Source organism: Acartia tonsa, chromosome 3 (assembly GCF_053477335.1).
Source record: "Acartia tonsa isolate MP-2025a chromosome 3, ASM5347733v1, whole genome shotgun sequence".
In the NCBI taxonomy this organism is placed as follows: domain Eukaryota; kingdom Metazoa; phylum Arthropoda; class Copepoda; order Calanoida; family Acartiidae; genus Acartia; species Acartia tonsa.
This window is the reverse complement of record NC_137262.1, coordinates 22,808,466-22,878,091: the sequence shown is the minus strand read 5'-3', so window position 1 is coordinate 22,878,091 and position 69,626 is coordinate 22,808,466. Positions and strand designations below refer to the sequence as shown.

At 35.5% G+C, this 69,626-nt stretch overlaps 3 protein-coding genes across 5 annotated transcripts in view; 1 reads left to right on the top strand and 2 right to left on the bottom strand.

Annotated features, from left to right (window-relative positions):
- The first annotated feature begins 10,216 nt into the window (after positions 1 to 10,216).
- Positions 10,217 to 36,905, top strand: LOC145313664 (rhomboid-related protein 1-like). Of its 2 annotated transcripts, XM_080153177.1 has the most exons (19): positions 10,217 to 10,330; positions 10,990 to 11,069; positions 15,963 to 16,027; positions 16,820 to 16,883; positions 17,059 to 17,088; positions 17,707 to 17,738; positions 18,235 to 18,291; positions 19,339 to 19,407; positions 22,747 to 22,837; positions 23,224 to 23,325; positions 23,450 to 23,566; positions 28,866 to 28,993; positions 31,851 to 31,885; positions 33,002 to 33,076; positions 33,377 to 33,485; positions 33,927 to 34,019; positions 34,487 to 34,556; positions 35,662 to 35,745; positions 36,168 to 36,905. In XM_080153177.1, the coding sequence occupies exons 2-19, from the start codon at positions 10,995 to 10,997 to the stop codon at positions 36,270 to 36,272; spliced, it is 1,401 nt and encodes a 466-aa protein (XP_080009303.1). In that variant the 5' UTR covers positions 10,217 to 10,330; positions 10,990 to 10,994; the 3' UTR covers positions 36,273 to 36,905. The 2 variants fall into 2 exon arrangements, with proteins under 2 accessions (XP_080009303.1, XP_080009304.1); XM_080153178.1 differs by lacking the exons at positions 10,217 to 10,330; positions 10,990 to 11,069 and adding an exon at positions 11,555 to 11,622.
- A 475-nt stretch (positions 36,906 to 37,380) lies between these two features.
- On the bottom strand, positions 37,381 to 55,901 carry LOC145313663 (sterol carrier protein 2-like). 2 transcript variants are annotated; one of them, XM_080153175.1, is made up of 8 exons: positions 55,343 to 55,460; positions 49,583 to 49,723; positions 48,666 to 48,729; positions 46,574 to 46,640; positions 40,650 to 40,718; positions 40,007 to 40,107; positions 38,260 to 38,295; positions 37,381 to 37,956 (listed from the first exon to the last, which is right to left on the bottom strand). In XM_080153175.1, coding segments are annotated over exons 1-8 (516 nt in total). In that variant the 5' UTR covers positions 55,345 to 55,460; the 3' UTR covers positions 37,381 to 37,920. The 2 variants fall into 2 exon arrangements, with proteins under 2 accessions (XP_080009301.1, XP_080009302.1); XM_080153176.1 differs by lacking the exon at positions 49,583 to 49,723 and having other exon boundaries at positions 55,343 to 55,901.
- Positions 55,902 to 66,878: 10,977 nt separating this feature from the next.
- LOC145313665 (UDP-glucosyltransferase 2-like) overlaps positions 66,879 to 69,626 on the bottom strand; it is a 10,618-nt gene continuing 7,870 nt past the window's right edge. The window contains exons 13-15 of the mRNA XM_080153179.1: positions 68,582 to 68,797; positions 67,847 to 67,914; positions 66,879 to 67,455 (exon numbers count right to left, since the gene is read on the bottom strand). Coding sequence (XP_080009305.1) covers positions 67,343 to 67,455; positions 67,847 to 67,914; positions 68,582 to 68,797 — 397 coding nt within the window. The 3' untranslated portion in view covers positions 66,879 to 67,342. The remainder of the gene's footprint in view (positions 67,456 to 67,846; positions 67,915 to 68,581; positions 68,798 to 69,626) is intronic.

The following is a 69,626-nucleotide window of genomic DNA, read 5'->3' as shown; positions in this document are numbered from 1 at the left end:
GAAACGTTCGGCTTACCACATCTTGGTGTCAGCGTGTTTCAATCGAGCCTTACAGAAATTAGCCTATTCTACCTCTGATTGGACCCTTTGGCAAGTAAGGGGACAGTCAGCCGCCAACTGAGAAGCCAACTGACCCGTGAGACGGCCTTTTTAGGTCGAATTTCCATCATTTTGAACGCAATGTGTAGGCCTACGGCAAGCAGATTTAGCCTGCTAAAAGCGCCAGTTACGGCGTTTTTTCCGTACCGTGTAGGAGTAGCGCTAGGTGCGCAGCCACGGTAATCGGATAATTTAGCTCAAACGGCTACAAAACTGAGTCTAAATTGGCAAGTGTAGCTGGGACAAGCCCCAGGACACCCAGGCCAAACCTACGAGACGGACAGCTAAGTGCTGGTCTCCCTTGAGAAGGCAATGTGTGGCTGCGAAGCTTCAGCACACAAGTAAGGCCTACCACTGCAACGGATAGCAGAATTTGAGCCAAAGGCACGGCAGGACGGGACATTCCCTGCTGCTGCCTCCCAGGATTCGAACCCGAGGCGCTGCAGGACGGGCCATTCCCTGCCGCCATCTTTCGGGATTCGAACCAGCGGCGCTGCAGGACGGGACATTCCCTGCCGCCGCCATCCCTCTGAACCTTGCAGGACGGACATTCCCCTGCTGCCAGTGCTTCCAGAATCACACCTAGAGCTCCTAGTGATAACTACACATAAGTGTGTATAAATGTCAACCAAGTGATAAAAAGAAATATAAAATTGTTGACCCAGTGATAATTGATAAGCTCTAGTGATTCAAAGCTACAGTCTAAGCCACCACCAGCAGTCTACACACCATGGTAAGCGATACTACCATAGCTGCGGTTCGGCCACCGCCGAAGTTTCTGCCGACCCCAGCCGAACGGGAGGCCCCCCTGTCTCAAGGGCAGGACCTCCACTTCCCCTGCCATATCAGGGTGAGGTTTCCCACTCCTGACCCTGCCCAGCACGTACAGGTTGATGCCATGGTCGATTCTGGCAACCGTGTACCAGGGTCTGCCGTCATTTCTGAACACCTCATGCACGCAATGGGCGTGCAAGGCATGTTGGTCCCAGACAACACCCAAATCCTGACTGCTAACGAGGAAGGCCAGCCTCTCCAGGTAATCGGGAAATTATATGAATTATATATGGCAGTTTCACACACTCTTATACTCCATCTGTACCACGTGACTGTGGTACGGAATCTCTCACACCCTCTGAACCTAGGAGGGTATTTTCTCAAGGAGTTCGGAACTAGGCTCTGTTTCGACATGCAACCCCCCTGCTTGTGGGTGCGTGGGGAGTTCATCCCACTCCGTGGTGTCCCCATCGACCAGGAGACAGCCGAGAGAGAGTTGAGTTACGAGGGGCCTCTGCCAGGCCCACTGCCAGAGCAGCCGCGTGTGGTTGAGAAAGGCACGCACTGGGTGGATGCTGCGCTAAACGGCCATAGGGGGACCAACCTGCTAGCCATGGGGTTGCCCCCGGTGCCCAAGGTGCCTCTAGAGAACCTGCCAACGATGTTTCCCGAGATTGCCAGCCCTCCAGAGCCGATCTTCTCCGCCGACACCTTCATCAACGGCCAGCCGTGTCCACCTGGCTCCCTCTACCTGGGGCCCCCAGCCATTCAACCGGCCAAGTCCGAGTCCAGGCCTGTCAAGTCGCGGTCTGATGCACCCGGAGCCACGCTCAACCCCCAGGAATCAGCCTCTCCCGGCGCCGTGCTCGTCAAGTCGTGGCCGGACGCCTCCGGAGCCACGCATGGCTCCGATGCCTCAGCCTCTCCTAGCGCCGAGCCCGTCAAGTCGCGGCCGAACGCCCACGGAGCCCAGGCTGGTCCCAGCGCCCCGGCCTCTCCCAACGCCGAGCCCGTCAAATCGTGGCCGGACGCCCTCGGAGCCACGCCTGGCTCCGACACCTCAGCCTCTCCCGACGCCGAGCCCGTCAAGTCGCGGCCGGTGGATCCCGGAGCCGAAGCTGACCCCGTGCCAGCCACGTACAGGCTAAGCGCTGTCACTCCAACTGATGGCCAACCACCCCACCTCCGTACGGCCAAGAGGGTGGTCTTGCCTGGCCGCGGTGTCATGGCTGTCCCTGTGGAACTAGTGGGGCACCGTACTAAGGATGCCATCCAACTATCTGCCCCAGAACAGAGGTTTGGGGAGGATCTTGTCATCCCAGAAGGCCTGTATGCCCACAGGCCTGGCTCCGCCAGTGTGTTTCGAGTGCTGGTGGTAAATGAAGGGGAGACGCCCCTCCTGCTGGACGCCGGCCTCCCCGTGGCTGGGGAGCTGGTAAAGCCTGACATTTTGGAGGTTTCTGATAAGCCTCCCCCTCGTATTCATTCGTTCCAAGAGCCTGTTGAGCCCCCAGATATGCAGGAGCTGTGGGAAGCCCTTGAGATGGAGGAGAACGAATTTCTGCGCAAGGACCCCCTGCTCAAGAAGGAGGTCTGGACCATGTTATCAGAGTACAGGGACGTCTTCTCAAACTCTACCCCCGGCTGCACTGACGTTGTAGAGTTACAGCTGCGCCTCAAACCAGGGACCCAGCCGATCCGCCAGAGATTTAGGGATCTGAACCCGCGGCAGGAGGCTGAGCTGGAGAAGCAACTGGACACCTGGCTGCAAGAGGGAGTCATAGAGCCTTCAGACTCCGCCTGGAGCAGCCCCCTGGTGCCCATCAAGAAGAAGGACGGGAGCACCCGCTGGGCAGTCGACTACAGAGCCCTCAACAAGTGCCTTGAGCTGGACAGCTACCCCTTGCCCAGGATCCAGCAGCTGGTAGAACGAGCGGGAGGACACCGCGTCTACAGTGCCTTAGACGCGGTGGCTGCGTACTACACCATCCGAGTGTCCGAGGACAGCCAGCCCTGCACCGCCTTCACCACCCCTAGGGGCTTGTACCAATGGAAAAGGATGCCCTTTGGCCTCGCTACGGCGCCATCTGTCTACTCCAGATTTATTGCCGGGGTCCTGAACCCATTAGGCACGGCCAACCTCCAGTCATATTTTGATGACGTCCTGACCTTTCACCAGGATACCTGGGCCCACCTGGCTAGGCTCCGGGAAGTCTTGGAAGCCCACCGCAGGGGAGGAATCCGCCTCAAGCCAGCCAAGACCAAGTTGTTTCGAGCCAAGGTGGACTATCTGGGCCACACCCTCAGCCGTGAGGGGATAGCCATGCAAGAGGATTATATTGACCGTATCCTGGACTGGCCGGCCCCCATCACCCCCAAGGACTTGCTGGCGCTCCTGGGGTTCTTTGGATACTACCGCCTGTTCATCCCAGAGTATGCCGACCTCACCTACGAGATGAATCGGCAGAAAACGGCCAAGACCCTGACCTGGACGCCTGAGATGGAAGCCCAGCTGCTACAGCTTAAGGACAAGTTTCGCCAAGCCCCCATCCGAGCGCCGCCCAGGTTTGACTTGCCGGCTGTGTTCCAGCTCACCACAGACTTCAGCAGCTGCGCCATCTCTGCCATCCTCAGCCAATGCCAGGACGGCAAGGAGAGGCTGATTGCCGCCGTGGGGCGCAAGACAACCGACCCCGAGACTCGCTACCCGTCCTGGAAGGGAGAGATGGCCGCCATTATGTATGGAATTCGGAAATTCCACGGCATCTTGTCCTACCGTAGCTTCCAGATCAACACTGATTCCTCAGCCTTGCTACAGATGAAGTCGCTAAACACATCCACAGGGATGGTGGCTCGCTGGCAGGAGGAGCTAGCGGCCCTAGATTTCACTGTCTGCCACCGTCCTGGCACCCAGAACACCAATGCTGACGCCCTCAGCCGCCGGGAGGACGATAATATGCCGACAGCTACCGCTGAAGAATTAGCAGAGCAAGCTGAGTACATTCACACCCTCTGCCAGCTAGGGGAGCCCGCAGCTGGCCGGCCCTCTGCCGCACGGCTGGACCCGGCTAGAGTGTTAGAGGCACAGACACAGGACCCCCTCTTGCTCCGTGTCCGCCAGTGGGTGGCCGATGGCAAAGCCCCAACTAAGGCTGAGCTGCGCGGCAAGGAACGAGACGAGCAGCAGTACGCCAGCCGTTTCGCAGCCCTGGGACTCAACGAGCATGGCTGCCTCACCACCACTGACCAGACCCTGACAGGAGAGAGAACAAGATACCTGCTGCCTTCGGCCCTCCAGCAGGACGCGTTCTTTCTAGCCCATGGGACCCCCATGGCCGGGCACTTTGGAATGGACGCCACTATTGCCCGCGTCGCCATGCATTTCTGGTGGCCCAACCTGTACGGTGACGTCCGCCTGATGGTTCAGACTTGCCCTGAGTGTGTACAGAAGGTTACCAAGGAAAGGTTGAAGTTAGGGATACACGTGCCCTCCCGCCAGGGGTATCCACAGCAAGTCCTGTTTATTGACCTGGTGGGGCCGCTGCCAGAGACCCCAACCGGGAACGGCTACATCCTCACCTGTCAGGATGGGTTCAGCCGGTTTGTCAGCCTCTACGCCATCCCCAACAAGCGCACTCTCACGGTGGCTGAAGCTCTGCTGCACCGCCACCTGGCCACGTTCGGATGTCCCCTGAAGATCCACTCCGACAATGGGATGGAGTTTACCGGCCAGGTATTCAAGGAGCTGGCCTCCAAGCTCGAGATTGGCCTGACACATCCACCGCCCTACAACCCGCAGTCCAACCGGGTGGAGAGGTTCCATCGGACGCTCAACACAGGCATGCGGCTGTTCCTAGACAGAGATGACAACAACTGGGAGCCACACTTGCCTGCCATTGCATTCGCCTACAATACCAAGGCCTGCAGATCCACGGGCGTGACCCCATTCCTGGCCTACTTTGGGAGAGAGGCCAAACTTCCGGTGGACATGGTGCTCCGGCTGCCAGACACTGAGTATGCCTCGGTCCCAGCCAACGTCCAAGCTCTCCTGCAACGCTACCATGCCGTGTACGACGCAATCCAGCAGCGAGAGGAGGGAACCATCCGGAGGAGCACGGCCGCCTACGAAGGCACGGCCAAGTACGAAGTTGGAGACCTGGTCTGGTATCTGGCCCCCCGCCTGGTGCCAGGGAAGGCAGCCAAGATTACCAAGAGATGGACTGGCCCTTGGAAGATAGTGCGACAAGCCACGGACGTCCATTATGTCATCAAACCTGCCTCTCCAACAGCCAAGATCTCGGAGGTCACCGCGCATGTAGGCCGACTGCGCAAATACACTGGAGATGTAACTGCCCATCAGATTCCAACAGACATCCAAGGCGACCTGGACGGCGACGAGGACGCCACCGAGCTGCCCGCCGGAGCTGCGCGCTGCCAGCTAGTGACCCAGGACAGTTTCCAGTGTACCAGCCAGCAGCCGCCGCCCCACAGCCTAGCGGCCAGGATCGCGACCCTGTAGAAGAGAACCTGCAGCACCAACCCAACCAACCACCGCCGCCGCCGCCAGCTCCAGAGCCACCTAGAGATGCCATCTGGAACCCTGATACTGACATGGAGAACCTGCCGGCCAGCAGCGAGCCTGCAGGAGGAGAGGCGGCCACTGAGATGGAAGAGGCGGCCCCAGAGGACGAAGCTGAAGCGATGTGCCCCCTGCTGATGACAGCCGTCCCCATCCGAGTGGGAGCTAGGAGGCCAAGTAACCTGGACCAGGCAGGCGCCCCCATGGAATTTTACGCGCCTTCATCCATCGTTATTCCCCCCTTGGGAGCCTCCAGAGTTAGCCTAGGCCTCCGTGTCCAGCTACCCGCCGAGACAGAACTAGTCCTGCAGACAAGGCAAAACTTCCAACGACGGGGCCTGGCCGTCGCTAACCCACGGCTGGAAGCCAACCGGGAGTTGACAATGTTGATATCCAACCACAGCCAGACAGAGCAGCGAGTGTCCCGCGGAGCCTGTATAGCCAGAGCTTTCCTCCACCGAGCTTCCAGGAAGATGTTGTCCCGCGCAGACAGAGGTTGCCGTATCCCCAGGTTCAAGGCCTGGTGGCTCAAGAGCCCCGCAGCCCTTGAAGGGGAGGTTGTGGTAATACGGCAACAGACGGACGGGCAGTTTACAGAATTGCTACGCAGTGACTTATCATAACAAGCCTTCTGCACTAATCCCATTATATCACCATTTACCTCATGACCGCCGGTGACCCCGCTGTCCAGCGGTCAAACTGGCCTGCCTAAATATGGGGAGGGGCACGGACACGCAGCTATCACGCGCCCCTCACGCAATTATACAACCGGGAGGCGCTGCCTCCCCTTTTACCACAGCTACCCCCGCAGACTGTCTACCGCCGTGGGCTAAGCCCTTGTGTCCCACACCCCCTTCAAACCTAACCTATTGTTATAATCTGTTGTATATATATAGTAAACATCCATTGTAAATATTATTCAGTTAAATATATAATTTCTGTATGACTAAATCCTGCTAGTTTGTTTTGGTAAAATAATTCAAGGCTAAGGCTCGTTGGACTCGAACTCGCAACCGGTGAGCTGAAACGTTCGGCTTACCACACATACACTGCCTTTATAAAATACTAAGATTATTTTCATTACAAAAGTTTTCAATGGTTCTGAAGAAAAGGAAAAATTGAGATAAAAGTTTATTTTCTTTAACATTTTCTTTAAACTAACCCATATTTTTTACGTTTTTTACCAGGCTCAAATATTTTTCCCAAGGTTCAAAAAATGAAATTAAGTAAAAATTTAAATTACAATGTTTGAAGAAAAGCTAAATGAATAAATATTTAATCAAACCAAATATCGCGTTTTTTTTCAATATAATGAATATTTACATCCCAAACCCAAAGTATCAAATGATAGTTGGCTTCAAAAATATTTCAACAGTAAATAGATAATCATTTAAATAACGTTGTTTGGAAAAATTCCCAAAGATAAATAAATGAATATTTACTCTAACCAAATATCGGGTTTTTGCAATGAAATAACTAATTTAATTTAAGTTTTATTGAAACAAATACACAAGAAAATATAGCATTCAATTTAGATCTTAGCTTGATAATCATGTGTGTAATAAATATCCGTTTAAAGTTCCTATGCAATGAATCATCAATCCGTCACTTTTCGTTCAAACTCAGTTTATTCGAAACTGCAAAAATTTTCTAAAAGTAAGGGTGTATTGCTTGCAAAGGATCTTGCTAACCGCTCCACCGATGTGGTTTTCCTTTACAGTGGTGCTTTGTTTATGTTACGGGAAGATTTATATAATCATTTTGGAGAGGTTACCTCCACCCCCCCAAGAAACCGTTCCTGGAAAACAATTTTTCTGTAACTTATTTTTATAAAAGGTTAATATCAATGTTCTTTGACACCGAGAAATGGGTAATTTAAATTTAATGGCTGCAACTGAGGATCATTTAGGCTATGTGTGGCTGAGTGTGAGTTGGGTCTCTTATGAAGCTCAATGCGACTTAGGCTGCCAAGCCCTTATATTTTGTAACTAATTTCTCTCGACATTTTGCATATGTCCCCCCATCCTTCTTCCACCTTCTGTTTTGTATAAACATTAAACATAGTTCCAATTTGCGTAAATGTAATTTCTAAAATTAAAATGTTTAAAAGTTTAAACTCTAAATATAGAAAAATGTGTGAAAATATTGTATTTATGTTTACAATGCCTGGTAATGTGTATTTAAGGCGTGCGTTCAGTATTATCAGGGAGGAAGGGAACATTGGATTGTAAATTAAAAACATATCATCTTATTTGTTGATTCTCAAGCGTTGGGAACTTTTATTAAATCTTAATTAGTTGTTTTCAAATTGGTATTGTGCAAACTTTTTAAACAACAATTTTAATGTAAATAGGGGTAATTTTGTTTATTCTTATATGGGATGTATAATAATTTATCAATAATTGTCTTATCTCTTAAGATCCCTGAGTATTACTAGTTTTTTATTCTTTAGATACTGAAGGGTTGATAACTAAAATAAAAGTCATTGCTTTTATAAAGTAGGATAAAAGTGTGTTGACAATACTAGTTATTCATTAGATTACCAACATTTTACCAACAATTATCTACTAGTCCAAAAATGATTAAATAAATCTAAATTACAAGTAAATTGGACAAGTAAAAACACAGTGTAGGAACAATCCAATTATATTATTGCTAAGATCGTGTACACATTGGGGTACGAAAAGACATTTTCCATTACATCCATCCTATTATAAAGTATTTTATTGGTCTGTGGCTTAAGATTTTGATACTAATTGGGTTCTGCTTTTTAGGGAAGCTTTAAATAGATTTTGGATGGTTTATGGCTATTTCATTTTTTTTAGAATTAAGTCTTGGGATGGTCTTAGCCTATTTTTCTGTCCCATTTAAGTACATACCCCATTAAATACAGAGCCCCTGGATGCCCTTAAACTGCTATTCCGATAAAAATTTATTTAAAATTGTATTATTTTAATGACTCATTGTAAAAAAACCAAACATCTAGGGTAATAAATCTATTGGTGTAACTGTACAGTCCATCTAATTTAAAATACTGTTACAACAGTTAATGTTATTTTTTTTCAGAGAAAATAAAATAACATTTCCTTTTACTTTTACGTTGGAAGTAAATTGTGCTGAGTGATTAAAAACAATCCAATAAAAAGTATATCTACAAAAGTTCGGCATGAAAGTATAATGAAATAACTGTGAATATTGATCTTATTTGCTTAGTTATTAAATGTTAAGTGTCTTTTTAAGTATTCCTTTCCTTGCTGTCTCATTTACTTAGTTATTAAAGTTGGCTTTTTTATATCCGTTTATTTAACTGTAAAAGTGATGGAGTGTTTTTTTTTATTATTGAAAACAAACTTAATATTAAACACTGAAACAGCAATCTATATGGCAAGTCATCCATTCCTACTGATTTTTAAGTTAAGCAAAAAGTTTTAAAAGTTAATTGTCAAAAGTCTAAATAGCTTTGCCACAAAACATTTTTCTGATATGAAAACGATGATATTTAATAACCCTTCCCCCCACCAATTAATTATGATGTTCCTAATTCTGGCTTCTTTACTTCTTCCCAGTTTTTTGCATCATTAATATTAAAAACTTTTGTATACAAAATTTGATGAATGTAGCTCAGTGGGTGAGTTTGTTTGAAAACACCGATTCTTTTTCTTCTGAGTAGATGAATGTTGTAATATAAACAGATTTTGTTGTATGTAAATATAGAGCCAAATATTTAAAATACCTATATTTACCTTGTATTATGATCAGGGCTTGGCAGCCGCGACGAAGCCTCTCATTTGAACCCATTTGGATGCTTGAAATATTTCTTTTGAAAGATGGTTTTCCACATTTGGTCAGGTTTATACTTCCAGCTGATTTTTAAATTGTTAAAGGTTGATTTCATTTAGGCTTAAAGACGGCCTGCGATATTTAAAAAAATGAATTAAGTTGATCTTCGCTTTTATAGATGTCGCCATCCTTATTAAATTCTTATGGCCAACCATATCTAAATTTGCAAATATCACAGTTCCTTTTATGGTTTTGAGATTAGGTAGGTTTGGCTTTAAAAACATGTTTCTTAAGTTGGAAAAACCAAAACATTTAATTTATTGTTATATAAGCAGCTATCTCAAATTTGTGTATGTATGTGTAAAATTGTGTGTGTGTATGTGTAAATGAGTGATATAAAAAGTAAACATTTAGAAAGAAGTTTTTCCTTTTAGTGTTGTGAATAATGTTACACAGTGTTCTTAGGAGAGTTAGTTAGACCTATTTACATAGCTTCATACTGTCGGGATATGTGTTATCTCTATCTAGTGTTTTTATATTCTGATAGATTAATTCTAATAACTATTGGTATCTATTTTTTATTTATCACTATTATTGACAGGTTGGGTTACCATTAGGTTATGCATTTTTATGAAGGTGCTCCTCTAAAGTTTTCATTAATTCTCTTGAGTGAAAAACATTTTTTTCTGAATAACATTTATTTTTAAGATATATTTCGGTTAAAATAATACAATCTTAAGTCTAGTGCTGTTTTGCCAGATGTTGGAATTTTATATTTTGATTCACTCAAAGTTTTTATTTTGCTATTCTAAGAAATTTTTTCAGCTATAACAAAGAAACATACCTTAAATATTTACATTTTGAAATACTTTTTAGAAATTTCATACATTAATTTTGATTCAGTTTTATTTTATATAATATGTAGTAAAGAAGTTGATTAACGATCAAATTTTTTTATTAATATTAAAAAAAACTGTATTTAAATTTTAGATAATGTAATTCTTAAAATTAATGATGATAAATTGAAAATGAACATATGAACTGTTAAAAAGTGATTTACAAAATACTGTTATTGTGAATAGTTAATTGAAAAATCAGGTGATTTAAAGTCAAACTTAAGCATTATTTGTATAACTAGAGGCTATGGCTCTAGAGGCCTATTGAGGATTTTTATGAGAAGGGAGAGAATGGTGCAACTTACACCTTTCCAAACATATCTTAGTGAGATCTTACGGTTCAGCTAGACAGACACTGAGAAATCTTGTTACTTTTTATATAAGTATATTTCGAGAGAAAAAATGTGATCATGCGATGCTTCCTTGTTAATAAACAGGCAATGAAGAATCTATCCTGAAGCTACTTTTTTTCTAACAAGACTGCTTATGGTCATAGCACGTAAATTAAAAAACATCTAAATTTTAAATAAAAATAACAAGTCCAAAGTATCAAGAGTAGCTTTGTTTTCTTCATTACCATAACTAGGGAATGAGGAAAAATTAAATTTTCAGTTTAAAATAAGAATAGTCATTTATCGCATCGTATTATAGACAGCTTTCCGCTGATATTAAAATGAAAAACTATAAGATTAAAACTGGTATTAATTCTCTAAATTTCATTTTGACATTCGAGGGAAATTGTCTGTACTACGATGCTTTACATAATTTTCAGCATGGCTCAGAACCGGTTCTAATCCAGCGGATAATAATCGGATTCGAAGCCCATACTCTCTCGAAAAAATTTTACACCTAAATATTTAGTTGCAATGTTTGAAGAAAAAGACTCGGATGATGAAGCTTGGGAGAAATTATTTATTACACTCACTGGAGGTACAGAAGAGGTAAGTCTCCAAGGTTCAACAGATCATTTGAAATAATCAAAGAAAAACTATATTACAGGGTTTGTAAATGTTAAGTTGGTTTGCATAGATTTTAGATTATTTAGAGGTGAAGTAACAAACAACAACATAAACGGAAAATGAAATATAAAAAAACATTATCTAAGTCTACATTCAACTTTTTTTTACAAAAAATATGTAAATTTATTTCAAATTTGCATTGTAATACACAATACAAGTGTATAATTAGCTTTAGTTGATACTTATAGAAGTTCTAAGCTTATACATTTAGAGGTACTTACATTATTCCTAGCTCTCTATAAATATGGATATAGTTCCTTTAGTTAAAGTCTTTTCTTTCAAGCACTTAATGGAAATGTATATTTTGGTGAACATAGCACCCTCTTTAGTCTAAAAGACAAAATTATATTAATTTAACTTAGATTTACTAAAGATCTAATAATGCTTGTGTAATTGTATGAAGGTTTCCCAAAGAAGAAATTCAGCGATGGAATACGCAATTTACAGTCTTGTTCAGTTTCTAGAATATATTGAAGTAATTCCATGTTAGATGTTATTTTTTTTGCATGTGTTATATGTGATGTTTAAAGTTTTTAGCCCCGAAACAAGGATGACAATATCCATGAGAAGCGAAGCTAGTTAAAGAGTAGATGCTCCTTGGTCATAAGAATCATTACATAAAATTTCTATCCATAACAGCAGCCTATAAATTATTTTTTTTTTGACATTGAATTATACAGTAGCTTAAAGATTAGGGGAGGTACTTTTTCGATTGAAAATATGTAAATGTAGAACTTTTATTTTTGATGGCTAGTATTGAGACAGAATAATATGAGTACAGGATTAAAAAAATATTCGCGACTTTTGAAATTTAAAGTTTCCGGTGATTTTTAGGCTACCTCATTTTTAACTAAAACTGTGTGCATGTATTTAAAAAAAAATCAAATATTACCTTCACGTGTTTTGTGCTTCCACAAAAAATGTTTGATAGTATTTTCCTATGCCTATCCCCTCCGAGACCTATACCTGTGGTGCTCATACCTAGCGGGGCTACCTATAACCAAATATAATCAATCTGAGCTAAAGTAATAGATAAACAAACGAAAAACTACCCTTTTCAAAATTAATAATGGGGAGTTATAAGTGCTCAACGCAGTACTTTGTGTGGAAGCTCAAATATTTTTGTTAGTAATCTTAATTTTTAATTTTATTTAATAACAAATGTAAATAATTTCTTTTTGTTAGTTTTTGTTTTGTTTCCTATTTGATGTTTTTAATCACCCTGAAATTCCCTAAATCTGCCGTTTTAGAGATATCAAGTAGCATACCAACATAAATTCAACTACTTTTGTACATATTGTATTATTTATTGGTATAATTTTGCTGAAATACGAAATAATAAAGTTTTCTTTCAAAATAAATCTTCTTTCAATATAAAACTTTTATTCAGACAAAAAGTTTTTTTTTGTATAAAACCCTCTAAATCCTTATCTTTTGATCTGTCTGTTTTACTTACTCACACTTTATTGTTTTCTTCAATTGAAAAGGGACGGATATATCCATTGCACATTGGGGCATATCAGCCAAAAAGGGGATTTAATTATTTAGAGCCCGAATTTCTTGTTCAAAATGTCAAATTAGAATGTTTGAGGTCAGGGAATGCATTTCTTAACTTATCAGAGTAGTATGAAAATTTTTCAGTAGCGCAGCTACTCTATCACTAGCTTTTTGGGCCCTTTAAAGTGTATCTATGTCAATTGTAGTCCGATTTTAGTGTTCAAAGTGTCAAATTAGGGGTTGTTTGGGCCTGGGAATTCATTTCGGTAGAAGGGGAGGGGATGGTGTAAAGGGGGTGGATGGGAAATCCTTATTTTAGTCAGCTACAAGTTTGTTCAGTGATAATAAATCCATTATAAATGTAGGCATGATTGACATCAATTTTTATAAACTAATATCTATATTTATAATGAAATTATGATTCTTGTTTACTGTTTATCTGTATATTGAACCTTAACAGTTAGGGGGAGGGGGTCGTTTCCCCCCCCTCCTCCCCTCCGTTTTTTTCTATCATATTTTCTGTGTGTGAAAGATAGAGGGCTATAAATGAGTGACTTCTTAACTATGGCTATGCCACATAACTGAGAGTTGGAATTTTTGAATATCTCCAGCCTGGCGGGCACTGCATGCCACCAAACCTGACAGGTTCATCCAGATAAAAAGCAAAACATTTTTTCTGACTTAAACAAAGCATTACCAATAGACAGACACATAACACTTGCTAATTCCAATTTCAATTAATTATAAGAACACCACGTTATTTGGATATTAACTTAACCTTTGGGACATTTGGCTGTTTATAACACTAGTCGCCAAAGATTTACAGTTGTGTGTTAAAATGTTTTGAATACTAATTTTTATCTATACAAGAGGTAATTTTGCGTTTTATAATTGGGATTGTACATCAATTATATTGACCTTTGTCTTATCCCTTTAGATCATTGATAATGGTAATAATCCTTAGAAACAATTATTTAGTTACGTTAAAACTTCGAACATAAAGAGGTGTTGATTTAGGCTTAGCCCCTCCCCACCATTTAGTGCAATATCTATCATTTATCCATCTATCTAGTGTGGTAAATTGCAAAATCCATCTATCTATTAATCTATCTATCCATCTATCTATTCATTTATATATCTATCTATCTATCCATCTATTTATCCATCTATCAATCCATCTATCTATCTATCCATCTATCCATCATCCAACTATCTATCTATCTCAACCTCTAAGGAAAACAATAAGGATGATACAATTCATAAGTAACGAAGCACAAAAAAACTACTGTGATAAATTGCGAATATGGTCAATTAAAGAGCAAATGCTTAAATTTAATAGTAAATTACATACTGAATAGCTTTTATAGTGTTTCCAATTTATCTAAACCCTCTAAAATAATAGACATAATATACGTGGATATTATAACTGGGTAAATTTTGTTGTCAATTTAGGTTGCTAATTTAGTCCTCATTTATTGGTCAGTTCTTACATCCAGTATGAGGGGAGGGGATATCGTTATATTAGCATGCTGGAAAGACCATTTCATTTTAGTTGGAGAAAATATGGTGCAACATGCAAGTAATTATATATCCCTTATTAAGATTCTAATTTTGGGTTGTTACAATATTGACAGGAAGAATTATCTAATAAATTAGCGCAGCAGTATCAAACTTGAAAAAACCCATATATTTTAGAGGTAAAATAAAGCAGGGATTTAATGAAATAAAACAACTATGTTATTAAATTTTGACTTTAAAAGCGCCTTTAAAAGCATTTTCTTACAAAGTTTTTGTGCACCCACCTTCAGAAAACAGGCAAAAAACCCCTACGGGGGCGCGGGGGGGTAAATGAAACCAGTACTGGCGATTATAATATGTCTTTTGTTAATCAAATATCGCTTTTTTAGCCGGTGGCACCTGGTGAAAACATGTTTCCTGATACTGTCTACTTGAATGTTGATTTTAAAACAAACAAAAATAAACTAAAATCTTGACTTCAACTAGAAATATTTAGGACTAATATCTTTAATTTGTGTTTTTTTCTTTTATATTGTCAAAATACATGTAATACATGACTCACCAGAAGTTATTTTGTCTAATTACGTTGATTCTAAGAGATTTTATAATACTTTTTAAATTGTTGGTGAAACACAAAATATATGCCTTTTTCTGTAAGAAAATTTTTGCATTTCTTGACTTTCAGGCTTTAGAAAGCTTACTTAAAAAGCGTATTTTTACGATTCCTTTGAAATCTGATGTACATTGGGTATGATAATGCTCATAGAAGGATTAAACCTTGATTTGGGGGTGGTGAATTGATGCCCCTTGTTGCCCCTATGTGCATTGGAAAAAGATTTCATAAAACAATTGAAATGAAAAAAAAATTATTTTATGGTCATTAGCTCTCTTTAATATAATTAGCAGCAAACTTTTTACTTTAATTGTAGAGAAGCTACCCTACCATAAAACTACTTTGAGAAAAATAGTTTTTACTTATCTTTGAGTTTTGAAAGTAATTTACAACTTGGATTATTTTGTATGAATAAAATTCCACCGTATTTTTATGATTAATTAACAAATTATTCATAAAATGTAGAGTAAAACTTCTCTATGAGTTTTTGTTATATTGGTCAATCTGTCAATCATGAATTCGCAGATTCGTGGCATGCCTAATCCCAGAGATATAATGGATAGGACAACGACCGATAAATTGATGTATACCCCCAATTATGATACACAAATTAACCCCTTCTGAAGATTACAATTAGTTGTTGAAACGTTTTGAAACTCAATTTAATGAATTAACCAAATAAAATTTAGTAAAAGCCCCCAAAGTTGTTAAGCCTAAGAATTAAACTTTGGGGACTAGTGTAATAAACAGTCCCCTCCATTCCTAGTAAAACCAAATCGAAATAGAGTTTAAAGGAATTGATAAGGGTCATTTGGGAAGGGGTACCCTTATGGTTTTAATCGTTATATTACATTGCATTGCAGGTTGTCAATCACATTTAAATGATTAAAAAAATATTTTAATCATTATGTTTGGAATTATTAAAACTACCTGATTTATTTAGGCTCATTTCGCTTCTTATACATTTATGATTAATGTCTTTACTTTTGATGATGTACATAATAAATAATGCACGGCTGCCGAGCCCTGTAAATAATACTTTTCTGTTTAACATGTAAAACGTTTATTATACATAGTATTAAAAAATAGTGACCTCGCCCTCAGTAGCTTTATAACATGATAAGCTGACAAAGAAAGACAGACAGACATCCAACCTATTTTTATTTATAAGGATAATTACAATTTAGGGTCTGCCAGGAAGTCGATCTAAAGTAAATCTTACAGTAGACGCAGTGGATGCTGGTTCAAGAAGGTATTTATATCCTTTAATAATTTGATGTCCTTAAACTCTGATTGCCCTCAAAGAGCCTCTTGAGTAGAATAATGGGGTTATTTTAAAAACAATTGAGAACAATGGGAGAGCTAGCTTTTTTCTTCCTATGCCTAACCCCTGCCGGGGATCTAACCCTGTGAGACACCAAACACTTTGTATAATCTAACCTAACCTACCTAGTATAAAACAAACAAACGATGAACTATCCTCCTCTTATTTACAATTTATTTAAAAATAAGGAGGTAGGGTGTCTGGGCTGATCTAGGCAGTTTGATTGAAACCGCTCCTAAATGTTCAATACATTATGTTTTTCTGTCTCTTTTAACAATAAAATTGATGAATTAAAACAATAGGTAGCAATATATAACAATTATATTTACTGAATCACAACTTTTAATTTTTAAAATTGAACCATGAAAAACAACCATAATTGCCCTAATTGCTGGTTGATATTTTTTTTAAAATTCATACCTATGCTTTTGAATACTTAAAATTAAATAGAGGCCCGTCATATTTATTAGTATTTATTATAGGTTTTGATAATAAAGTATAGTTGTATAATTTGTAACTATTTGTAATAAAAAATACAATGACGTTATAGATTATAATATGTACATTTTTTAGGAAGCGCTAAAATGTGCCTTGTGTGACATCATAAAAATACGTCTAAAAAGGAGGGTTGAGAGGAGAAGTGGGAAAGAAATCCCCTAAAGGATTTAGATGTATTTATATGACGTCACACATGACACTTTCAAGCGCTTCATTTTTTAGAGGAAGTTGGCAAGTTGGAGCTTCAGCAGCCAGAAAGTCAAGCTGGCAGTCAATATTCTCCCAGGTAACTGGATCTTTACCTTTGTTAGATCAATCTATAATACAAAGTAGAATAATGTCTGTCTGTCCGTCCGTCCGTCCGTGTTTATTATTTGATTACATTATTATTGAAATGCTGCTAAAATTATGAATTGATTAACAAAAATGTTTATTAATTAATGATGCATATATGCTTTTAGGACAGAAAATTATCAGCACCTGGTTCAGGAAAGAAAATATTACAAATTTATGTTAACACACAATTTTAAAACAAGGACAATCATGTTTATAATAATGCAAACCATTTAGCAAAACTTTTAAATGATAATTAAATTGTTAGTTTATAGGCTTTTCCCCTTCATTTATTAATATCTAATGGGTTCGCCTCTAGAGCCAGATGGAGGATTTCTTATAAACGTATTTATAGTTTAAAAAAAGATTAAAATTGAAATGGAGGACATTTTTTAAGGTGGTTGACAAAACCTACGAATCTAAAAGTCTAAAACCTAGTCTTGATATTACAGACAGACAGAACTATTATGCTTTTACTTAATTCAGATGGATTTTAGTACACCAATCCAAAATATATTTTCTATCGTTTTTTCAGCTTTATACAAATGAGAAAAAATACAAATTTTACTTTCTGATAAAATATTTAAATTTTTCATGTATTGACGAGAATCTGACAGAACAACACATTAACCTTTAGAGAAGCTGTACAACTTGAATTTTACCCTAAACTTTCCTTAAATTTCCACCAAAATATTTTATTTTGCCTCTGAGAAAAAGCACAAATCTTTTACTGAATATATTTCAAACTTGAATGTTTTCTTTATTTTCAAAAAGGACCCAGACTTTCAATATCACCTTCTTTCAAAAGGTAAACAATAAACATTTATTCATTTTTCGACCGTTTTCCTTAAAGTGCCTTTTCGAGCACAGAAACTCCCCCCCCCCCTGCCCTATTTGAAATAAGTATAAAATAATGGGGGTCAATGAGTTGATCTTTTCTTTTATTTGTGTTTTACTTTAGCCTCGCAGGGTTAAAGCCCGCGGAGTGGTTAACCACATAGATAATAAAAATTACTTTCTGAGTTCTTATTAAAAAAATAATGGGGTGGGGATTCTGATCTCGTAAGGCACTTTGCGGGAAAAGCATACATTTTAAAAAAAGGTAAATTAATCCATTAAAATCAAGATTCCAATATAAACACTTTATTTAACTTAATTTCCTTGTATTTAAAAAAAAGATCTACACAAATAACTGTCTAAAGAAAAAAAGAAAAACAATAAGGATGAATTGACTAATGATGTATAGACGCATTAAAATTCAATATATCTTAGAAAATATATAAAGTATACTATATTGATTTTAGAGATGTTCCGCTGTTAGAACCTAAATATAGAGCAATCACAATAGAAACTTTAGAAGAGTAAGTAAAATATCTTCAATTCTTAATGTTTCAGCCAATCTATTATATATTTTTAAAATTTGTGTTGCTTTGTTGATCTGAACCATAACCAATGAAGCACATAAAAAAAGAATAAATCGCACGTCGAGATCGAGATAAGGTCAAAATAACTGAGAAATGGACAAAAAATCATAGAGTAGTTGATTTCACAAGTTATATCATATATTTAAAAGCAGCCGAGAAAACTACTTTTTCCTGAATTCTGTTTGGACAGACAACGAATATAGTAACTCCGCTACTAGAAAAGGAAAAGAGCAAAAATAAATTTAAGATTTTTTTATGAAGGAAGAAAATAAATCATTAACTTATGGAAACTCTTTTCCTTGTTTATTTTATCTGCATTTGATTGGCACCTTTAAAGTTTAAATAAATGTGTTTGACATCAACTACTGCATTTTGCATAGTACACATAAATTTCATTTTCATGTAACTTAATACACTTTTTCTCTGTACTTTTTATACTGTTGTTTGTACTTCGTGTTTCAACACTCCTATCGTGTTTTATATTGCTTAACTTCCATCACTCTGTACGTATATAACTCATGTTTTCTTTTATAAACATCTCTATTATTTATGGAAGTTAGGTCAAGGGTTTTACAAAAAAAAATGATTTTTTAATATGCGTAAATTTTCAATGTTTGTATATGCAAGTGACGTGCGTTAAGGATGTGTATGAGAGTGTCAATTTAAACTTGGCAAGGCGTGCCTTTTATTTTTCATCCCTAAATTTTTTCACACCCCCTGGCTAATTGCTGTGCACTTAAAATTTCTTAACAAATCGATTTGATCTTAAAATAACTTGTATTTAGAAATCATCTAAAATACAAGGTAAAACGATGTCTGTCTTAAGACTAAGATCTCAGTAACCTTTGAATCGATTGGTCCCTACTCTTCAAGCAACATATTTTCAGAACTTGTAGGGAGAATTCCCTAGAGGCTTGGGGCAAGCCACTACTACTTGAATAAAGAAATAATATACCAAAGTCCAAAAAAAATGTATTTTTTCAGGTTTGTTTGTGGTAAGAAAAGTGTGGAGCTGGAAATTGAATATGGAATTCCGAGATCTGCATTACAAAGGTATACCATCAGGGATACAGGGAGAGGTCAATCAAATTACAAAGGTATACCATCAGGGATACAGGGAGAGGTCAATCAAATTACAAAGGAATACCATCAGGGATACAGGGAGAGGTCAATCAAATTACAAAGGTATACCATCAGGGATACAGGGAATGGTCAATCAAATTACAAAGGTATACCACCCTGGATACAGGGAGAGGTAAATCAAATTACAAAGGTATACCATCAGGGATAAAGGGAGAAGTCAATCAAATTACAAAGGTATACCATCAGGGATACAGGGAGAGGTCAATCAAATTACAAAGGAATACCATCAGGGATACAGGGAGAGGTCAATCAAATTACAAAGGTATACCATCAGGGATACAGGGAGAGGTCAATCAAATTACAAAGGAATACCATCAGGGATACAGGGAGAGGTCAATCAAATTACAAAGGTATACCATCAGGGATACAGGGAATGGTCAATCAAATTACAAAGGTATACCACCCTGGATACAGGGAGAGGTAAATCAAATTACAAAGGTATACCATCAGGGATAAAGGGAGAAGTCAATCAAATTACAAAGGTATACCATCAGGGATACAGGGAGAGGTCAATCAAATTACAAAGGAATACTATCAGGGATACAGGGAGAGGTCAATCAAATTACAAAGGTATACCATCAGGGATACAGGGAATGGTCAATCAAATTACAAAGGTATACCACCCTGGATACAGGGAGAGGTAAATCAAATTACAAAGGTATACCATCAGGGATACAGGGAGAGGTCAATCAAATTACAAAGGTATACCATCAGGGATACAGGGAATGGTCAATCAAATTACAAAGGTATACCATCAGGGATACAGGGAGAGGTCAATCAAATTACAAAGGTATACCATCAGGGATACAGGGAATGGTCAATCAAATTACAAAGGTATACCACCCTGGATACAGGGAGAGGTCAATCAAATTACAAAGGTATACCATCAGGGATACAGGGAGAGGTCAATCAAATTACAAAGGTATACCATCAGGGATACAGGGAGAGGTCAATCAAATTACAAAGGTATACCACCCTGGATACAGGGAGAGGTCAATCAAATTACAAAGGTATACCATCAGGGATACAGGGAGAGGTCAATCAAATTACAAAGGTATACCATCAGGGATACAGGGAATGGACAATTAAATTACAAAGGTATACCATCAGGGATACAGGGAATGGTCAATCAAATTACAAAGGTATACCATCAGGGTTAAAGGGAAAGGTCAATCAAATTTTCCCTCAAAAAAATTTAAGTGGATGTAATATTTTTTATAAATGTTATTCCTTATTATCTACTCTACTTTTATTAAAGGCTTAGATCTTAAAAATACATAGCCTAAAACCATCCCAGGTTTTATCTAAAGTTCAGTAGTAATTGGAATCTTAAGCCTCAGACAAAAAACCTTACTACTTTAGATAAACTTCAGACTTTAAGGAAAAGCTGGAAATAATATACATACCTACAATGTTCTCTGTACTGGAGAAGTCAAGTGTCAAGTTAGGTCAACAATTTCTGACATATCTACCATCTAATATAATATTATATAGTTTCATAGTCTGGCAGATAGACAATTTCTTCTAGTATGGCTTCAAAACAGATTAACATCTGCTGGATTAAAACTGGTTCTGAAAAAATGAAAAATCATCTATGATATATTATTATAGAAATTTTCCTTGAGTCATAAAATCAATACCAGTTTAGTTGACTCGGGACCAACTAAACTGAAATTAATCTTATAAATATTCATTTTCCTATCATCGGAAACCTATCTACAATAAGATGCGATAAATAACTAATCTCCATTTAAAAGATGATCATACAATTGACATTATAACAACCCTTTTAGATAATTTTTGCTTCCAAATGATGAAAAACAACATTTGGGTACATCCACCCTCCCAAGAGAAATCGCCCCTAGAAAATATTTTAAAGTACCGCTTCAGACCTTCACTGTATGACTTACGGAGCTTTCCTTCGCACAAGGGTGTCAAAACTTTTTCTTTTCAAACTACCCACCTCACCTAAAGGCCTCTAGGGGCGTAGCCGCTAGTTTTAGATTATAGAAGAAATACTTTTCATTACAGGATAAATTAGTTTTTCATCTACCCAACTATTATATGCTATCTATGTCTAATATGCATTGTATATACAATACAAATATGTAGGAAGGAATGCACTAATAATTTAATAATAACACCAAGAATGTGTGCCAATATATATTGGTTCTTACAATATCATGTATTGTATTATAGATAATAAAAAAACTATGCTAACAAATTGTAAAGAATCCCATAAAAATAGTGCAATAAGAAATCTCAAATGAATAGTGTGTAAACAAGTATGACAAAATCCATAAATAGCTAAAAATCATCGATGAAAAAAAGAACAAAGTCATTTAAAGATCAGATGTTCAGTGGTCATAAATCAAGAATAGCAAGAAACCTTTCAAATGTGTTTTTTATTTGTCATAATATTTTTGAAGCATGACTGAGAGACGAAAGGACAAAGCAAACAATATTCTGGACATTCATTGTAAATATCAGCCTTCTATCCTGAATATCAGCCGAGAAATTCACATTTCCCCTATAACGTTAAGGACGGACTTACGAATATACATAGTAAACTATTTAGCAGTTTTTAAACAAAACATCTAAGATATATAACTTAATGATTTGTGGTCAAAGAAAATTAAATAAAATAATTTATGTTTATTATTTAGTATTAATTAGTATTACAGACCACAAAAAAATATTGCCTAATGTAAAAAAATAAGAAAGAAATAGGTATTTACAAATATGGAGGAAAGGTGAGAAAAGCCTGAAATGGACAAAATAGGAGAAAAAATTATTTAAAGCAACCAAGACTAATATATTTGTGACAAACAAGGGTTGACTCTTTTAAGCACTGTTAATAAATCCTTAAATATAATGAAGAAAGACACCTGTAGAGATCCTACGCATCTTATGATATAAAGTAAATGAATAGAATAGGCATGTAAATACATCATCATATGACCATACACAGACCCTCACACTCTATGGATATCATAATAAATTAATAATATATGTTTATTAGCATGAAAATATAAATAATTACATTATAAATATATATTCATGATAAGAAATTTTTCTTAGAAACATGGATGACAACACCCATAAAAGCGAATCTCTGAAATGGTAGGACAAAAGATGAATAATGTATGAAAAATTATTTTCTAAACCCTTAGGGTTGCTACGCTTCTTGGATGTACTTAGCTGTTGCAGGAATTATCAACTTCGCTTTCCAAAATATTTATATTTCAGAATAGTTCAAAAGTTGAAGAAAGAAGATGAGAACGGGAATGGTAAAATAGAATACGAGGAGTGGATCTCTTTCTATCATAAAAACTTTAAGGTAACCAAATTCTAAAGTATTTGTATGTCTCTCTTTCTTTTTTTCTGTGTTTCTCTGAGTATAGACTGTAATCTTTTGACTTTTTCTTCATCTGCACGAAAATGCAAAAAAGTCCACAGTTTTTTTTCATTTTTAAATTTAATTGATATTCTGCCAGTTTACCTAAGAATGATCCTACTCCCAATGATACAGGGTATTTCATAATATTACTATTCCCTTCGCGCTTAGCCACTCGTGGAGGGGGAAGGGGGGGGGAATAGCTCAAAACTAATATAATTCATGTATAAAGCTTCCGTGAAAAGTACAACTAGTATGATCTTTAGTTACAGACAATAAAAAACACCTTACTAATTTTTTAAATAGGATGAACAATGTTATTACTTTAGGATGCCAAATCTGTGATGCCAGTTCTGGAATGGTTTGTTTATCAACCTACCTATAGTTGTCTACCTCCACCTATTATCATACTTTTCTTTTCAGTATTACAGGTAAATATCTTATTTATATTTCTGTCTTTTAGACCAACCCATAGTCTATAACTAACAATTGTTGTCTATAATAAGATACGATTTATAACTATTGTGAAACTAAATGAAATTTTTCTTTTAATAGATAATTTGCTATATTCATCACAGTGAGTATATAAGTAACCTTGTACAAGATCCATCCTTGTCCTACCAGTCAGCCATCTGTTCATACCTCATATATAATCCTACCAAAAGATATCAGGTAAGATTTTATTTTATACAAGGATGATTCTATCTAATAATAGCAACAGTTTTAAAAGGTGTTCTGTGTTTATGATGATTATGATTAGAATAATTCAAACTACGTTGAAACCAAACGACCTACACGCGGTGCTCTTAGCGGAAGAAAGAACAGAAAAATAGCCAGAAACCATCTTAAATGGCAAACCAAAAATATTAGTATAAAATATGATTAACAATCTTAGATATTAATAAATCTTACTTACAACAAGACAAGATGCCAAACTATTTCAAAACTTTAAATGTAAAATAAATTTTTGAAAGCACTCCAAAGAACAAAAAAGAAAAATATAATTTAATTTTAACAGTTGAGACACCAAACTAATTCTTAATACATAATATAAACACAATCTGGGAGTTTCCTAAAAGTTCCTATCGAGCAAATAAACCCTCCGCCAAATCCATTATTTAAAAAAAATGAATAAAGTTTGTGCTGAGGGTTGGGGGTAGAGTAGTTTTTCGAGCGATTGGTGCTTTACAGTAGGTTAGGTTATATAATAGGGTTAAGGCACTGCAGGGTTTGGGCCCTCCGCAGGGGTTGGACAGAAATCATATCCTTATTTGACTATTGACTCTAGGGGCGTGGTGACGCTTCGGGCACAAGTCCTCTTCACGTCACCTTTGAACATACTCTGCGTTTTAAATTGCAGTGTAACGCGCTCAATCGCCTAGGGTATCGTCACTATCAACACCCATCAGACAACCAACCCTTTGATTGCACTACCTTTGTCTGAGAAGTCTTAACTGTGCATGGTAATGAGTTGCGCCTGTTTTGGGCCAAGGCATTCCCCCTACTCTAACTATTTATGTCGCGCATCTGACATAGCAGCAGTAGGAACCAGTTTAACGTCTTTAGTTATGACGCGGTGTCGGACCGAGATTCGAACCCATCACCTTCCCGACGACAAGCGGATGCGCTTCGTGTTGAGCCACAGTCGCGGGTTCATATCCTTATACTAAAGTAAATAAAGGTACTAAGAAAGAGAGGGAATGTCTGATTGAGCCAATAGGAGAATCGCATCGGAATTTACATTGGATCTCATTGGTTGAAATTGTGTACACATTTTGCTACGAAGGCATGTTTTATTTCATTTCATACATACATAAAAGTCAGCTGTTAACAGTATATTTTCTTAGTAGAAAGCTTTGCGGAATCAGAATTAATTGCCCAAAAATTTCGTTTACAATTTGAAAGCTTGAAACAAAGTTGGATTCTTAAAAAAAAAGTTAGGCTGGCAACTCGCTGGTGAGGCAAAATTATTTTTGTGAAAAATCCTCCAAAATCGAATAAAAAAATTTACAAAAATGAAATAAAATCTTAAGAGGGTTATTAACATATGATTTTGTTTAATTTTTGTAAATTTTTAATGTGCTTTTGGATGATTTTTCACAAAAACAATTTTGCCTCACTATCGAATAGCGAGTCTATCATTTTTTAAGAATCCACATCAGCTTGAGTCGAAAGTAAACAATACTTTTGTCTGCTAGAAATGTTCTCTCTTAGATTTGACGAAAAAAGGGTTCAGAATATTCTTCTACTCTTCTATTTCTATTCTAAAGTAACAGGATTTCTGTTTGTCTGTGTGTTTGTACCGAAGGATCTCGCTAACCGCTGAATCTATCGGGTTTTCCTTACCAGGGTAGCTTCTCATAGGTCACGGGAAGGTTTATAACTATTTTGGTGGAGGGTAGTACCACCATCCTCCCACAGAAATCGCCCCTAGAAATAAAATTAAAAAAAATTCCCCCCCAAAAATTTAAAATATACATTTTCTTTTGAAATCTAAAATAATAAATTGGGTGTCAAATTCGACTCTCATCTCCTCAAGTGCCCCTAGAGGCCTCTAGGGGCGTATCCACTAGTGTTTAATGTAATGTTACCGAAGATTTTTTTTTCATTTTTAACCCTACTGCAAAGTATATCAATTAGGAAAAGATAAAAGATAAATTGTTTTTACCAAGAAAACCTTTCAACTAAGAAAACATTTAGAAAAAATACAAAATTAAACGAAATTTTGGACTAGAATTTTTGTATGTTTCGGTGGAAGTAGGGACAATTAATTACAATAATTTAAAAAAAAATGAAATACGTGAACTATAAAAAGCAGGGCAATAAAACTTGATATATCAAAATAAAAACACTTTACAATGATATGTTGGTTTTATTTGGTTTACCCAGATGTATAATTACGGCTTTGCCATAAATCAGTAAATTAAGTTAGTTATAGCCCTGTATACAGGCTATTTCGTTTACACACAGTAAATAAAATCGGCCAAAAACGCCCCCTTCCCCTCAAGCGAGATTTAAAAATGTATAGGACGTAATGATGCTGCGCAAAATGGTACAAAAAAATGACGTCATACTATAAAGTTGTCCAATGAGAGGCCAGTATACATTGTAATTGATCAATGGTAAAATATATACTCGCCTCTCATTGGTTATTTTATCATATGACGTCAATTTTTTTGTACCATTTTGCGCAGCATCGACGTAATACGTAGTAGCGACTTACAATTAGAGTCAATTTCTAAACTCCATTTAATGTACAGACGTAGTACGTTCACGCTTAATTATAGAGCAACTACGCCACCTAATATCTTGGAAATAGGTTAAGTTACTCTACATATTTATTCTGCTGAGTAATTGTCATTTTATGCATATAACAATAAATGTATAAGTACAGATGTATAACCCAGATGAATACCTGGTTCCAATGGTGGGGAGCTTTTTTGTCTGCTAGAAAATTGTTTTCAGCTTTTTTTAGCGACTTGGCAGTGTTAATATTTCCGACGCTATTGGCTGATATTTAAAAACCCAAGTGAAAGTCGGTTCAGGGTCCCATGAACATACAGTTAGTTAACCCTTGCCCCCACTATGCTTATACTTTATGCATATAACTATCATTAATGTTTACAAAAGTACACAGATAAGTATTATGTAAATTGAAGAATGTTAAATCATCCTTATGAATCCAATTGTTGTATGAGGATTCTTGTAACAATAAAGAACAATCTTGAAAAGTGTAGAAAATTTTTTTTCTATGATGATTAATAATGTAGAATGTACAGAGTTTCTAAAGTTACGTCTTGAAGTGTTGGAAAGTGTATAAGAATCCTAGATTTTAGGCAATTAATACGACAGATTATTATGGATTATTTCAAACTTTTGTTTATTAATTTAAAATATAATAACGGTCGTTGTTGAGGTTCAGAATCATGATTATTCTAATCCTCGATTTGTTACTTTATTTGATTTAAAGTTTCTTATTCTTTTTTTCGTAAAATACATTTATTCAAAATACAAACATCAGTATCACATTTATTATCTATTAATATGCCTTTACTTCACAGTATATACTATTTTCTTTAAGATCAGTTTTTAATGCAACATAAGAAAAAACCCAGTTATATTCCAATTTAAATCAAACACAAAAATTCGCCCAAATTTAAGAGTGCATATATAAAGGACGAAGATTAGTCCCTTTCGTTACATCGCCTCTTAAGGGGTGTTCCGTCCTATTTTCACAATAGCTTTTGATTGGTTATTTTAGGTTAGGTGATTGCCCCGCTGGGGCTAGAAATAGGAGAAAAGCTACTGTGAAATCTCAGTATTTTTGTAGAGCTGTGTTAGTTGAGTCTACACTACCATGATAAGCATTATTAATACGACAAGCTGTGGATTTTAGGAATATAAAAGGGAAAGGAATACAACCTTTAAAAAATGTAACTGGATTAATACTCGATGATAGCTCCATTTAAATTCAACATTATGTTTTTATTTATTCTTATATTACTTTTAAGAAATTCTTTGGATAAATTTGATCTTGTTTTCTGGATAAATAGGTAGGTAAGAATAGATACAATTACATACTAGACAAATATATGCATCATGGATAAATGTATTTATTAGATGTATAATTTATGCTTCCTTATAGACGGAAAATTTTCGACTACTAAGGTAAAAACAACACTAAACTTAAGATCTCGAAAACAGGTGAAATAAAAGACAAAAAACATCGCAAAGATATCTTAAACAGCGATTATAAAAGATACAGTGAATAAAAATAAATATTTAAAATTCGTGAGGAATAAGTAAAATAAATACGAAATCTTATATTAATGTTTATTTTAAAAAAATAATTTAGTTTAGAAAAATGGACTAGCGGCTGCGTCCCGATATTTTGAATTTGAGAGATAGAAGTGGGGGGGGGGGGGAGCTTAAAACCACCCAAAGACTGCAATGGAAAAATACAGCCTTAAACCTTTTCACGACTTTTGTAAAGACTTTATGTTTAGGATTTCTAAGGTATTATTTAAAATTAAATCGTATTAACAATTTTCCATTTCTCAAAACAAATGCAAACAAAAACATGTCTGTGAAAAATTATGTAAATTGCATACATATATTACATATTCTATATAATCGTCTCTGTCTGTCGGTCAATCTATTTTTTTGTCTGTAATGATAGCCAGGTCCGACTTTTTATTAGAAGGGAAAATATTCACCTTTCTTCATTTCCCTGCATTAATACTTCATTATAAAACAATTGAGATTTAAGAATAAGTAAAATATATATTGGGAAAAGGTACACCGACAAACGTCCTACTGCGACAAACGTTCTACTGCGACAAACGTCCTAATGCGACATCTCTTAAGTAAAACGTCCTATTTTTTTTTTATACAATTTAAAAGAATTAAAGGTCTATTTTTGTAATGCACGGCTGTATCGAGTTCGAAACCATTCCGTTTGATAGCCAACACAGACTTCGGGAAAACTGTCGGACAGATTTTTAACATTTAGCCCATAATTAAAGTTATTCAAAAAATAAATTTCAGTTAAAAATTATTTCCCTGTGTTTTATCGCCATTTTGAATTTTATATTGTTAAATATTTTTACAATTAGAGGATTTTGTTCTTAAATTTGGAAGTATTTTTTTATTTCGCATTAGGACGTTTGTCCCTTTAGGATGTTTGTTGCATTAGGATGTTTGTCGCATTATGAGGTTTAGGACGTTTGTCGCAGTAGAAGGTTTGTCGGTGTACCGAAGAAAAGCCTGAAATCTAGACCAATGTTCAAACCAACAGTCCTATAACAAGGACGTTCAAGTTCTTTTTCGAGGGGGGTAAAATGAGGGGTTATAAAGGTTTGAAGGGGTTATTCTTATGTATTTTTAAATTTTGATGGGGTTTCAAAGTTTGATGGGTGTTAAACACCCCTTCCCATTGGACGTCTATGACATATAATGCAACTTTTTTTAGGCATGGCGGTTTGTGACGTATCAATTTGTGCATGTGAACCTGGAGCATATTGTCTTCAACATCCTGATGCAGCTCATTGTCGGGGTACCTCTAGAGATGTCACAACCTGGGGTTTGTGGAACTTTAAGGTAAAATGCTTTCATATCAAATGCTGTGTAACTATATTTGTGCGGAAAAGGGGTGTCAACATTGAACAACCCCCTTGAAATTGGCCTCTTTCTCCTTTTTACTTCCTCAAGAAATTCACCCCCCCCCCTCCCCGCCCCCCCTCCTTGCCTTTAAGCTAATTTCATCTATTAAAATTGATTACAAGCAACAAATCTACAATTGTATACCCCATTTTTTTATACATGCTTTCTAAGGAGTGCTACAAAAATTTCGTGCAATCAAATTTATTTTGCATTGAAAATTTCCTTTTGATATTTTAATCATAAACTAACTTTATGTACTACTATAGACTCTGCCCTTAGCTTCTAAAGGGTGTGCCAAAAAAGCTTTTAGAAGCCCTTTATTTTAAAGAGAAGGGAAGGGATAGACAAATAGCCTAACACCATCCCGTGGCCTATGTGAATCTTATCTGAAATGTATAATGTAGAACTTGTCGGTTTGGTGGTTTTAAAAACACCATAATTTCAAAACAATTTTTTTAACATTAATGCCTTTAAAAAGAGGATAAAATAGAAAAAATGTTAATTTATTTGCTCATATTTATGTTATTTGCCTTTCCATGTTTTGTGTATATAAATGTGAAGTATAAATATTGGAATAATTTATCAATCTTTTTCTTTTCCAATCTTACAAAAATAAACAAAACTAAAAAGAATATTATTGATATTTTAGAAACTTTTTGTAATAATAAAATTACAAACAGACAGTTGAATATTAAAATTTGAAGGATAACAATAATTTAAGAACCACGAAGCTTTTCCCGCTCCATTTGTATGATAAAATATTCTATTTATATGCATTAATAATATACAATGGTCTTACTAAGCAGCTCAGTCCTAGCAAAATTGTCCATTTGTTTCTGTTTAGAAACCAAACGCTTTGTTGATTTCAAAGTGTTGTAAATAATATTTTTTTTCCGTGTAATTGCGTAAGGTTGGGTGTTTGGTTGTAGACTTGTAGTCAATTCTGTTATTAGGTCAAAGTGTTTTTAATTTTAACGAAATGTATATACAGTGTGTTTTTTTTATGAGCACTTTTTTGAAAGCAATTTTACCCCACTTATAGTTATCAGAATTTAATGATTAATGGCTTATTTTCTTCGTTTTTTAAGGGAAATTATGAAACAACAAAAAAATTACAGTTTTTGTTGAAAAAGTACAGTAAAGTTGAAAATTAAAAACTTAGGTGTCAACATATAAAAATGGTTTTAGCGCATTTTTCTTAAAAAAATGGATTTTCTGTAGTCGACTTTGGGGGGCCAGTACTCCCTCCCTGGTTGAGATATGACCTTCAAACTTTGATATGTTTTAGTACATGTCCCTAACAGTATCTGTATACATTTTTAGCTCTATATCTCAACTTTGAAGTGTTTAGCAGCCATTCTTGCAAAAGGTTGATTATTTGAGCATAAGAAAAATGCGCTAAAACCATTTTTAGATGTTGACACCTAAGTTTTTAATTTTCAACTTTACTGTACTTTTCAACAAAAACTGTAATTTTTTTTGTTGTTTCATAATTTCCCTTAAAAAACGAAGAAAATAAGCCATTAATCATTAAATTCTGATAACTATAAGTGGGGTAAAATTGCTTTCAAAAAAGTGCTCATAAAAAAAAACACACTGTATAATGAAATAGCCCATACTAATGAACAGTTTGACTTAAAAATAGCATTTAACTACAACCCAAAACCTCTCTTTATGATTTTACGTGAAAAATGACCCTCTTTATTAATTCCAAAAATGTTTGTAGAAATGTTTTAAAACTTTAGTTATAAACAGTATGATTCTTCTTGTTTTAAACTAGTACTACATATGTATTGACCAAGGATGACAACATCCATAAAAGCGAAACTCAATAATCAGACAGTCAAACATTAACACATATGGAGTGACAGCACTTGAAGAGGCATATTTTTAATTAGTTTTCTGATCACGAAATCGAGGTACATGATGTTATGAAAAAAGTGATGTCAAAATATTCTATAAATAACATGTTTGAATTGGCCGTATTTTTAAAAATTAAGAATGAAAATTTCTAAATTGTACCCTACTGTCATCAAGCAAATATTTGTATCGATATGACGATACTAACATGTTTAATACATGGATCAGACCATGTATCTGTTACGGACGTATGGACGTACACGATCCTGATTACAGGAAAGCTTTTCTTGTATAAATGTTTATAAACATGGAATGTGTACTGTAATGTAAACTATTTGTTTACTGTGAAACTAGGATCAGATTAAATATAAAGAGATTATTGTTATTGTTTGTGGATTTTTAAATCTTTATATAACAGTAACAGGGTGTGTGTGTGTTTGCGTCTGTCTGTCTCTGCTTTCCTAAAGAACTTGCAAACCGTTGAACCGAAATGATTCTCCTACTGCATAAGTACTCTCCCAAAATAGGTCCAAACCTTCTCTGAACCAAGTAGAATTTTTTCTGCAAAGCAAACCATCCTGTTAACACAAAACCTAAAGAATATATAAGCTATAGCCCTAAATCTTAAACCAGATTTTATTATCTCTGTGTATCTTGATGGTCAGCTTCTTTAAAGCTTTACTCCCTGGTATAAATCTTCCCTAGGAAGTATTCTTGCTTTACCTCGTTCCCTCTCTGTTTTAGTGATAACAGATGTCCCACTTTATGTTTAATAAATACTTCTTGATAATTCCCTTTCTAACACACTAAGAAAGATTTTTCATAAATAGTGCTTCTCATTTAGAATAATTATAACAGTCATCCTTATTTCTGAATATATCTGCCTATCTTTGGCTAGCACAGATCAATCTAAATAATGTTTCTTTTCTTTCAGAGTTGTTCTTGTTTACTTTTCTGGAGTTATTCTAGGTGAGTTGACCTTCAAATAGCGAAGCTACTCTATAATGTATGTGAGACAATATTCATATATTTAAAACTAAAGAACCATTACAGTTGATGTTAGGGATCTAATATAGTTTAAATATGCGAGTTTTAAATACATGTACATATTCATTTTTTATAATATATTATTAATACTATTTTTTTCTATTGGATAAAATTGTTTTGACATGCATTGATGCAATTAGGCCTGATTGTCCATATTTGTAACGAATCTACTCCATAATTTCGCTTGCTCTATTTACTGAAAACATGCATATCAAAACTGATTTTTTTCCCAATAAAAATAAATGATTAATCTATCGAGAAAAAAAATTTATTAGTTAAAAAACATATATTAGGAAGACAATAGGATTTGCTTTTTAGGATCTTAATGTACAATAGGTTGTTAACAATAAAGATCTTAAAGTTAAGAATCCTTATCTAAAGTCTATGTGTCTGTAGCTTAAGATCTCTCTAACCGAAAACTGTTTTTCTTTAAAGTAAATCATCTTCGTATATGGCAAAGGAATTTTTATTTTGGAGGAGGACGCCTTAACCCACTTAAAAGAAATCGCCACTGAAAAATTAATCCCCGCCACTAAACATGTTTACTTTTTTTTGTATAACTAAAAAATATCGATAATCAATTAACTCAGTTCTTTTATGTTCTCCCTTAGAGATCTCTGGCGGCGTAGCCTCTTGTATTCAAATAAACGATTATATCTGAAAAAGTTAAAATTCCTCTACAGACAAATTGAGTGTATGAACAAAATATTAAAAGAGACGAATAGTTGAAAACAGCCATAAATAATATATTTTCACATTTCTTAGAAGATAAAATATTGTTTATTATCTTTCCTTAGATCTACAAATTCTTTTTATTTTTCTTTCCAAAATAATAAGTATTTTCAAATGGGTTTCCTGAGCTTTAGAAATTACATTTTATGTCTTTAAAAAAAACATTTAATGTTTAATGGTCGTTTAATAATAAGTCATTTGTATGAGGATAATATACATAGAAACTGAGAAAATCACGTTTCCCCAAAAAAGTTTCAGACCGAAAGAAAGATTGAAATTTCAAAAAAAAATTCTCAATTATATTAGGTACGCTTGTGGGTTCGTTGACGTCCCCAGATAAATTTATGGCGGGAGCCAGTGCTGGAGTTTATGCTTTGATAGGTATTCATCTTATTATATTATAGACAGCTTTCCAAGGATAGCATAATAAAAATTTATGAGATTAATTAAGTTTTGTTTTCTTTTTTTTTAACTAGAAATTAATAGAAAAGACAGTTCTGGATAGGTATTATTAGAATCTTACTACAATGGCTAGCGTCCATATTTTCTAAGACAGACATACGGACATTGACACAACATTTATATAGAGAAGCTGAACTACCAAAAAGAGAATTTTTTTTGTACGAGTGGTCAATTATTATACTTGAAATATTGTTTATAATTGATCTTATATTATTTTAGCTGCACATCTAGCCACACTTGTTTTGAATTGGAAAGAAGATGGAGACGTATTTAACAGCAGAAAGAAGAAACATAAAAAAGTTTCCCAGTCCTTGAATCCGTTGATTAGGTATTTATTTATGTAGAAATAAGCGTAGCTCCATTATAACTAAATACATTGGTAGTTCTGTCAAGTTTCTTGATCAATTTAGCTGCTACTTCAACTCCAAGACTAGCAAAAATAAGGAAAAATATAATGAAAAGAATGACTCTTTATATTAGTGAAGAAATTAGAATAGTGACATTCTATTACAAAAGGTACTAAAGTTTTTTTCCCTGTCGTATAAGATATTACTAACTACTAAAATAGATTTTTCCATTTACAAAAAACCTGGTGGTTTTATGCTGTTTTATTTCTAAACTAAAACTTGGGATGAATTTATGTTATTTTTCTGCTCCTTTCCCCTTTCTTCCCTCTAATATAGAGCCTCTAGATGCTGAAGGCGTAGCAACTAGTGAAAAATAGTAGTTTGTGAAAAAATTGGTAAAATAACTGTTTTAATTTTTTCAGGTTGACAAAGCTGATATTTGTGTTGACATTTACCTTGTTTGATATTGGCTATGCTCTGTACAACCATTACAGTGGAGTTATCACAAATACAGGGTAATTTTCAGTTTCAAACAATACAATTTAATGTAATATATCTACAAGTTATACCTTAAGTTTAGTAGAAGTTTAGTTAGAATGGCTAAATGGTCAAAATATAAAATAATAATTTCCAAACTGATCAAACACTTTTTAGTATTGACGTTGTTACGTACCAGGGTACTTAGGTGGCTGTTTAAAAAACAAGTTTTGCTTAGTCGGCTATGGTAGCCAGATTAAAACATTTTATGTTGTACCAATTCAATTATAGATTCAAAGATATGTGTTAACACAAGATTTTAATTTTTTAAAGATTTTCAATATGATTTTGGAGATTTTCTTTACAAAAATTATTTGGGTGATTTTGCTATCATAGCCGACTCAGCGACACTTGTTTGTTAAGAACCCACCTTTTTTCTACACGTACTTTTAACTAAAAATCATACTAAATAATTCGAATATGAATAATGGATTTTTTCTTGTAGGTATATGGGACATTTTAGTGGAGCTTTAGCTGGACTTTTAGTTGGTCTGGTGGCTCTGGAAAATAGAAAGGTAGGCTTGTTTATTTCCAATGGTCTTCTTTGTACACTTATTTTTAGTTCTTTTATTATCAAATAGGTCAATAATATGATCAGGATTTATAGGAAAATGGACGACTATGATCCACACCTCCATTTTATGTGTATAATATTCTTTGGTACCTTCAAAATATTTGGGTAAGAAGAGGTTGAAGAGTAGTTAAAGTCAGGTATATAAAGGGATAAGACAATTGCCGAGAAATTGATGTAAATACATTCCCAATGAAGATACACAACATTACCCCTTCTGTAGATTTAACATTGTGGTTAAAACGATTGAAAACTTAACTTAGTGAATCAACCAATCAAAATTCACAATCAAAAAGTCCCCAAAGTTGTTAAGCCAACGAATAAGAAAACGTTATTATAAAACTTCTTTTAAAACGCACATAAAAGAGTACAACAATTTGATTCCATATTAAAAGATAATTCTTTGATAGAAAACACCTACACATAATATAAAAATGTTTTCTAAATATCTTTTCTTAAAAATAGAATTAAACTGAGCATATTTTCAATAAAAAATTTATTCTCTTTTCTAATATTGCTGAAGACATTATCTGAATTGATTTTTGGTCGACTGGACATAAATAGAGAATATTAGAATATTGGTTTATGTGCATTTTTATCCAGAGCTCTTTTCATATTAAATTCATCATAAACATTTATTCAGAACTCTTAGATTGAAGTTTAACTAAGCTTAACAATAAAGAAACAGACAAGGATGCCAACATCAAAAAGTAGCGAAGCACAAAAATTGTATATAAAATAATGGATGAAAGAGCAGATTTTCAGTGTTATAAAAAATAAAACAATATCTTTTAGCATAAAATGGCCTTTTTAGTATGACCGACAGGCTGATAAACTGGATGCTCATTGACATAGAGAATCTTTAGTTATCTATCTTGAATAAAAGGCGAAAATTTTTCGTTTTTAACTTACAATTTCTTACAGACGGACAGATATATATGTATACATCTTGAATTGTAGAGTAGCTTCGCTATTTATAAGTTTACATAAAAAAGCTTTATTTTTGCATCATCTTTAATTATAGCTTAAGTTTTAAAACTTTATTCTAGGTTGAAGAGTGGGAAGTGAAACTAAAGATGGTGTCCATAGTGACATACCTTCTAATTCTATTTTCTGCTGTTCTTTGGCATTTGGTAAGTTTAGTATTATTCATTTTGTTACTAACGCTAAAGTTCTATGTAATTAGCGATGGATATTGTATAAATTTTAAGGGTTTTTAGAAACATTGAAATGTGGGACGAACACCTCGCACCATAAGTGTGACCTACACCTCTCCATTGCAAAACTTTCGACAACCTTGCCCTCCAACAAATAAAATATTTTTAATCAATTAATAAAATTAGGTATGTAATTACAGAAAAAAAGATTTAAATGTCTAGTATCTATCATTCTTAAATAACCTTTAATGTAATCTAAATTAATGTGAAGGTTATTGAGAAGCCTTCATAATATAGTAAGTACTTCATTGTATTGAACGTTGGTCAGTCATTCTGTGTGATTATTTACACAACGCAGATTGTTATGCATACCAATTAGGCTGTGCTTATTGTTTCAGATTGGAACAGACACTGGTTACTTTCCCGCATCCTCCTATGAACCCTGTAGATATATCATCAATAGTACCTACATCAATAATACTGTCGATCATTCACATTTCTAGTATATCCCATCACATAATAGTTAATTCTAATCATCTGATAAGACAGTTATTGTTAAAATATGACAAGAATTACACATTACGTGGAAAATACAAAAAATCATCAATGGCAGATTATTAGATGGAAGGCCGTCAACCAAAAGGACGAACCAAGCAAAGTATTTAGTAGCTTTACACATGAGAAACTTCAGTTTGTGAAATCATGTGAGATTCTCACATTAATCAAGCTTATAATTATGATAATAATCGGTTGATACCTCATCTTATTAGTACAGTTAAATAAATGAAAAATTAATATTAATATTTGGCAATTTTAAAAAACTTCTTATATTTGTAAACAAAGCTTTCATATTAAATTCTATAGAAATAACCGCAGTAATTATTTTTCTTTTTCTTTTTATTTTATTGTTTTTTTTAATTATATTTCCAAAATATTTTGTATTGTAATATTGTTTTAATTAAGTATAGACTCCTTGTTGTTTATTTCTTATTCATACTTTCGAATCAAACACTTTGCTTAGTTTAAAGTGCTATAAATATATTAAATTTTGTAAGACCTTTTCTAAGCGCGTAGCTTTTCTACATTTAGTGTGTATTCGCCAATTATACAAAATAAGAAATAAATTTCTATTTAAACATATTGAATTTCAGCTGTTTTAACAAAAAATTTAACGCTAAAATTGTCTAATGATTTTAAATTCAAAAGTCGGCAAGCCTAAAAGTTATAGGGTACCATCTCCATATAATTAAATAGTTAACAATTTTATTAACAAATTTATTGCATTATTCAATTTTGCGACGGAAAAACATAGATCTTTGTCTTTTTAACAACATGAAAAGCAACTCTATGAGTTGATATTGATAGCTAGTTGGTCTCCAAAGCGGTACAAAAATAATTTCCTGATGAAATCATTTTCCTAAAGAAATGCTTTTTCTTCAAAATTAAAAATGACCCGTAGCATTCATTATGCCATTTAGTGAAAACTATTTTGTACTGAATGCCAAACACGTTTGTCCAGTAGTTAATTTTATTATAAAACGTCAATAAAACTGTTTTGATATGCTCTACCACTATTAGAGGTAAATCTGTGTAGATTAACAAAAAAACAAAAAAGGTTAGAATATGTATTTAAACCATCTTTACAATTCAACAATTATATCTTTTTATTTTACAGAAAATTATTTTTATAACTACTGAAGATAAAAATGTATCATATATAACATATTCAAAGAATTTAAAAAAAAAATCAGTAAATGCTTTTCTGAAACAAAAAACTTTACTGAAAATAATTAGGGCTTTTAATATGTTATATTTGTATAATCTAAACAAATATTATATCAATATTTATGAAAGCTTTAGAATAGTAGGCTTATAACAAGCCATTCTTTATAATTTATAAAATTTCACAAATATCTAACTTTTACAAAATTTAAAATGGTACATTTTATCAGAATTATTTTGAACTGCATTGTTTATTAGATTGGAAAGAAAAATAATTTAAATTTTAGGTACTCCTTTAAGGTACTAAATTCATGCATCTTAATCCAAAGTTTTATTTATTATCAAAAAAATCAGAGGGAAACAAGGGTAAAATTATAGGAAAAAAGACAATAATATTTGTTACTGTGAAATTTGTTGAGGTTGAATGAATCACAGCTTAGCTTTAGGAATAGTTTTCTGGAACTCCTGAAACAAAAAAGGAATATATAATTCAACAGAAAAACAGCTTTTTTTTGGTGTTCAGGATCAAAAAATCTTTATTTGCCACGTTAACTAATATTTCTCCTTTTTACTAGTTGCTTGGACACTCAGCACATTCAAACATTAAGATTGAGTAGTTTTTCTACAAAAAAAGGGATCGTCAATTTTTTCTTTTTGAAACAAAAATAAAAGAAATGAGTTTGGGGGGGGGGGGGTTAATTAATCCCCAATAAAATCAATATACCCTAGAGGCTTCCAGAACGTATCCGCTAGTATGCTAAATTTTACCTGCAACTTCATGGCGAGTCCCATATTTCCTTGGACCTAAAACAGAAAATAAAATATTCAAATTCAATTTTTGAAATATGGAAAAAAGTCCAAATTTAAGTTTATGTCAGTGACATTTTTAAAAATGCATATATTTGTATGTAATTTAAAAGTCAATAGTAAAGATTAATACATAGCAATTGAAAAGTGTTAATCTTTGTATATCAAACCGTCAAATTTTATAATTTCGCCTTTATGAATGTTGTCTACTTTTATTTTTTAATTAGTTTACCTACCCTCTATGCCTTTAATAAGGACGAAGCCATTAAAGGCTAGTTGCGCATCCACATGGCGTTAAAGCAATAAATTTTGAAGGAAAAGATAAATTTTGATTGTAAAATTAGATTTGATTTTAGTTGCAGCGTGTGAATTGGGCTTATTTATCTTATTGTGTGCACAAATTTATTGCATTTGTCAAAATTACATTACCATTTCTGTTAAAACAATTTCTTTGCATTAATTAGGTAATTATTATACTTTTGTATTGTAAATTTCCATTAATAGAGTATCAATTATATTTTTAACCAATAAGAACGTTTCACTTATGGGTCAGAAAATCACAGGATTAAATAACAAATCATTTTTGGTTCCCAGGCCTTTAGGCCCTTAGGGCCAACAAAACCGGAATCAATGCAACAACTTTTCAAATTCCTGTTCGTTTTGGTTAAATGATAATATTTACATGTCATTATTATTGGAAACTAATTGATTTCAATATTGCATGACTTAATATATTTTACTTTCTGAAGAAAAACTATAAAGTATCATAATATCCATTCATTAAAAGCTACTTATTTAAAATATATTTATACTGTAAGTAAATTGAATTATTTGGGGTGGTAATATTCCGCATCTCACAAAACTATTTGTGGTGCTCCAGGCTACCTTAATCGGGGAGTAAAACTTTACCAATAGGGAGAGAAGGGGCTGTAAAAAACAAATATATTTTCAATAATATTAAGACACGTAGAATTAAACATGATCGTCCTTGTTTAAAAAGCTAGGAAAATTCATTGTAAGTCTAATGTTTACAGACAATGTAGTTCATTAGTTTTCATTTATTCAAAATCTGTGTTAGGCTCAAGCTAAAACTTTTCTATTAGACTTTTTAATTAAATTTTCGATGCTTTATTATTTTTGCCTAGAATTTGGGAACATAATACTATGATATAAAGTATTAGGTTTTATTTTTGTCTGGCTTAAAAGATCTCGAAAAATTGCTGGTTCAAAGGGGTTGTGCTTTCAAGGGAAGATTTATAATGTCTTATGACAGCACCTCCCCAAGAGGCTAGGGGTGAAGCAACTAGTAATATATACAAAAGTAACATTACAAAGGGAAACTCGTTAAATAATGAACTGATTTACACAGAAAAAATCACTTTTAAAGTATAAGAAAGTCTGTTTATTCGTGAACTGCCTAAAGTGCAGTATGCTTTATATTGACTAAATGTCGATAATTAGAATCGCTACTTCAAAAATTAAAGTAAATGATCATTCTATCGTAGAATAAAAAAACATGGGATAAAAGCTTTCGAGAATTTCCTTTTTTGTTAAATCGTAATCCTCAAGCAAGGTTTAAAACCAATAGAACGGTTCTAACATGCCAAGATTTACGATCAGTCCAGGACACACAAACAAACACACATCATTAATGTAGAAAACCTGGTACTTTGCGTCCCAGGTAGAAATAAACGATTTAAAGACTGACCTTAAGTTTTCCCTGGAAGAAAGCTTTTTGAGAATTGAGCTTGCCAGTCATAAGGTCAACAAGGTCACCATCCTGCATTACCAAGGTCACGTCGGGTTTCTCTAAATAAAGAACAAATACAACTCTAGTAAAAAACATCCATTTAGGCCGGAAGTTAACAAACGGTGCTAATTTTTCTAATCTACATTTTAACTTTCAAGATCCATACAAGAACTTTAAAGATAGAATCCTGGATTTTTCAAGTGAAGCATTATTATCCCCATACTCAATTATTGATAGCATGACTACTTTATATTAAGAGTACGTCATATGACCATAATTTATTCCAAAAAAGTTTGCAAAAGTATTTCAGACCTCGCCATACATAGAATGTAAAGTATATAAAGTAGAAAGGTTTTTGTTGGTTTGTCCGTTAAGTTCTCGTTAACCACTTAACGGCGTGACTTATACACATTAGGGAAGCTACACACAGGTGGGATGGTTTTAGGCCAACTTATTTAGGCCGCTAGAATTTAATCAAAACACCCAAGTTTATTTACATGAAGAAAGTCTTTTTGTTACCTAAACGTAAATACTGTTATAAAGTAGCTCGCTAAGGAAAATGTGTGTAATCCTTTCAATCCAAAGGATTTATCCCACTTACCTTTTCCATTGAATTCAACTGAGCCGCTTCCATCCTTAGCATTAATAATCCAGTACCCTTCCTTCCCATCTGAAATATAAAGATATACGTTAAAATTTAAAAAAAACGTTTTTAACCACGTTATCCCAAAAAAGCTTTTGGTAATTTTTTTAATGAATTGTGATTGGTTGGTTCCAGATTAGATTTGTCAAAACTTTTTAATCACCGAAATTAATTTATAGAACTAGTAAACATGTATAACATTATGTGCATTAATTCATTGTCCATTGTCTTAACCTTTAATATCCCTGACATCTACGGAGTAAGTAGATATAGCTGCCTAAATCTGCTTTAAAAGCATATTATTTTCTCTCAACATTATTCAATAAATTATCGGCTTGCATAATTTTATTTAAACATTGATAGGAAACTAAAAACTAAAACAGAGTAACAAAAACATGCTTTTTAAAGGCAACAAAATTTTTTAAATTAATAAAAAAACGCCAAAAGTATTAATCAAATTAAAAAGCAAAAATTTACTTTTTAATTTGAAATTTAAAAATATTTTGTTGTCAACTTATTAAAACATGAACTTTGTATTATGTAATTTTGCATTAAAATTAAAAGATAAGAATGTAAATATGAAAGGAAACATGTTTTATGTGGAAATTCCAACTTTATTGTTTGTATAAAACATTATTATCAAAATAATATTTTAAATCTAACTGTAGCTGACTTTTATCGCTAAAAGGTAAAACAACGAAAAATTTATAAAAAAAAATTTAACAGACATTTATTGTGCAGTTTTTCGTACTATAGATTATGTACTTTATAAAAAAGAGTTATAAGAATCTTGGGTTCATGTGAGAGGTTGTATGTCAGGGGTAAATAATCAACAATTTCCGCTCACATAAGATGCACTGATATGTATATGAAAATGGGATTCATAAACCCTATTTTACTAAAACAAGGAGGATATGGTTATTAGTTTTGGATATCTTATTATATAAAGTATTATTTTTTTGTCTAAAGCTTAAGATTTCAATAACTACTGATCTGATCAGGTTATCCTTTTAAATTAAACTTTAATAGGGCCTGCGATGGTTTTAGGCTGGTTTATTTTTAGATTTAAGTCTGGTAATGTTTTTTTTGGTTATTTTCTGTCCACCTTCTTTCTCTTTTGAATACAGAACTCCTAGATGATATAAGCGCAGCCGATAGTTAAAGAAATAGCAATATTATTATTTTAATAATTATCGATTTGTAATGTTCTTTTTGGACTGTCAGTTTTATAAAATTAGATTCTGGTCTTTGTGTTTTAAAACCGGCAACAGCTAGGAAGAATTACAAAGGCTATATTTTTTTATCTCGTCCAAATAAGGCTACAAACAGATTTATATATTAATAAACTTATGAGAAATATTCCTGATAAAACAAAACATGACAAACAACCACTCAATGAATCCAGATTAGTTTTGATGTAAACAGAATGTTTATGGTTTTGTTCACTAACTTGTTAATTCAATTTTTATAAAAGTTTGGAAAAACATTTACTACGAGAAACATTTGTAAATACTAAACACCATATAAAAGTTACCAAAAACAGCTTTAAAAAAAATAATCAAGTTTCACCAAACCGGCGAGTGTATCTCAAATTATGAACACATCCGTTTGTAACTTTTATTTTAAAAGAAGGATTGATGCCTTGGCTCATAAACAGGTGTAACTAGATATATTGTCCAGTAAGTCATCCAGAGAAAATCTGTGCAATAAATGAGTAGGTTGTCTGTGGAATTATGATTCACATCATTAAGCTTGTAATATAACATTTTGATCTCTATGGTATAAGTTTTTGTGTATTATTATAAAGCATATTTGCTGCAAAAAATATGAATATTGATGATGTAGTATTTATAACATAATTAGTATCCATTCACAAATAACAAGGACAATTACAGGAAAAAATGGCGCAACTTTATTAACAAAAGACATCTTTTTGTATAATAAAATTGGTCTTATTGGTAAAGATTTTCATTTTAATCTTTTTCAAGTGTCTTTAACATACAGACAAAACCATGATTGACGTCTAGACTTGCAACTAACAATAATATAATAATAAAAAACTTTATATAAAGAAAAGAAAAAAATATATTAATACACGAAAAGAAAAAATAAATCTTCTACACATACACAATCTATAAAAGTTATGTGCTGTTCTGTACAATATTTTTTAGCCTTTTTGGGGGATAAAAGAATAAATAAATATGACCATTGGCGTTTGGATACCCACTTCAACTTTCTTTTTTTACATTGACCCATTTTTTAGTGGTTCTTTTTGTAATTATATCATGCAAGTGACAAAATGGTAATATTTGGTCATCCTTATTTAAAAATAACAGGTTGTATGTCTGTCTGTCTGTAGATTAAGATCTTTTTAACCGCTTAATCAATATTATTCTCCCTTGCAGTTAAGCTTTTTGTAGGCCAAGCGAATGTTTTTCAGGGGGGTTTGTACCCCAACTATACCAGGAGAAATCCCTGTATTCTAGAAGCTTTTACTTTTGTTATATCTGGTATTGATCAGCCAGCAAATGTGTATTTGATAGATAGGCTAGAGCACCTACAAATAAACAACTAAGGTCAGATACAAGGATAAATCCTGTTATATAAATAGTAAACATTTTTTATTTGTAGCGAAAGATCTCATCAATCACTGAACTGATATGACTTTCCTTTACAGTGAAGCTTCTTATAGATACTGATGTGGTTTTAGGCTATTTTTCTGCCTTTCAATATATCTTTGAATACAGAGCCCCAAGATAGTAGGGGCTCAGCCACTAGTATTAGCATAGTGTAGCAGAACAAAGAAAAATAAAGGGCATCTTTCAAGCTTTTATTATGTAGGCATGGTTGAAAAATTTGATAATAATCTACCCCACCCCTTTTCTATCGTGATCTTTACATTGTGGTCAGTTAAAAACAGGAAGACTATATATTGCAATGGAACCCAAAGTTTTATATCTTATTCACTGGCTTAAAAACTGGATAGTTTTCTTAAATTTTAATGGGTTGATTCCAAACTAGTATTGTTCAAACTTTTAACCGATAGTTTTAATCTAAACGAAAGGGGTATTTTTGGGTATGATCATTTGTGATATTGTACATTAATTCATCGTTCATTGTCTTATCCCCTTATATCCCTGGGTTCAAAGAGAATGAAATGAAAATACATAATACATCCTTAAAAAATGATTCAATATTTATCATTACAATCATGTTTCCTGGAATATTTATAAATCCTACCCTATGCAAATTTTTCAGTTTTAATTATGAGGAGGCTTAATTTGTTATTCATTAAACTCTTCTTGTAACCCTGTCTGATGTACTGTCTGCAATTTGAACTTAAAATTCTCAACGTGTATTACACAATACATTTTCTGGTCTACAACACAAACTAAAATAATCCATTTTACTCTCCAACTCTATGTGTCCCACTTACAAGCAATATTTATAATTTGAAGAAGAACTCATACGGTCATAAATTTTTTTTGCTGAAATTGTAGCAGACTTTAAGATGTATCTTCATTTAAAAAATATTAAAACACAAGAGAGATAACATAGAGAAAATGTATTACAATTACATACAGACATAAAAGCTGTATCAAAGGTTTTGTCTATCAAAAAATATCAGAATGGAAGTTTACAAAGCCTTAAACATATTATAACTTAAATCTTTAATTTATTCTATAAAACATCCTATTCATAAACAAATACTATAAATCCGTCTATAAACAAAGAAATTGCAATATTACCTTTCAGTTTTTTGACATTAAGTTCAAAGATATCATATTCATATCAAAGTTATGCTTACTTTGTTCAATTTTTATGCTGTTGTTACTATATCTTTATCTCTTTTTCTTTTATAAAAAAAAGATAAAAGCTGTACTAACCCCTGCTAAGAAGCTAATAAAAAGTATAATACAGCTTATTCATCAAACTTATATAATAGTGATTATATATACATATATATACAGAGTCTAGGTTATAACAGTTTTAGCCTTTTTCTTTTTGCTATGTAATATCCTATTTGGTTAATGAGATATACATAGTACAATGCTTAATCTAAAAATAAGAACAATTTTAACTCCATTTTTGTATTGTTTTAACAACTTCCTGTTCAGGAAGAAAAACCATCACTCACAAGTTTTAATTTGCAGAAAAGTTACGGGCAAAATTTGAAATGTTATCTATAAAAGTGTTAAATGTAAAATTAAAGACCAAACAATACCTTATTGGACTTTGCAAGCTTAGCTGGAAAATTTCATGATTTACATAAATTTGGACCAAAAGCATACTCTATGTCAGATTTTGAATTATTTCTCAGAAACTATTTCAGCACAAAATTTTCATATCCATCATTTTTGAGTGTTTGGATTTAAAATATGAAAAAAGCATGAGGATTTTTGAAAATGATACTATCATAACACAAAGTTTTTTAACGTACTATCTCTATAAGTTGATTGTTGTTGTCTTTTTTAAAAAGGGGTCGATTGTTTCAAAACACTAAATAAAAATGTTTGCATTCATACATTTTGTTGTGTTTATAATTGTTTTTATATTTTTTATATACTTTTTGATAAGATTTAGAGGATTATTTATGTTTATCATATTTTTCTTTTGATATATTTTGATTACTTTTTGAAAACCCAATTATTAATGTTTGCATAATGTTTACCAGTTGAAGTAATACAATATCAAACGGTTTTGGCTGCCGAGCCCGTCTCAAATGGATTTAAAAATAGTTCTGAAAACTGCAACGCATTTAAAATCCAATATAAAAGCCAGGAAACTAAATTCTGGCAAAGAATTTACATTTTATGGAATGTATTCAAATACCAGATAAGCTTGCATTTAAATTTAAATGCAGAAAGAATTTAATATTTCTTGTGAACTTATTTTATCATTGCAAATTTTATTTTTTCCTGTTTTTTCCCCAAAAAAGTATTAATTTGCTGTTTTGAAGTTTCACCAAATCTTGGATTTGGCAAGAGCAAATATTTTCTTAAGAGGAAACTTGCCAAAATTGAACAATTATTTGAAACAAAGTAAACGTTTCATGAAATAAAGAGTTAGATTTTTAAACTATTTAAAAGTAAGGTTTCCGTTTTAAGAAGGCTTTACATATGTCACATAGGGTGATTTAAAACTTTTTTTAAAATTTATATCTTTGGTTGGTTTTAGTCTCTTTTTCTGTCCCCCCCCCCCCCTTCAAATTAAGAAATTAAGAAATACGATTGCTTGCAATCTAAAAAAAAATAAAATTAGTAATAATTCCATCCGAAGTAAACAACTAAATAGAATTTAAAGGTTTCTTTAAGCAAATAAAATCCCTATTGGTTCTCATTTTTTTTGTAGTATAACATTTACCATTTTAATTCATAATTTTTAACCTTTTCAAACACTACCGGTAATAAACATCTAAATACTATTAATGAGAAATATTCCAGAATGTTCTTTTAATATATTAAATGTAAGCTACTCGCGCTGGATTTACCATAATTTATTGAACTGCATAGATACAAATATGTTTATACACCATATGAATACATAATTAGTCAAGCCCTTCTCTACCTATATATTTTTATTTAAAAAATGAGTTTAATTGAAGCTAGTAAAAGTGGCTGACTCAGATTATGACGTCAAAAAATTAACCAATGAGAGGCCAGAATACACTGTAATTGACCAATGGTAAAATTTATAGTGGCCTCTCATTAGTTAATTTTTTTGACGTCACAATCTTAGTCAGCCACTTTTACTAGCTTCGATTTTATTTCATTTTACACGACATTACTAGGCTTTTATAATTGAACGGTACTTAAATAAATTTGTACTGATTAGTTTTTCTATTGATTAATATAAGATTAGTGTAGCTACTAAAGTTTTACCTGGTCCACCCTTTATTTTGAAAGCATAAGTTCCTTTGATTTTATTCACATACGTTGGCCCATCTGCCTAAAATAATTTAGAAATTATTTTAAAAATCAGTTTCAATAATTAAACAGCTTAAATGAGAAGAAAAGAATTGCAAAAGCCAGGCGTCACAGTGAAATGGGGGGAGAAAGTGTCTGAAGAATTTATCTTTCATTTTATTAGAATTAAAAGATGCCTGCATGTCTTTTTTGTACCGAAGTATCTCGCTAGTGGCATCTAGGAGCGTAGTCGCTAGTATTTATATAAACAGTAACTTATATTTTTTCAAATATAAGGTGGCATGGCTGTTGGAGCCGTTTGTTAATAAGGTAATATCGACAGCCAAGTGCTACATAAATGGCTTTGTTTGCTTACTCATCCGGTATGCAAAACATTTCTGCTACCTATCTTACTTTTGCAGCTTATAAGTAACAAGTATGAACGGAAAGGCATTCGGTGTGCTTCAAAGTGTAGTAATTGGTATATCTATATCTAATTACTATGATCTAATTAGTCTGAAGAAAAGTGTAAAGAACACTCATCTTATTATTAGAAATTAGATCCCAAATTAATGAAAACCAAAAATCTTCCAAAAAATTTTCAAGTTGAACAAGGGGTAAACCTAATTATACTTTTATACTTTTAAACTTTATATTTCATTTTGAAAGACCATATAATTTTACAATAAAGATTTTATAAAGACAGTCTTCCGCGGATATTAAAATAAAAATTATAAGATCAAAACCAGTTTTGTTTTCCCCGAGGAGCCGATGGCTGAGAACCGGTTCTAATCCAGCAGATACTAATCGGTTTCGAAGTCATACTGGAAAATAGTTTTCATCTTATTGACCTTTAATATCTACAACATTGAAGATTGGCTGTTCTACAGTGGTCACATGTGAATTGTAATTACCTAGTGCTATTTCTACAAACCAACAAAAATTTTAATTATTAAGTAGCTTTGATAGCAATAATAGTTAAATCTAGAAAGGAAATGTTCTTGAATAATGTTCTATGTAATTACAAAGTTTCAGTTTAAATTTGTCTCAATTTTAAATCTTAATTCTTTTAACATTTTATCCAAAGTTTGTTTAGAATATATGCTGGAAAGGTTGAAATATAAGGGCTATTTTTACATAACTTTAATAAACATTGGCCGATGACTAATTCGGGAAGCAGCTTTCTGCAGCCTATTTGACGTCATACAATACAATACAAATGACCAATAATAGGCAAGTATACATTTATATTAACAAGTGGTAAAATATATACTGTATTGTATGACGTCATTTTTTATAGGCACTATAAGCTGCTTCTAAATTTAGTAAACAACAGCTAGATAAAGAAGATTTATATTGGAAATATAGCGCGCAGCTCATGAAAACATGCGAAAGAGATGACCGATTTCATGCATATTTTCTTTAACCGTGCGTGTTCTTACAATTTTCGTCTTAAATCTTGAATTTTGTATAAATTTTAAATTTGATATTATTTGGAAACTTATATTATTACATGCTACGTACTGGTTAATTGTTTTATAAGTAAATTTTAAAAGAAAAATACAAAATTTATCTCATTACAAATATTTTTCTTTTCTCTTTACAGCAACAAATAAGAAGAAGAAAACTAAATGATGTAATTCCAAAATTGTGGAGGATTTAATTCTTTTATCTGTATTGAACAAGAATTTACTTTCTCTTTCAAAATATGAATATTTAAATTTATTTTCTTTCTTTGTACAAGATAAATTTTCTTGGAAGATATTTATTTCAGTTGCAAAGCTACCCAATAACTTTATGAATTTTTTATGTTTGATTTTTACCATAAAAAGACCGTCATAATCGGTTCTGCAGCATCGAACTCTAATGGTCTAATGATCGGTTAAACTGACGGACAGTTGGACAGACAGACATCATTATACTCTGCAGTGTAGATTATAAAAATGGAATAGGCAAATTAAGAAATACATTCCAATGAAATGGGAAATTTCCTTTACAGCTTCATACTGACCGAACGAAGCACATGAATAAATTGTAGAGTAGACATGATTATAAAGATGGATCTTACCTTGAGAGCATCTGCAATTTTATCAAAAATTTGCTTAGACTTGAATCCATCGTCAGTAACAGCCCTGAAACAAATAAAACACATTTTAAACATTTTTTGTGTCTGTATGTTATTTCAGATCTTGTAAACGGCTGAACAGATTGGTATACAATGCATGTACTGCAGGGGCGTCCAAGCTTTTTTATATGAGGGCGGTAAAATTTTTTAAGGGGGGGTAATTCGTTTTTTTTTTTGGGGGGGGGGGGTAAAATGGTGCGCTAAGCGCTCCGCAATTTTTTTTTTACCACCCACCCAAAAAAAAATTTACCCCCGGGGGTAAAATTTGCTGGGGGGGGGGGGGTAATTACCCCCCCTAAAATCTGTTGGCAGGGGTAAAATTTATTATTGAATTATTATTAATTTTCATTGATTTTTTTGTTGCCTTACAGCATAAATTTCTATTGTTTTTTACTTCTTTGTCTATTTAATGGATCTGATTATTTTTAAGCAAATCATCGATATGATTCGAAATGTCCTTCCTTTATGTATATAGAAATACTTGGGAAAACATTAATTTCTCGGCTTCTATTAAAAACTTTCTACATCAATGAGCATCCAATTTGACTCACCCTTAAACCAATATCGAGGAGGATGTATTAAAGGCAACAAGAGTAATTTAGTTTTAGTGTCAGGGGGGTGGATACATCCCCCTTGGTGTCCACCCACTCACTCAAAAGTCCTTGATTTTGTAAATTGGTAAAGATTGCAAGTTTTTCAAACACCATAATGGGGGGTGTGACAATTTTACCTTAATACCCTCTTTGGTTGTATTAGAGGGATGCATTATAGGATGTAGACATTTGTTTACTGGGGTGAAGGGGATTGACACTTTATTTTGGATATCCCCCCTTCTGCATGCTTTATGTAAAACAACTCACTTTGCTTTAGCCAAATCAAATGTTGTGGATGAAAATTGAGTATCCATCAAGTTTACAAACTCCAGCCGCAGCTTATTTGTTAATCTTAAGACTGAAGTAGCAGCTTGCAAAAAAGCTACAACCCACAACATTAACTTTAACCTTAAAAAAGCATTGTTTCATGATTTTCTTTCCTTTATATATTTTAAGTGATGTTATATATTGAGAGTAGAAGTTAAATGTTCTATCTTGTATCTTGTCTGGCTTATCTATTGTTTAGGCATAAAGACTTTCTTCATTGTCATAGGGCATTGTGTTATTATGTATATTATTTAACTTTCTTCTCATGGATATAATTGTCTTTAGATGATTTTTTCCCCATATAATACAGTGTGTTTTTTTATGAGAACTTTTTTGAAAGCAATTTTACCCCACTTATAGTTATCAGAATTTAATGATCAACAGCTTATTTTCTTTTTATAACCATTTTTAGAACATCAAAAAAATATTTCAGTTTTTATTTAAAAAGTACAGTTAAATCAAAAATTCGAAACTTAGGTGTCAACATCTAAAAAAGGTTTTAGAGCATTTTTCTTAAGCTCAAATCTTCTACCCTTTGCAAGAAAAAAATTGGATTTTCAGTAGTACTTTTTGGGGGGCCAGTACTCCCTCCCTGGTTGAGATATGGCCTTCAAACTTAATATGTTTTAGTACATGTCCCCAAAAGTATCTGTATCAATTTTTAACTCTGTATCTCAACTTTGAAGCGTTTTGCAGCTATTCTTGGAAAGGGTAGAAGATTTGAGCATGAGAAAAATGCGCTAAAACCATTTTTAGATGTTGACACCTAGGTTTTGAATTTTTTATTTTACTCTACTTTTTCAATAAAAACTGAAATATTTTATTGATGTTCTATAAATGGTTATAAAAAACGAAGAAAATAAGCCATTAATCATTAAATTCTGATAACTATAAGTGGGGTGAAATTGCTTTCAAAAAAGTTCTCATAAAAAATCACACTGTATATATTTTTTTAGCTTAGCTAAGCATGAAAATGGACGAAAAAAGTCAAAATAAAGTCTATTATTAAGCCTTTTGTAAGTTATATAAGTTGTAACACAAAGGCATTGTGTGTATTGTGTATTCTTATGGTCTTGTCATACACCAAACTTTTAAGATTATTTTCTTCAAGGCTATAAAAAAATTTATTTTAACAATAAATCAATTATTTAACACTAAAACTTGTTGTGAAAAAAAAACACAAAAACAATACAAAACTTAAATTGTTGTAATACATTCATATAACAAAAGCCTGTATTGTTTAGGTTGATTTAACCATACCAAGAGAAATCGCCCTTGTATAAAATTCCCTAATCCCTTAATTAAAAAAAAAAATTAAGTTTTAATTTGAGGATCGTTTTAACCCCCACTCTTTTTGGGGCACTGGCACTTTTAATGAATATTAAATCAAAAATTTATGTGTCAACATGTAAGACTGGTGTATAAAATCCTTGGTAAGGACGAACTAAACTATTGTCAACAATTCTGTATTCAGAACTGAAAGCTTAAATTAATTAAAAACAAGTATGGTAGCTAGTAAAAGTAGGTTAGCAATGGTAAAAAATTTAAAAGGTAATTAAGTATCGAAAATCAATAAACTTAAAAATAACAGGCAAATGTATTATTATATGCATAACTTTCAATATAAACTTATTTGATTGAAGATCCATTAGCTGGAAGTTTTTGATAATTTTCCTGTTATGGTAGGATTATACTAAATGAATGATTATTCTTAACTTTAAAAAACTTACACAATTACAAATAATATTTAGCTTACAACCATATATGTAGTAATTGATTTTGTCACATCAATTCAAGTTGAAATAGGAAAATTTAATTTTCTTACATGAGACACGCAGCAAATAAAATAAGGGAGTTATTTTAATTTTCCTGGTAAAATAATATAAAGAATTTACAATATTTTCAAAACATGTTGCAAATATTATTTGGTTATAAATATAACCCCAGCTGAATGTCATGAAAATTTTTCAATTACGAATAAAACTATCTATGCATTTTGTTCATACTTGTAAGGCGCAACTATTGTAAACTTAATTAAACTTCCTGGCTACATAGAGAGAGAGAGAGACTAATTTACATTAGGTTATATTACACAAGTAAAGTATAGTATGACGTTTGTAGTAATAACAAGGATGACAACATCCATAAAAGCAAAGGTTTAAGATGAGAAGGATGGATAAACCAACAATAACTATTAATATGCTTCATTATTAATGGAACCTTTCAAATTGTTAAAAACGTTTTGGACGAATTTACTTTTATTAGTAGCGAAGCTACTCTATAATTCGAAATGTCCGTCTGTCCGTCTGAGTGTCTGTCCGTTAGACACCAAATGCAGGAAATGTGACTTTCTCGGCTCCTATTAAAGATAGACAGCTGAAATTTTCAGGGATTAAATAAGTTCACATTCTACAAATTTTGAAATATATTAAGATTTGTCTATTGATTGTGGTGCTGGATCGATTCCTAGATTTGAAGTTTTCGTGATTTTAAAGGTTTGTTAAGTTATCAAGTTTGAAGTTTTTTTTAAGAAACTGCTTTATAGTTAATTTTTTCTGATATATCTATTTATGTTTTTGAGCTTTGCTACTTATGGATGTTGTCATCCTTGTTTTAAATATTTAAAAATTAAAGTTTTTTTCTCTTTTGTAAAATTCACAAAACATGAATAGTTGATGTGTTGATAATGTTATGCATAAAAAAGAATGCTTAATATTAAATTCCAAAGTACTTTACATTTTAAGAATAAGAAGGATGTATATTGTATATTTTTGCATGTATCTTAACTCTCACTTAACTCCGGTTCACTTACTACCCCTTACCTCATACAAAAAACAACCATTTCAAGTTTATGTGATATATCAGATTTTCCATGGGATGGGAGACCATCTCCATAAAGACCAAGTTAAGACTGTTCAAGTCAAATGTTCTCTCTGTTTTGCTGTATGGGGCTGAAACTTGGTTCCTAAACACAGCAGTGGTCTCCAAGCTACAGACATATGTCAATAAATGTCTAAGGAGAATCCACAAGATCTTTTGGCCAAATAAGATCACAAATGCTGAGCTTCTAGAGCGCAGTGATATGTCAGACATTAAACTGACAATAAAACAGAGAAAATGGAGATGGCTGGGGCACACTCTAAGGAAAGGACATGATGATATAACCAATCAAGCCTTGACTTGGAACCCCCACGTAGGAAAGAGGAAACCAGGTAGACCAAAAACAACCTGGAGGAGGGAACTCTTAAGTGAACTGAAAGAAAAGAAAATTCCATCTTTCAGCAATGCCTCAAAACGTGCCCAAAAAAAGGAAGATTGGAGAACCATTGTGCATGGCCTACGTTCTGCCGAGAACTAAAAGGCAATGATGATGATGATCAGATTTTCCATAGTAAGGGTTAATCCGTCTGTCCGTAAAGGATAGCTAATATCGTTAATTGATAGATTTCAAACTTTGCATGAATCCTGTAATATTTAGATACGATTTAGAAAGTGTAGCTACTCTAAATCGTTATCAGAAAGTCCGTAAATCCATTTTAAACATCAAGGTCTAAAAATGTAAGTATGTCCTTAAACAAGATCCTGTAATTAACCAATTTTGCATTACAATTGTATACAATTTTGCTTAGACTTATAAATTAATAATTTTCTAATTAAGTTCTGACACTCTACAAGTGATAATGCTCGGTTGTCCTAAAGTCTGATTTTAGAGCTGGTCAGTAGATGTTGTCATTCTTGATTATTTTTTTTTTATTACAAGAAACAACATTCATTCTAACTTGATATAAAATTGTGAGGTAATGACAGTAATCGATAATATTATAGCTGTCGTCTGTAGAATATCTGCGCTTCTAAAAATATTACTTAAAAGTGAAATAGATTTTAATCTTTGTTTGAAATCATTAAATTTATATGAAAAGTTGTGGAAAAAGGGATATAAAACACATTTACTAAGATTTATGCCTCCCCTATCTTTAACTTTATTGGTTCAACAACGAGAAAAGTTCCATTGGTAGCGAATATTTTCTACAATAGTTATACATTTATCACGTAATTTTGTTTAAAAAAAAGTGCACATTGAAAAAATATGATAATACTAAAAGAATCTTCAAAAATAAGATAAGTTAAATTGCTTTAAACATTTCCTTGTTTATTGAATTTGAATTGTTCAAAAATATATGCATGTATATTGTTTAAAATTAAATGAGATATTTAATACTATTGTAATACAGCACCTGCTAAAATCAAATAGATTTTATGTTTAGTTTTATGGCTGTGCTACATATGTACATGAATGTTCTTTATTTTTGCAAAATAAGATTGAACTGCAACTGCTTTATTGCACTTTTGAAATGGTACTTCTGTGTATTGAGATTTATGGACATACATCTTTTAAGATGGACAATTATATCCATAAGTAGCACCACTTGAAAAATTATAGTTGAGTGCAATTTAGCAATAGTTTTGATAAAATCGTATTATATCCAGTTCATGTAACATTAAGCTAAGATAATCTTTTTTTGACACATTGTTTACAATGTGCCGAATCCTATATAATTTCCCAGGATAACCTAGGCGAAAGAGTTTCCTTAGCTTAATCCTATAATATAAAGTAGTAAGGATTTTTTATCTGTGGCAAAAGATCTCGGTATTGGCTGTTCCGAATGGTTACTTACTTTTAGGGTAGGTTTATATATGTCTTGGGGTGGTTAGAGGCTATTTTCCTGACAAATCCGTCCTCCCCTAGAGGCTTGGAGAGCAGCAACCTTTAGAGATATAAAGGGATCCTAGGACAAACGTCGGAGTGGACACTTAACCTAACCTAACCTATTTTAGACCGTCTTATAGGTTTTTTAAATGCCTAACCCTTACGGGGGGCTTATTTGCACATTCATATTTTAACCTAACCTAATCTGTATAGAAATACTTCATTACATTAATATTTTAACACTCCTGCGTTTGTCCACTCCGACGTTTGGGACTCCTGTGTTTGTCCTAGGCCTAGGAAACCCTAGTTATAGGCTAGCCTAAGAAATATTATAGGATTTTGTCCAATAACTGATTTAGTGGTTGAATAAATCATAGACCAGATAAAAGATCTGCTAAAGAATTGACATTATTTTTTTTTATTGTGTGTGTGTTTGTGTTTGTATGTGACGTGAGTAATGTGTGCATTAGGACATACTTTAATTATAGAGTAACTACACTAACTGACGGGCGACAGAGTAGCAATGAATTTCAAATTACTAGATTCAAATACATTATGTAAATCGTTTAAAAAATAGTTTTTTGAAGAAATATAATAATTAACCAATATATCAAAGTTAATTCTAGCTTTTCTTTTATTTATCGGTTCTCGATATAATCATGTGTTTAAAAAAGACTTTGTTAACTATAAAACCAGGGATCTAAAGGGATAAGACAATATCCGATAAATTGACCACAAATGATGATACAAAAATTATTCCCTCTGTATAATTATATTACAATTAGTAGGTAGTTGAAACGTATGGACACTCAACTTGATGAATCATCAAATTAAAATTCAATAAAAGTCCCCAAAGTTGTTTAGCCAACAAATAAGAAAAGTTTATAAAACTTTTGGGACTAGTGTAATAAACAGCCCATTGTCCACTCCCTCTAAGTGTAAAACTAAATAATCATAATAATTTGAAAATAATGAATAAAAAATAAACTTACATTATTTATAACTACTTTTTGAAGACTTCTAACATCTACTAAATAAACTTCGTATATCTTTTAGTATTTTATCTCCTTGTTTATTTGCTTCTTCATATCGCCAGCGATAAAAACAATCTTCTAACAATTTTTTCACGTAATAAATATCTTTTTAGAGTACAAATTATTTAATAAATATTGAATTTAACTATTGCTTTGGTTAAAGAAAGATATTTTCTTATAAAAATAACAATTTAACAGATAACTGATATGTTATTTATTGTAGTCACATGATTTTATGTTATGTTGTATATGTTGGGTAATGGAAAACTGTTTAGTCTCCCTCTCGTAACCATATAAGCAAGCCACTGCTGAACATAATAACCTCGAAGAATAGTGAGCGAGAACTTTATTTTCAGAGAGGCTGGTTATGGGGGAGTGGGCTGGAGGGGCCGATGGAATAAAATATATAGGGTAGGGGTGAGGTGATAGGCCTTTTAGGTTTTATGTTATACTACACCGAAGATATTTCTCTTATTTCATATCTCTTTTCTGTTTCTTCTTTTCTCTTTCTCTATCTCTCTCTCTCTCTCTCTCTCTCTATCCTTTTATCTATTATATTTTCCCTAAAATATTTTTTGTTTTCTTTCTTATCTCTCTTTACATCTTATCTCTATTTTTTTTTATCTTTTTCCATTTTTCCATCTATCTCCCTCCATCTCTCAATAATAACCACCTTACCTTCTTTCTATATTCTACAAATACTCTAAAAAGATTCCATAAACTTATATAGGAGAATTCCAAAGTGTTTACTATATCTCATACTAGCGGCTACTCACCTAGAAGCCTCTAGGAGCGTAGGTTAATCCCCCCACTTTCAATTGTAGTTTCAAAAAGAAAAAGTTTCGGCACCCTTGTAGGAATGATAAGCATTCTGTCATACAGTATACAGCGCTGCATAGCGGAAAATTAGAAAAATATTTTTTTTGTAATTTTTGGCGATTTCTCTTAGGAGAATGGTGATACCCTCCTTTAGAATAGCTATAAACCTTTCCAGGACATATGAAAAACCTACACTGTAAAGTAGATTCATATCGGTTCATCTTTTCTTTTTGAATTGGAATATTAAGTTATTTGTACATTAGAACTTGTCTTGTAAAAATGTTCAAAAACTTGTTGATTTTTTCTCATCTGAAAATCTGAAATATTGATACCTACTTGATTCATTGTTATTAAAAAAGTGAATTTCTTTGGGCATTTCCTGTTGATTGATTATGAAATACTATTAGCTTCTAAATCTTAACAGTTCTTCCAAAAGAGAAGAGTTGTTGTAATAGAATCTCTGTTTATTATCCCCTTCATCTTTCCCTTATATTACATGTTACAGAAACCCTTATTCACTATTACTAAGGAGGATTGTCTCTTTTTTATAAAAGATGCTTTATGTACACTATATTGTAACACCCCCCCCCCCTTACGCCAAAGATGCTCAAAACCAAGTGTTTCTATCTATATATCTTTCTAATCTAAAATCAATTGTACGATTTATTATCTAAGACTTATGAATCGTTATTCTATTGTTTCGTCTAAAGCTAAAGATCTCGGGAATTGCTGATCCGAATTGGTTGTACTTTTCAGCGAAGGTTTTTAGATGCCTTTATATGGTTTTAAGCTATTTTCCTTGACTCCTTGGCTTTACATAGAGGCTAGGGGCGAAAGATAATCTTATCCCAGTATTGTTTTATTTTACCCAACCAAAGTAAATAAAATATAGTAATGGGTATTTAATTATTAGCAGACATGATTTCTAGGAAACTCTATTGTAAAAGCCTCCTCGTTGATAGGCTTTTTCCATTCTTCTCTTGGTTGACTTTCATTGAAGGAAAGAAAAATAACATCATGTGGTGCGTATTCATGTGAGTAGTAAGTGAGGATGCATGTGTGTGTGTGTGTTTGTGTGTGTGTTTGCGTAAAAAAGTTTGTCGTACAAATAGTTTTGATGAATAAAAAGGAAATGGGATTTGTGGTTGGATGGTAAAAGTCTTTGGTTTGTGCATTTGCCATTCGATAGTTAGGCATGACTATTTTTAAGAACAAAGAACAAGATAGACAACATCCATAAAAAGAGTGTCAGAAATTGATAAGTAGATTATTCATTTTTGATTCTAAACAAAATTGAAAAAAAACTTGTTGCAAAATTGTCTAATACTAGCGACTACGTCCCTAGAACTGGGAGGGGGGAGGGGGATACAAATCTTGATTATTATGTCTCTGGGAACCACAAGTAAGATTCAAAGCTTAATTATTATGTCTCTGGGAACCCAAAGTAAGATTCAAATCTTAATTGTTATGTCTCTGGGAACCCAAAGTAAGATTCAAAGCTTAATTATTATGTCTCTGGGAACCCAAAGTAAGATTCAAATCTTGATTATTATGTCTCTGGGAACCCAAAGTAAGATTCAAAGCTTAATTATTATGTCTCTGGGAACCCAAAGTAAGATTCAAATCTTAATTGTTATGTCTCTGGGAACCCAAAGTAAGATTCAAAGCTTAATTATTATGTCTCTGGGAACCCAAAGTAAGATTCAAATCTTGATTATTATGTCTCTGGGAACCCAAAGTAAGATTCAAAGCTTAATTATTATGTCTCTGGGAACCCAAAGTAAGATTCAAATCTTAATTGTTATGTCTCTGGGAACCCAAAGTAAAGGTAGAAATCAAATAATCATTAATAGAACAGGTCTAATGTATACTTGTGTGGTATTCGGCAACCGTGAGCCATGCCTATGGCACCCCTGACCGGGGTTCGGGGAAGGGCCAACGGCCCTCCCCCGAGTCCTGGGGAGGGGGTCTGTCGACCCCCTCCCTATGCCTAAAATTAATGATTGAATCTGCCAAGTTTTATTATGGTTAACTGTATTGTTAATTCCCCCCACCCTTTCCAGGGATGGGGGATCATTATTGCCCAAACTGACTATTGTATATGTATTATAATGCTTTTATGTTATGATTATTTCTTCCTATCTGTGTAGTTATTGTTTGTTGTATATAGCTTTAGTACTCTTTAGACCTTCAATAAAGTGACAACTGAAATAGATGTTGATTATTATTTAGTGAATGCTAGAGAAGCGTAGCGTAGCTTCTCTATAGTAAGGTGTCCACGTCTGTCACACTGCCGTAATCTAATTGAACTCCGGTGTCTGCCATTTATCCTCGGCGGATACCACAACTTTTGGTGACAGCTGTGTGAGATTACGGCAAACCACAAGTGTAGAGCAGACGCGCAGCTGAGGCTAAGGTACTCCCAGCAGTGAAACTGGCAAAACTGACACAAGCAACCTGAATTACCCACCCTGGATAGCAAGGTCTAACTCTGCATCCGGCAGTTGTGGAAGTGAAACAGCGAAACTTGACGAAGAACCGCGAGAAGCGCCGACACCTAACGGAGAATTGAGCGCTCAAAGGGCTGAAACAGGCCTGCGGACCGGCTGAAACAAGCCAAATAAGTGCAAACGGCTGAAAATAGGCCAACCTTACTGCAAGAGATAGCAGGATCCGAACCAGTGGCGCTAGCAGGACGGGATATTCCCTGCCGCCATCAGCCGGATTTGGATCAGCGGCGCTAGCAGGACGGGACATTCCCTGCCGCCGATAGGCTGAAACACGCCACATAGCTGCGAGCTGCGAGCCAACATACGAGTGTAGTGCACCAAAGCAGAGAAAACTACGTCAACTCCAAGTATCCTGAGAGGCTACAACGCAGCCACCCATCCAGAAAAACAGATATTATATCACATTGGAGGGATTACCACCCTGGTGTGATGGTTAAACAATAGATTTATGAGCAAAGATTGGCAAACAATTTGTTGTGTATTGTGATAAAACTAAAAATAGAACAGGCTTGGATTATTGTGTATTGTGATAACAACTAAAAATAGAACAGGGTTGGTAAACAAATCTGTTATGTAATTGTGATAAGGACAAAAATAGAAGCTAGATGTAATATAACAAATGCCCTGATACACAATCTAATCACCTCAAGCCTACAGCACAACAACAATACACCCCTTATTTCAGAGGAAAGGGAGGGGCCCACTCTCCACTGAAGGAAATACAATCAAGGTGACATAACAGATAAGCCTAGGATTAAGGAGAAAAGGCACCATTACTACATCACACAGTTACCTCAAACCCACAGCACTCCCCCCTTCCTCACCGGGGGAAACGGACGGATTTACCCCCGTCCCCTCACGCGCTTCCCCCCTCCTACCCACACTAGACTAAGTCCGCCCAAGGTGTGGAGCTAGTGGCCGGGAACACAGAGCGCCGTTTACGGGTAGCGCAACGGAGTGCGGAAATATCATAAAATTCAACGGACAAAGCGGACCAATGAGAGAGCGAGTTGAGGGATAAGTGCGCGTTTTACCTGTGTGCGCAGATTTGACGGTGCGTAAGCGCGTTGCAAGGACAGGAGATTTCACGCACACACACACACACACACACACACCGGAGCGGAGCTACTCCATAGCATCTAACAGAGGTATTTTTAGAAAATAAAGAGTTACAAGCTTCCTCCTCCTACCTATAGTGTGATAAAGGAAAACCAAATCAGTTCCTGACAGCAGTTCAGACCCTCAACACCTATCTACCCCTACCAGCCTACTCTACAACCTCAGAAGCCAACTAGTGATAAGTACAGCTAAGTTATATCTTTGTAACTAAACTACCAACCTAGTGATAAAAACAGTGTTGGCTGTTAGGCTAGAAAGCCTCAAGTGACAAATCATTTATCCTATTGCCTTATAACTTTGTGTCCCGCCGTTGAACCGTTGACCCGATGGAACAGCCGCAAGCACCAGGAGGCGATCAAGCCCCAGGATGGCTCCAGGATGACCCTCAGCCGGCTCCAGCCGAGTACCGCAAGCTGATGCTGAGTAACCTGCCGGAGTATAGAGGACCGCCCAAGCAATCTTGGAGCTCCCACATCCGCAGACTCGAGATGTCATGGGCGGCTTACCGCGTGCCGCCCCATGACTCCCTCAACCGCCGCAATGCCCTCTTACTGTCACTGGTAGGGCAAGCGGCGGAAATGGCTTCTCATCTGTTTGGCGAGGCAGGCCAAGCCTTGACCTACGAACAGGTCAAGGCCGAGTGTGAAATGTTATTTCGTCCTGCTTTTGAATCCCAGACGCTTAAACAAGCGTTTAGGGATTACAAGCAACACTCGACAGAACCTATACAAGCATACATATCGACCAAGTGTGCCTTGTATAGGGACGCCTACAGCCATGAGGATCTCGAGTTGTTAGTGGACGAATTAAATCGTGGCATTCGTAACGCTAATGTGAAACGTGAGATGATGAGTCATGAGATCACGAGTGTACCTGAGTACACTCGTAGAGCCATGTTCACCGTCACCATGATTACCAAGCAGCTGAAGGAGGGTGTGTGCCTAGTGGACTCTACCGACGGGCTCACAGGATCGGCCAGCATCCAGTTGCCCCAATATGACGAGTCGGAGCCAATGGAGATTGGCGCCTTGGCTCCGGGTCTCCACCAGATGGGGAAGGTCGCTCCAGATGACAAGGTTCCAGGTCGCTGTTTCCGCTGCCAGGGGAGAGGCCACCGAGCTCGAGACTGCCCGACGCCTATGGAAGTCAGCCTAGAGGAGAGACGCACCCAGCCACGCCGTGACCGTTCTGCCAAGTGCGAGCGTTGCCACTATGCTGGCCACACGGCGGCCGAGTGCAGAGCTGACTGGGACCAGGTAGCCAGCCGCAGGCGCACCGCAGACAAGGGTGCCCCTCCAGGAAAGCCCAGCAGAGTGGCCCATATGGAAGGGAGCGCGCCCCCAGCACCACCGCAGCAAGCAGCCGCCCCCAAAGCTGCGGACCGAGCCGACGGGATGCCGCAGTTTGGGACCGTTCCAGCTAGGATCAACGTACTGGGAGGCGCGGCTGAACCCAACCGGGTTGGCCTGGGCTTCAGTCTCAACCACCTGGGGCCGGAGTTGGTGCAACCCAACAACATCGCCGAGCCAGAAGTTCTGAGGCCCCAGCCTTTTAGCCTCAACATGATGGAGCCTGCTCGACTGAGCCTACCCAGCAAGAGTGGAGGGGCGCTACCCAGCGTCACTGAGACGGTGTACGGGGAGGCCCTGGCGGCCGCTGAACGAGAGAGGCAGGAGGCGCTAGCCAGCGCATCAGCATCGATGTATGGGGCGCCACCCGGCGCCGCCACCTGTGATGACGGGGGGGTGCTATCCAGCGCCTCCCACCTGGTGCCTGGGGCGACAACCGTCGCCGCCACCGAGATACCTGGATCCTGGAACGAGCCAGCCTCCAACCTGGTGCCTGGGGCGACAACCGTCGCCGCCACCGAGAGACCTGGATCCTGGAACGAGCCAGCAGTCCCAGAGGAAGGGGTGACACCCGTCACCCCCAGCCAGCCAGCGCCACCAGCCTGCAGGGAGAGCCCAACTACACGCCATCCAGCGGCCCCTGCCATCCGAAGGAACCCAGCTGCCCAGCACTCCCAGTCGAGCCAGGATAAGTTAAATTTGACAAATGTGTTGTATCCAAACTATTGTAAAACCCCAGCCTTGCCTGTGCCCCCTGCACCAGAGGCTGGGGAGGTTGAAATTTGGGGATATAAGGACTTGCCTGTGCCACATGCACCTGAGTTCCTAGGGCAGGGGAGGGACGTGAGTCAGGGCGAGCCTGTGCCACACGCACTTCAGCCCCATGCCACTGGGCATGCCATGGACAAGGGAAGGGACCACTTGGGGCTAGGGGAGCCGACACCCAGGCAAGCGCCAGTCGCCTGCCAGTCTGTCATTGGGGAGGGTATCGGGGTGCCCCGGCCACACAAAGATAACGCTCAATGGAAACTTGTATCTAGCCAGGAGCAGCCCAGCCGTGTCCAGCCCAGAGAAGCAGCCGTGACCCGAGCCGAAGATCCCCAGCCGCGTGCGCGAGGTAGATGGCTACCTGGAAGCTTCTCACACTGGTGGATGGTCCTGTGGGGACTACTGCTGGCAGCCGTGTGGCCTACAACCAGCTACGTCCTGGTGGGATGGGACTGTGCCAACCCCACCCACGTCACAGCCTACAATAAAGAAAAGATGTGCAACACGGAACCCCTACACCAGGAGGTGCCCCTGGGCCATGAAGTACACATCCTGCAGCAAGTCAAGGTTAGGGAAACAACAGGATACAGTTGTCAGCTCACTGTGTCCCAGTGGACATTCAGGTGTGGGGTATGGGGTCACCTCAAGGTGACCTCGGTCCCCACCCTCATGAGGCCAACCAAGATAGATCCAGAAACGTGCCGAGACCTGGCCAGGAACCGAGTCTACACGCTGCCAGGCAAGACCCAGCCACTGACGTTCCAGCTGAATCATCCCCTGTTCTTCACTCTCGATATGGTGGGCGCCCTCGTCAACAGCCCCGAGGGGGTGGGTTGTGAAGGGGAGGACGTCCACTTCGAGGGCCGGCTGTACCGCAATGAATTAGTGCTCCAGGAGCGACGGCTGCTGGTCAAGGAAGAGACCTACGTAGTAGAGGATGGACGGGTGGAGTCCCAATCTGACCACCTGACCTTGGAATGTCCCCATTCAGAGCTGTCTTGCATCACTGGGGAAGCAACCTACGTGTGGGACCACCTGGGGAGAGATTGCCCCTTGAGGCTGATCCGCAGCCTCCAGCCTAGCCTAGTGATGGATGCGTTCCTGGTTGACCATCAAGCCCAGTTTTTCATCAACATGACCAACCCCACCTCAATAGTGAACTGCGACTTTGAGGCCCATGCCACCAACCACCCAGCATTGTTCGTGGCAGCTGACCCAGCCGCGGCCGCGCTGCCCAGAGTATCGGCCAGGGATGTTGATGTCCCCCTGCAGGCCCAGATACATGCAGGTTATATTGGATTTACTCTGGAGACACGCATGAAAAGCACAGCAGCAGAAGAAGTAGCGGCCAACTGCTGGAAGCTCCAGCAACTAGACCCGGCCCACCCGGTGCGTGTCCAGGGGAGCACGTTCTCGGTGCTGAGGGGAGATGTCCTGCTCCAGCTTACCTGCCAACGCAACAAATATGTTGTCCGTGAACACAAGGAGTGTTGGGACAAAGTGCCAGTAGAGCCCACAGGGTTTGTAGACGCCGTGACACGAGTGTATAGCGGCCACGCCACCAAGATTCCCTGCTCCTCCACATACCCCCTGACTGTGCACGCGGAGGAAGGCTGGATAGAGTTAACCCCCGCTCCTAAGAAGAGGCCACCCCCGCTGGATACGCCTAAGCAGCTGCTGACAGAACCCTTGGATGACTTCAGTTCAGGGGGCTTGTATTCGCAGGCTGAGTTGAACGACTGGCAGCAACTGCTGGCGTTCCCAGCATATAAAAGCGCCATGCTGACCGGCCTGTCCTATGGCTCATGCGTTCAGCAAGGTAGCTGTTCGGCCACAGGTGACCATGGGATAGTGTCCTACAACATCGACCGACTGGCGGAGGAAGGAGAGGCCGCCCTGGATGTCCGGGCTGGGTTCAGACAAGCTATTCACGAGTGGGGAGATGGCGCAGCCATACTGTGCTTGCTGTTGTTAATCCTCAAACTGCTGGGGGACCTGACCATCATTTCCCTGGCAGCAGCACAAGGAGGTGTACGGGCAGCCATGAATGCGATGTCACAAGTGTTCCTGTACCATCCAACTTTGTACAGGAAGGCCTTGGCCAGAGCCCGGCTCACCCATGCCAAGTCCCGGGACTTTTCAGTAGACTGGGATGCCATTCCCATCGGCCGGGAAGCAGCCGAGGAAATGGTGTCCATGCAATCAGCCGATAGCGGGCATGACCGCCCAGGCAGGCCAGGACCGCCCTCTGGAAGACCCCGCGCCCCCTCGGGAGGTCAGGCTGCCGCCCAGACGATCAACTTGGCAGCCAGTGCCCCAGCCGCTGCCAACAACAATCAGAATGCCCCACTGCTGACTGTCCCAGCAACAACTGTGCCACCCGCCAACCTGACACCTGCCGGCGCTGAACTACGTGTCCAACCAAAGCCAGCCTCTGCCTTCTATCCCACGTTGGGAGCCCATCAGCCCTGAGAAACACTCACCACTAGGATTCCATTGAATCATTATCATTTGTATATATCTTAGCCCTAAGGAGCGGACCGAAGGCCTCAACCACTGTCGGAAGTCTGGTAGGGAAACCCTCTCCCAGCCTTCCGAGGGGAGAGTTGTGGTATTCGGCAACCGTGAGCCATGCCTATGGCACCCCTGACCGGGGTTCGGGGAAGGGCCAACGGCCCTCCCCCGAGTCCTGGGGAGGGGGTCTGTCGACCCCCTCCCTATGCCTAAAATTAATGATTGAATCTGCCAAGTTTTATTATGGTTAACTGTATTGTTAATTCCCCCCACCCTTTCCAGGGATGGGGGATCATTATTGCCCAAACTGACTATTGTATATGTATTATAATGCTTTTATGTTATGATTATTTCTTCCTATCTGTGTAGTTATTGTTTGTTGTATATAGCTTTAGTACTCTTTAGACCTTCAATAAAGTGACAACTGAAATAGATGTTGATTATTATTTAGTGAATGCTAGAGAAGCGTAGCTTCTCTATAGTAAGGTGTCCACGTCTGTCACACTGCCGTAATCTAATTGAACTCCGGTGTCTGCCATTTATCCTCGGCGGATACCACACTTGCATCTCCTTTGTATAGAAACATTAATCATCTATTTAACCAACAAATTATACCAACATTACACTAATCAAACAACCTTCGTCTAAAAGTATTATATTCCCTCCCTGTAGCATTTTTTTTGTAATAGGAAATTTTATCCCTATCTTCAGCTGATCTATTCATGATCCTATGGTTTATTAGAGAGTAGAATTATTAAAAACCCTACATCCGGTGTGTGCCATAAGAAGTAATAATAGGGGGAATACCTTGGCAAATTAACAGTCGCAACTCATTAACATGCACAATAGGCCTTCCAGTTAAAGCTCGTGCAATTAAAGGGTTGGTTGTCTATCAGGCGAATGGACGTCTTACAAGACAATTTAAGAAGCCCCCTTGAGGTCATCATATAACAAGAATTTCCGTCCTCTAATGTAGAGATGCAATATCCAAGATTTTTGCTAGTCCTAAAAAGAGATAGAATACATTATTCTTTTTACTAAAAAAGAGATGTATTTCCAATTTTTATGAGTATTTCTATAAAGAGATTGAATAAGATTTTTCCGTCCACTATTATATAGATGCAATATCCAAGATGTTTTATCAGTCATTTTATTTATTAAGGGATAATATTCGATTTTCGGTCCACTAATTCAGTGATGGAATTTCCAAGATTATCTATTAGTCCTACTATCAAAAGATGGAAAAAATAGTAATGAAATATTCTTACAATCATAAGATGATCGAAGTTCTTAATTAGATTTAAAATCGAGCCACCCTAACACTCCTGAAGAGATTGTTTAACCTAAATAAGTGTGAAAAAATCGTATAGCCGTGAGCTTAGAAAAAAATACTAGGCCTTTGGACTCTAATTATAGAAAATCTTGATTACTAATGTAGATACTTACTAGTTCTACGCCCCTAGAATTTAGAGCTCCATATCTGGAGATTGTAAAAATAGCCTAAAATCCTACTAGGGCATATCCGAATCTTCCCTAAAATGGAGAACTTTAGTTAGTTTGTTAGTTACTAGCGGCTTCGCTCCCACCCCCCAAGAAAATAGCCAAAAACCACCAAAGAACCAGTAAGTATATTCCCTGAAGAGTAGAATCCAATCGGGTTAGTAGTTACCGAGATCTTAAAGGAGATCTTAACATTATGTTCATATTAACAACATACATATTTTAAAATTCCAGAAAAAGAATTTAATACAAATAAACAGATCATAATTAGACAAAAATCCCAAACATCAACGCAGATTTAGTCAATCAATACTCAATATAATGCGTATGTGTACAGAATATGAATTCATACTGTACATATATATACTAATATAGCATGAGTACATATAATAATTCAAACACATGAACTTTAAGAAATACCCATAATTTAGACTTTGATCCTAAAAATCCCAATCATTTTAAGTTGCATACTTCATACATTTTTAAAGAATTCCCAATAATTTTGTATAAAAGCTTTGATTTTAAAGTAAAAGGCATCAGTAAGAAAAGTTGCTTTAATCAACAAAATTATAAAAAAAACATATCAAAATGAGATCCTTCAGTCTTATTTTAGCGGCTACCTGTCTCATCAGCGGCTTCTTAGCTGCTCCTCAAGGCTACGAGTCAACTGTCAATGCTGGTTATGGTCTTGGCAGCGGCTATAATAATGGAGGCAGCGGCTATAACAATGGAGGCAGCGGCTATAACAATGGAGGTAGTGGTTACAACAATGGAGGCAGTGGATACAATAATGGAGGCAGCGGATTCAACAATGGTGGATATAATTCAGGCAATAATGGAGGCAGCGGCTACAATAATGGAGGTTACAATGGGGCCTTCAGTGGAAATGACCAAAATGGAGGTTGGGGCTTTAACCCAGGAACTGCCAACTCTGACTCCAATGGAAATTCAAATAATGGAGGTGGCAACAGTGGGTATGGACAGAATGGAGGCTGGGGATTCAATCCTGGATTTGGAAGCCAGGGAAATTCTGTGAATAATGGAGGTTATAATCCTGGTCTGGGTAATCAAATTGTTACTAGAAGACCAAACTATAATAGAAATTAAACAATCCTCCAGTTCTAGTACTTTTATCATCACTAAGTTAAATTTTATATAATAAGTATTTTTATGTATGATTATAAAATTATGAATTTTATTTAAATAAAAGATATCTTTACAAATTTTTCTTAGTTTAAGATCTATTTATAAAATGCCAATTTTAATTTGCATCACATAGCAATACAATCTACGAATAAATCGAAAATATATTAAGTTCTAAGATTTATTAAGTCTAAAATAATAATCATTATACAAAAATAAAATAAATAAGAATGGGTCTATTGAGTCTTCTGTTTTGATTTTCTACAGCATACAACACAAATGAGTGAAAGAATGGCTCTGATAATTCTGTAAGCAATATACAAGGCTAGCAGAATGAATCCAATCACATCTAAATATTGATTTGGATAAATTGAAAAAATCTACAAAGAAAAACATGTTCAATATTCTCGTTCCGTCAAAAATTCAAGAAAATAATGGCTTAGTTACTACCTAAACTCCATTAGAATGTTTTATTTGAGAACAACTTTGTTTAGCTGATGCAAATTTTACATTAATGACCCTCACTTTTTATTTTGATCTTAAAAGAACAAGTAAAACTTGTTGGGGTGAGTAATTTTTTATCTAGGGCCGATTTCTATTGTATCCTTTCCAGAAATAGTTATAAACCTATAAGAGGCTTGACTATAAAAAGAGAACCATATCGGTTCAGGGGTTCGCGATATCCTTCGGTATAAACAGATAGACAAACATCACGATACAATTTAATGATTTATAATTACCTAGTAAAAGGTATTGAAACCAGTAGAGATCCTTGGTCGGACTTCTCATGGCAGAGTTGTGCGGGTGCCTATAAATAACAAGGATGAAAACATATGTACATAAGTAGCTAATCTGACGATTTAAAAGATTTTACTATTAAAACAACACAAATAACAGATAGACGAATAAAGTGAGTCATCGAGTGTGGTTTTATTGGAAGTTGAAAAAAATCTACAGTATTTTTACACTTAGGTTATGTTATGTTATATTGCTAGAGGCCAAGCGGCCGCGGCTAGAGAGGCTAGTGAACAGAGTGCTGAGGCTATGCAGGCCAGAGGGCCCAGCGCTGCGGCCATGGTTATTAATTTGTGGGGGAGAGGGTATAAGATTTTCAAAATTGAAAACAAAATCTTAAGAGGATTATACCCCGAAACTGATCACACATAGGAAGTTATCATTTTCCATATATGACTTTAAATGTCCTTCAGATCATGACCAATTAAGTTGTATACTTGTCAATATCTTCAGAAAAAAATTTCTACGTCTATCTTAATGCCCCTAAATTAACTTTATATTTTATTAGAAAAATAAAATTTTAAAAAATGTATATATTTAGAGTAATTGGTCTAGCATACATGTTCCTGGGATATATAGTTTTATATATAGACCAACAAGAAATGTACTTCTAGAAAAGTGTTGTTTAAAAACAATGAAAAGCTTTGTAATTTTTTATGTTTAAGAATGATTCATTTTACCTCAGTAGATATTCCAACCACCAGACAGTATTATCCAGGGGATGTAAAGGAGCATCCAGAATCAATTCCTGGAGTCTTGTCACACTCTCTAGGTAGCTGGCATCCTCTAGGACTGTGGTTATGGCATCCTGGAGGGTTTCCTGAGTGACCTGGTACCAGGGCAAGATTATGCCTAGATGCTTAGTCTTAGCCTCTGCCAGGTTGTTCATTTGATCTCTGAATTAAATAAATAGAATAGGATGATTATGTTCACTAGTAGCAAACCTTTTTTGGAGAAATGATTGAATTATTAGACAAGTATCTAATATATGCATAATGAACAAACTAATAGAACTAAGGCAAAGTTCTATAGTTAGGATGACAGTGTACTAAATAGGTTCATGTATAAAAGAGATTATATATGGTTACAATCAATAATGCTTTTTCCAGTAAGGCTTCGAAACCGATTATTATCTGCTGGATTAGATCCGTTCAGAGCCACATTAAAAACTTATGTTTACCTTCGTTTTAATAGCCTAATAGGGCTTAACAAAACTGGTTAAATCTTATATTTTTTATTTTAATATCCGCGGAAAGCTGTCTAAAATTCGAAGCAATAAATAACTATTATTACTGATGAACTAACCGATCATGCAAAAAATGCAAAATTATTGAGCAAATTATATTTGCATCTAAAATGTAGTTATTTTAAAGATTTTTTATCCCAATACCAATTTCATTTAGTGTTTAATTAGATGTTTTTTTAAAACAAAATATGCAATTAAGAAACTAAGATTTTAAAGAAAAAACATATCATTTATTGTTTAAACAACATGTATAAAATGCAAAATTATATGAAATAGTAATTATCATATCATATTATATCATAAATAACTTAAAAGTTAAGCAAAACACATTGTTGTCTCCTTATTATGATGGTTCTTCAAGAAATCAACCATTTTTGGGTATGCATCGTTCACATTTGATTTCTGTTGTTTCAGACTTCTTTGTATCTTCATTAATATTCAGGCTCTTCTTGGCAACTGCGGTGATCTCAACATCATTC

What these genes read in the sequence shown, in the direction of transcription:
- LOC145313664 (XM_080153177.1), top strand. Translation starts at nt 10,995, where the DNA reads ATGTTTGAAGAAAAAGACTCGGATGATGAAGCTTGGGAGAAATTATTT. An exon ending in GGCAGTCAATATTCTCCCAG is followed by an intron (nt 16,884 to 17,058) that starts GTAACTGGATCT and finishes ATATGCTTTTAG; the next exon opens with GACAGAAAATTATCAGCACC. An exon ending in TCCTTGAATCCGTTGATTAG is followed by an intron (nt 33,486 to 33,926) that starts GTATTTATTTAT and finishes TAATTTTTTCAG; the next exon opens with GTTGACAAAGCTGATATTTG.
- LOC145313663 (XM_080153175.1), bottom strand. An exon ending in TCTTCCAGGGAAAACTTAAG is followed by an intron (nt 38,296 to 40,006) that starts GTCAGTCTTTAA and finishes TTTCTGTTTTAG; the next exon opens with GTCCAAGGAAATATGGGACT. An exon ending in GACTCGCCATGAAGTTGCAG is followed by an intron (nt 37,957 to 38,259) that starts GTAAAATTTAGC and finishes TTTTTGTTTCAG; the next exon opens with GAGTTCCAGAAAACTATTCC.